This window comes from Leptodactylus fuscus, chromosome 3 (genome assembly GCF_031893055.1).
Source record: "Leptodactylus fuscus isolate aLepFus1 chromosome 3, aLepFus1.hap2, whole genome shotgun sequence".
Lineage (NCBI taxonomy): Eukaryota > Metazoa > Chordata > Amphibia > Anura > Leptodactylidae > Leptodactylus > Leptodactylus fuscus.
In genome coordinates this window covers 176,210,081-176,282,169 of record NC_134267.1, presented here as the reverse complement: position 1 = coordinate 176,282,169, position 72,089 = coordinate 176,210,081, and the positions used below count along the sequence as shown (strand labels likewise).

Genomic DNA, 72,089 nt, shown 5'->3' with positions numbered 1-72,089 from the left:
TCAAACCGCTGAAAAATATATTTTTCTAGGTAATTTATATAACAATTTTTGCTGTAATGATATGAATAAGAATAGTAATATGAATATAAGAGCAGAATTTACTACTAGCTAATAATTACAATCAGAATAACCTGTACAAGGTCCTTCAGCTCCAAAATGATCACAGTTCAATCAATTTTATTACTAATATTGGCCAAAAGTCACCTATTTTAACATTGGGATCACAAACTTTTGATGGTTTAGTCACCCGTCTGTCAGTCCTATAGGCTTTCTGTTAGTCTTTCTGCTTACTTGTATTTTCATTTATTACAGGTTGTGGAACAGGAGTTAGCATTTTTCTTCAAAAATGTATTTCTTTAATTGGTCAAAATATAATATATATACAGTGTCGTAGCTAGGAATAGAAAACATTTGACATAGGCAAGCTCTGAAAAGACCTCCGAGTATAATGATAGCAGGGTTTGTGGGGTTCACGGGTCCGCGGCCTTGCTCACCGATCCCAGCTCCTGCTCACAGCTTCCGCAGAAGGGGAAGCGCGAATGTCCTTGAGCAGGAGCGAGGATTGGTAAGTAAATAGGGCCCAATACCTGCCAGGTAATGGCTTATTAAAAAAATAATAATCTGAGGTCTAGTGTCCCAGGCCCTGAGCTACAGCTTCTACCCTGGGAGTTTCTCCCCTGTATTGATAGATAGATAGATAGATAGATAGATAGATAGATAGATAGATAGATAGATGCCAACGTTTCTTGTAAAAACCATACAACCAATAAACAGGAAAAAAGTTAAAACCGGGTACTATGAGTTTTGTATTGTACCCATTCCAAATTGAACTATTTCTGTTTATGTTCACTGTATGTATTATATGGGTACCAGGTCTGGTACTACTTTATGGATAGTATAAATATGAACAGTAGGTTTTTTACTATAGATTATGGCCACTATTATGGCCACTGTAATACAAGGGTGGGAAGTATAGTGCAATGTTTGCACTAGGTTTGCTCTGGGGTCTCATAGTTTGTCCCACTATCAGTACTGATATAGTATAGAACAAGAATGGATATTAGGAATAGTTTGGATAAGCAGTGGACACATGTGATAAATGTAAATTGTTGGTATTTCTAGATCCAGTCTGTGTAACGTGGAGCAAGGAATGTAGCACAGGGAACAGGACTTCCTAAGCACAAGAGTGCAGAAGAAAACAGTAGCTGAAAGAATGTGGATCCCTTCTATACAGGCAAATTATAACAGGGTTTCCATGCTAGTTCCAACCCCAGGTCACAAGATCGGAACCAGCATCCAGTCTTCAAGGCACTCTGCCTTCTCCTTCTTCTCCTATATTCATTGCTATTTACTAGAGATGAGCGAACAGTGTTCTATCGAACACATGTTCGATCGGATATCAGGGTGTTCGCCATGTTCGAATCGAACACCGCGTGGTAAAGTGCGCCAAAATTCGATTCCCCTCCCACCTTCCCTGGCGCCTTTTTTGCACCAATAACAGCGCAGGGGAGGTGGGACAGGAACTACGACACCGGGGGCATTGAAAAAAATTGGAAAAAGTCATTGGCTGCCGAAATCAGGTGACCTCCATTTTAGACGAATAGTGGATTTCAAATCCGGGTCATATGAGAATGTGAACTTTGTGACTATGAGACAGGGATAGCTGTACAGGCAGGGATAGCTAGGGATAACCTTTATTTAGGGGGGAATGTTATTAAAAATAACTTTTTGGGGCTCTATCGGGTGTGTAATTGTGATTTTTGTGAGATAAACTTTTTCCCATAGGGATGCATTGGCCAGCGCTGATTGGCCGAATTCCGTACTCTGGCCAATCAGTGCTGGCCAATGCATTCTATTAGCTTGATGAAGCAGAGTGTGCACAAGGGTTCAAGCGCACCCTCGGCTCTGATGTAGCAGAGCCGAGGCTGCACAAGGGTTCAAGCGCACCCTCGGCTCTGATGTAGGAGAACCGAGGGTGCACTTGAACCCTTGTGCAACCTCAGCTCTGCTACATCAGAGCCGAGGGTGCGCTTGAACCCTTGTGCACACTCTGCTTCATCAAGCTAATAGAATGCATTGGCCAGCGCTGATTGGCCAATGTATTCTATTAGCCTGATGAAGTAGAGCTGAATGTGTGTGCTAAGCACACACATTCAGCTCTACTTCATCGGGCTAATAGAATGCATTGGCCAGCGCTGATTGGCCAGAGTACGGAACTCGACCAATCAGCACTGGCTCTGCTGGAGGAGGCGGAGTCTAAGATCGCTCCACACCAGTCTCCATTCAGGTCCGACCTTAGACTCCGCCTCCTCCGGCAGAGCCAGCGCTGATTGGCCGAAGGCTGGCCAATGCATTCCTATGCGAATGCAGAGACTTAGCAGTGCTGAGTCAGTTTTGCTCAACTACACATCTGATGCACACTCGGCACTGCTACATCAGATGTAGCAATCTGATGTAGCAGAGTCGAGGGTGCACTAGAACCCCTGTGCAAACTCAGTTCACGCTAATAGAATGCATTGGCCAGCGCTGATTGGCCAATGCATTCTATTAGCCCGATGAAGTAGAGCTGAATGTGTGTGCTAAGCACACACATTCAGCACTGCTTCATCACGCCAATACAATGCATTAGCCAGTGCTGATTGGCCAGAGTACGGAATTCGGCCAATCAGCGCTGGCTCTGCTGGAGGAGGCGGAGTCTAAGGTCGGACCTGAATGGAGACTGGTGTGGAGCGATCTTAGACTCCGCCTCCTCCAGCAGAGCTAGCGCTGATTGGCCGAATTCCGTACTCTGGCCAATCAGCGCTGGCCAATGCATTCTATTAGCCCGATGAAGTAGAGCTGAATGTGTGTGCTAAGCACACACATTCAGCACTGCTTCATCACGCCAATACAATGCATTAGCCAGTGCTGATTGGCCAGAGTACGGAATTCGGCCAATCAGCGCTGGCTCTGCTGGAGGAGGCGGAGTCTAAGGTCGGACCTGAATGGAGACTGGTGTGGAGCGATCTTAGACTCCGCCTCCTCCAGCAGAGCCAGCGCTGATTGGCCGAATTCCGTACTCTGGCCAATCAGCACTGGCTAATGCATTGTATTGGCGTGATGAAGTAGAGCTGAATGTGTGTGCTTAGCACACACATTCAGCACTGCTTCATCACGCCAATACAATGCATTAGCCAGTGCTGATTGGCCAGAGTACGGAATTCGGCCAATCAGCGCTGGCTCTGCTGGAGGAGGCGGAGTCTAAGGTCGGACCTGAATGGAGACTGGTGTGGAGCGATCTTAGACTCCGCCTCCTCCAGCAGAGCCAGCGCTGATTGGCCGAATTCCGTACTCTGGCCAATCAGCACTGGCTAATGCATTGTATTGGCGTGATGAAGTAGAGCTGAATGTGTGTGCTTAGCACACACATTCAGCACTGCTTCATCACGCCAATACAATGCATTAGCCAGTGCTGATTGGCCAGAGTACGGAATTCGGCCAATCAGCGCTGGCCAATGCATTCTATTAGCCCGATGAAGCAGTGCTGAATGTGTGTGCTTAGCACACACATTCAGCTCTACTTCATCACGCCAATACAATGCATTAGCCAGTGCTGATTGGCCAGAGTACGGAATTCGGCCAATCAGCGCTGGCCAATGCACAGCACATTCAGCTCTACTTCATCGGGCTAATAGAATGCATTGGCCAGCGCTGATTGGCCGAATTCCGTACTCTGGCCAATCAGCACTGGCTAATGCATTGTATTGGCGTGATGAAGCAGTGCTGAATGTGTGTGCTTAGCACACACATTCAGCTCTACTTCATCGGGCTAATAGAATGCATTGGCCAGCGCTGATTGGCCAGAGTACGGAATTCGGCCAATCAGCGCTGGCTCTGCTGGAGGAGGCGGAGTCTAAGATCGCTCCACACCAGTCTCCATTCAGGTCCGACCTTAGACTCCGCCTCCTCCAGCAGAGCCAGCGCTGATTGGCCGAATTCCGTACTCTGGCCAATCAGCACTGGCTAATGCATTGTATTGGCGTGATGAAGCAGTGCTGAATGTGTGTGCTTAGCACACACATTCAGCTCTACTTCATCGGGCTAATAGAATGCATTGGCCAGCGCTGATTGGCCGAATTCCGTACTCTGGCCAATCAGCACTGGCTAATGCATTGTATTGGCGTGATGAAGCAGTGCTGAATGAGTGTGCTTAGCACACACATTCAGCTCTACTTCATCGGGCTAATAGAATGCATTGGCCAATCAGCGCTGGCCAATGCATTCTATTAGCGTGAACTGAGTTTGCACAGGGGTTCTAGTGCACCCTCGGCTCTGCTACATCAGATTGCTACATCTGATGTAGCAGTGCCGAGTGTGCATCAGATGTGTAGTTGAGCAAAACTGACTCAGCACTGCTAAGTCTCTGCATTCGCATAGGAATGCATTGGCCAGCCTTCGGCCAATCAGCGCTGGCTCTGCCGGAGGAGGCGGAGTCTAAGGTCGGACCTGAATGGAGACTGGTGTGGAGCGATCTTAGACTCCGCCTCCTCCAGCAGAGCCAGCGCTTATTGGTCGAGTTCTGTACTCTGGCCAATCAGCACTGGCCAATGCATTTCTATGGGGAAAAGTTAGCTTGCGAAAATCGCAAACTGACAGGGATTTCCATGAAATAAAGTGACTTTTATGCCCCCAGACATGCTTCCCCTGCTGTCCCAGTGTCATTCCAGGGTGTTGGTATCATTTCCTGGGGTGTCATAGTGGACTTGGTGACCCTCCAGACACGAATTTGGGTTTCCCCCTTAACGAGTTTATGTTCCCCATAGACTATAATGGGGTTCGACACCCATTCGAACACTCGAACAGTGAGCGGCTGTTCGAATCGAATTTCGAACCTCGAACATTTTAGTGTTCGCTCATCTCTACTATTTACCTCTACTCTGGGGGGTGGGTACATTATAATAATAGTAAAGTCAGTCCCCATAGCACAAGGAAAAGATGGAGTGACTCGGGGCCTGGTGCTGGTTCCAATCACAGGATTCGGCGTTGAAACAGTCTAAAATATCTGACTACATCGCCTTTAAACCCTACAGGAAGGAAGTGTTCAGACTCGCTGGAGAACTCCTTTAACGTTTGCTACTTCAGTATACATTAGGTAACAGAACATCAAGCTGCTAAATAGCCATGTTGCATTCACAGACTGGTTTAGGACTGCGTGTAGTCACGTTTTACTATGTCTAGGTTATTTTTTTGTCAGGTCTTTTATGTGTACACCCACTGTGATAGGAAAAAAAATCGGACATTTGAAGGAAGCCAAAACTGTCTGAAATTGAATGTCAACCATCTGAAAAGCTTTCTATGTATATATGAAGCAATGTCTTAGCAAAGCTTCACCTTTGTGTAACCAAAATATTTAGATGTCACACAAGACAATTAAAAGTTGATGGACTTTACATGGACCCAAACAAACTAGGGAGGTAATGGCCCCGTGAACCCAAATGTATGAGTCATTAAGAGGCAAATATTTATGAGTGCGCCTCACACAGCAGACTAAACTATCTCTAGCTATGTCATTAGATACAGAGTCTGCTTTACTTGTTAAATCCTTCAAGTTTTCCTTTTATAGGAGTCTTACACGTATTTATAGATTATAGTTTGAAAATAATATTCATATGAAAAAGAACTTTTTTTGCAAAGTTCTTAGCAGGGTGCACCTGCATTGCCCCTTCACTTTGAAGATCCAGCCAGCACTTGTTAAATTGCCCCCCACCCTCAAAGTTGTAAATCATATTAGCGAGACTTCCCATAGCTGCTTTACAACACATTCCATGCATTTTCCAACAGTGATGTCAAACTCGAAGTGGAACACAGATAAAGACAGGTCAAAGAGTTCTCTTTGTATCCTTCTTCTAAGTTATTTATGACAAGGATACAGCCCTTGGAGAAGAAAACACTTCCTTGTGAGCAGCGAGTGCTGACAAATTCATCATCATCATTAGTATGTGTGGAAAATTCAATGCAGACTCTTTAACTAAGAGGAAGAGAAATGAGGCCTAGCAATGTCTAAACTGTAAACAAGAACGACTGTAACGTCTTACAGCTAAGGGGCAAGATGGATGACTGAAATCTTACTACTGAGCTATCCACTGCAAGCTTGTGAAATAGTAGAAGGGCAATGGGGGAAATAATCCACTATATGCTGTATACACTATGGAGAGCAATGCTGACTATTCTGGCAGAGAGTGTAAAGCATGAGGAAGGAAGAAAACATTTTTCTTTTCAGAGTTGTTAATTAAAGACATTTTGTCATAAGCAACATCCATTACTAATATAGAGGTAACTCTGGTTCACAGAGTCTAACGCAACCCCATGTTAATCACCAGAGCCCGCTGCAAGGCAGGATGGACTTTGGGCTCCAGGTTGCAGCCCCAGAATGAGGTGTTACAAAATAGGTGCAGATGTAAATGAAAAACGTGAACCCTTATAGACAGAGAAAGCAGAACACAAACAGTGATCAAAACCAGGATAGTACAGGAGTATTCAAAACTACAGCACAGGAATATCAGAGTCCATGCCACGGTGCAGTCCAGGAGGTCATGGATAAAGCTAAAGCAGCACGAGATTGGATAACTTTCAGAATAAGCAAAATCATTAACCAAGGAATAAGCAGAAAACAGGATAAGTTCTGAGAACATTGAGCCAAAATACAAATGTAAGCACAGGCAGATGATAAGTCTCAATGCTAGGTTTTAATACCCCACCTCAGCTCTGGGTTGGACAGTAAGGCAGTTCTCTGATTTGCTTTGCATCTCAAAACTGACTGGTAGGCAGAGCAACCTTAGAGCGATGACTCTGAGCACTGCTGCACTGATGGGAACAATGAATATAAGGAGAGGCATAAGAACATATACTGAGAGTCCAAACAATTATCTATTAAAGCATATGCATGACTTCGTGAGGTCTAATTTGTGGGATTCTGAATTCCATTTGTCCCCGTAGAAGTAAATAGAGTGGTGGTTATACAGTACATGTGTCTACTATTCCATTCACAAAAGAGACCTGTGATTAGTGGGGTTCCCAGAGCTCAGATCCCCAGCAATAATACATTTATCATCTTGCGGCTAGAATATTGAATACAGATGTGAAGCATACTGCAAATCTTTTTTCTGTTTTTGACAATTTCTTCCATTTTTACTTCTTAGTTGTGTTATGTGTTTTTTAAAAAGAAAACTTAAATATTACAAATTTTATTTAATGTATCAAAGTGCGGATGATGACAAAACAGATAAAACATGTCTGGTTTAGGACCACAATACAGGCTCAATTTGCACAGCTTTACCATATATATATGGTAAAGCTGTGCAAATATATATATATATATATATATATATATATATATATATATATATATATATATATCTATATTATAAAAATGAATTTCTGTCTGTCTGTCTGTCCGTCCGTCCGTCTGTCTGTCTGTCTGTCTGTTCTCTAATGCGAACCAAACGACTGGACCAATCTTCACCAAATTTGGTACAGAGATACTTCAGGTATCCGGGAAGGTTTAAGATGAGACTCCAACTCGCTCGGACGTACCGTTGCTGAGATACAGCATTCCAAACACAGTGCCCCCCCCCCCCCCTTAGCCAATATAAACCTGCAAGTCTTTCACTCATATTCCAATTGCAATACACACGGTCACTCCACATACACAACCCAACAATGATATCCAAACTGAGATACACGCATCAGAGGATTAGATACACAGATCAGCACACATTATCACACGCCAGAGGATTAGATACACGCGTCTGCACACAGTCCTACAAACCAGAGGATTAAATACGCACTTCTGCACACAGTTCCACATGCCGACGGATTAGATACACGCGTCTGCACAAAGTACCACACGCCGGGGGATTGGATACATGTGTCTGCACACAGTACCACACTTTGGAGGATTAGATACATGCCTCTGCACACAGTAACACAAGCCAGAGAATTAGATATGCGTCTAAGCACACAGTACCACACGGGGGGGATTAGATAACCACGTCTGCACACAGTACCACATGCCGTAGGATTAGATACGCGTTTCTGCTTACAGTTCCACATGCTGTAGGATTAGATACGCACATTTTCACACAGTTGTACACGATCAGAGGATTAGATAAACAGATCAGCACACAGTATCACACGCCAGAGGATTAGATACACGCGTCTGCACACAGTCCCACAAACCAGAGGATTAAATACGCACTTCTGCACACAGTTCCACATGCCGACGGATTAGATACACGCGTCTGCACAAAGTACCACACGCCGAGGGATTGGATACATGCATCTGCACACAGTACCACATGCCAAAGGATTGGATACACGCATCTGCACACAGTACCACACAGGGGAGGATTAGATACGCGCATCTGCACACAGTACCACATGCCAGAGGATTAGATACATGCATATGCACACAGTACCACACGCCAGAGGATTAGATACACGCGTCTGCACACAGTACCACATGCCACAGGATTAGATACGTGCCTCTTCACACAATACCACACAGAGGAGGATTAGATACGTGTGTCTGCACACAGTACCACACTGTGGAGGATTAGATACATGCCTCTGCACACAGTACCACAAGCCAGAGAATTAGATACGCGTCTCAGCACACAGTACCACACGGGGAGGATTAGATAAGCACGTCTGCACACAGTACCACATGCCGTAGGATTAGATATGCGTTTCTGCTTACAGTTCCACATGCTGTAGGATTAGATACGCACATCTACACACAGCTCCACACGCCGTAGGATTAGATATGCGCCTCTTCACACAATACCACACAGGGGAGGATTAGATACGTGCGTCTGAACACAGTACCACATGCCAGATAATTAGATACGCGTCTCAGCACACAGTACCACACGGGGGAGGATTAGATACATGCATCTGCACACAGTACCTCACGCCAGAGGATTATATACACCTGTCTGCACACAGTACCACACACCAGAGGATTAGATACGCGCGTCTGCACGTAGTACCACATGTCGTAAGATTAGATATGCACGTCTGCACACAGTTTCAATTACCGGAGGATTAGATACGTGCCTCTTCACACAATGCCACACGGGGGAGGATTAGATACACACATCTGCACACAGTACCACATGCCGGAGGATTAGATATGTGCATCTGCACACAGTACCACACCAACAAGGATTAGATACTTGCGTCTAAACACAGTACTACGCGGGGAAGGATTAGATACAGTTTTACTCCAGGTATCCATAACAACTGATCACAGGTTTTTCACTGATATCCAAAATGAAATACACATAATCACATGACACTTATGGACATACACACAAACCACATACAAAATACACCAGTGCAAAATTGGACAATTCTTATGGGGCCACTACACAAGCATAAAATGTAATATACCCGTGTGAAGCCGGGTCCTCCCTCTAATATATATATATATATATATCTCCCTATATTATAAAAATGAATTTCTGTCTGTCTGTCTGTCTGTCTGTCTGTGCTCTAATGCGAACCAAACGACTGGACCGATCTTCACCAAATTTGGTACAGAGATACTTCAGGTATCCGGGAAGGTTTAAGATGAGACTCCAACTCGCTCGGACGCACCGTTGCTGAGATAAAGCATTCCAAACACAGTGCCCCCCCCCCCCCCTTAGCCAATACAAACCTGCAAGTCTTTCACTCATATTCCAACTGCAATACACACGGTCACTCCACATACACAACCCAACACTGATATCCAAACTGAGATACACGCATCAGAGGATTAGATACACAGATCAGCACACAGTATCACACGCCAGAGGATTAGATACACACGTCTGCACACAGTCCCACACACCAGAGGATTAAATACGCACTTCTGCACACAGTTCCACATACTGAAGGATTTGATACGTGCATCTGCACACGGTTCCACATGCCGAAGGATTAGATACAGGCGTCTACACACAGTTCCACACTCCAGAGGATTAGATACGTGCATCTGCACACATTTGTACACACCATAGGATTAGATACACACGTCTGCACAGAGTACCACATGCCGTAGGATTAGATACACACGTCTACACATAGTTCCACACTCCAGAGGATTAGATACGCGCCTCTTCACACAATACCACACTTTGGAGGATTAGATACGTGTGTGTGCACACAGTACCACACTTTGGAGGATTAGATACATGCCTCTGCACATAGTACCACAAGCCAGAGAATTAGATACGTGTCTCCGCACACAGTATCACACGGGGGAGGATTAGATACGCACGTCTGCACACAGTACCACACGGGGGAGGATTAGATACGCGCGTCTGCACACAGTACCACACGGGGGAGGATTAGATACGCGCGTCTACACACAGTACCACATGCCATAGGATTAGATACGCGCGTCTGCACACAGTACCACATGCCGGGGGATTGGATATGCACGTCTACACACAGTTCCACACGCCATAGGATTAGATACGCACCTCTTCACACAATACCACACAGGGGAGGATTAGATACACGTGTCTTCACACAGTTGTACACGCCATAGGATTAGATACACGCGTCTGCACACAGTAACACATGACGTAGGATTAGATACACGCATCTACATACAGTTCCACACTCCAGAGGATTAGATACGCACGTCTGCACACAGTTATACACGCCATACGATTAGATACACACATCTGCACACAGTACCACATGCTGTAGGATTAGATACGCGCGTCTACACACAGTTCCACATGCCAAAGGATTAGATACGCGCCTCTTCACACAATACCACACAGGGGAGGATTAGATACATGTGTCTGAATACAGTACCACACTTTGGAGGATTAGATACATGCATCTGCACACAGTACCACATGCCAGATAATTAGATACGCATCTCAGCACACAGTGCCACACAGGGGAGGATTAGATATGCGCATCTTCACACAGTACCTCACATCAGGGATTAGATACACCTGTCTGCACACAGTACCACACACCAGAGGATTAGATACACGCGTCTGCACATAGTACCACATGCTGTAAGATTAGATATGCACGTCTGCACACAGTTTCATTTACCGGAGGATTAGATACGTGCCTCTTCACACAATGCCACACGGGGGAGGATTAGATACACACATCTGTACACAGTACCACACCAACAAGGATTAGATACTTGCGTCTAAACACAGTACTGCATGGGGAAGGATTAGATACAGCTTTACTCCAGGTATCCATAACAACTGATCACAGGTTTTTCACCGACATTCAAAATGAGATACACATAATCACATGACGCTTATGGACATACACACAAACCACATACAAAATACACCAGTGCAAAACTGGACAATTCTTATGGGGCCACTACACAAACATAACATGTAATATACCCGTGCGAAGCCGGGTCCTCCCTCTAATATATATATATATATATATATATATATATATATATATATATATATATATATATATATATATACAGTCCTATTAATCTTAATCATTTTTAGTTCTAAATATTTTGGTGTTTATAACAGCCATTTCAGTTTGATATATCTAATAACTGATGGACACAGTAATATTTCAGGATTGAAATGAGGTTTATTGTACTAACAGAAAATGTGCAATATGCATTAAACCAAAATTTGACCGGTGCAAAAGTATGGGCACCTCAACAGAAAAGTGACATTAATATTTAGTAGATCCTCCTTTTGCAAAGATAACAGCCTCTAGTCGCTTCCTGTAGCTTTTAATCAGTTCCTGGATCCTGGATAAAGGTATTTTGGACAAACAATTCAAGTTCAGTTAAGTTAGATGGTCGCCGAGCATGGACAGCCCGCTTCAAATCATCCCACAGATGTTCAATGATATTCAGGTCTGGGGACTGGGATGGCCATTCCAGAACATTGTAATTGTTCCTCTGCATGAATGCCTGAGGATTTGGAGCAGTGTTTTGGATCATTGTCTTGCTGAAATATCCATCCCCGGCGTAACTTCAACTTCGTCACTGATTCTTGAACATTATTCTCAAGAATCTGCTGATACTGAGTGGAATCCATGCGACCCTCAACTTTAACAAGATTCCCGGTGCCGGCATTGGCCACACAGCCCCAAAGCATGATGGAACCTCCACCAAATTTTACAGTGGGTAGCATGTGTTTTTCTTGGAATGCTGTTTCTTTTTGGACGCCATGCATAACGCCTTTTTTTATAACCAAACAACTCAATTTTTGTTTCCAAAATGAAGCTGCCTTGTCCAAATGTGCTTTTTCATACCTCAGGCAACTCTATTTGTGGCGTACGTGCAGAAACGGCTTCTTTCTCATCACTCTCCCATACAGCTTCTATTTGTGCAAAGTGCGCTGTATAGTTGACCGATGCACAGTGACACCATCTGCAGCAAGATGATGCTGCAGCTCTTTGGAGGTGGTCTGTGGATTGTCCTTGACTGTTCTCACCATTCTTCTTCTCTGCCTTTCTGATATTTTTCTTGGCCTGCCACTTCTGGGCTTAACAAGAACTGTCCCTGTGGTCTTCCATTTCCTTACTATGTTCCTCACAGTGGAAACTGACAGGTTAAATCTCTGAGACAACTTTTTGTATCCTTCCCCTGAACAACTATGTTGAACAATCTTTGTTTTCAGATCATTTGAGAGTTGTTTTGCGTAGCCCATGATGCCACTCTTCAGAGGAGATTCAAATAGGAGATCAACTTGCAATTGGCCACCTTAAATACCTTTTCTTATGATTGGATACATCAGGCTATGAAGTTCAAAGCTCACTGAGGTTACAAAACCAATTTTGTGCTTCAGTAAGTCAGTAAAAAGTAGTTAGGGGAATTCAAATCAATAAAATGATAAGGGTGCCCATACTTTTGCACCGGTCAAATTTTGGTTTAATGCATATTGCACATTTTCTGTTAGTACAATAAACCTCATTTCAATCCTGAAATATTACTGTGTCCATCAGTTATTAGATATATGAAACTGAAATGGCTGTTGCAAACACCAAAATATTTAGAACAAAAAATGATTAAGATTAATAGGGGTGCCCAAACTTTTTCATAGGACTGTATATATATATATATATATATATATATATATATATATATATATATATATATATATATAGCCTTAGACCAGGTTTGAATTCTCGTTTCCTGAAAAACAAATTTTTACTCATTCGTCTGATCTTAAGAAGCAAATAAAACACTTGGTACAACAAGAGGGAAATGTGTGATATATAAAAAATTGACATATTAAAATACAGAAAATATGTCAACAAACCTGTCAGTTTGCCTTTGATGACAGCTATATGCTAGTGTGAATGAGCATTAGGCGAAATATTGAACATTAATAACTAATATCCTAAGGGGTTATTATGTGCAACATATTCCTCTTATATTTGCTACGTATCTGTGACTATTTTGTATAGCTTGGATATTTTTGTATCATTTTCACAGTTTCACATTGACTGAAGCTACTGCTTTGACCCCCACAGTAATGCTAACGTGATAATACATCTAAGACTTATGCTACAGCCATCTGACATTGAGCTGTACAGTATGTAAACATATGGAAAATGTACTAATAAAGTGCAAACCATAGAAAGCAATCAGTCGCTATTACCTGTATTCAGTCAAGTGAAAGAAGCAAGAAAAGCTACCTTTCAGTTGTTGCTCTTTAACAACAGATTTGTTCTGGAAAGAGAATTCCATACAAGTGTCTACGTGCAGTTCACAAATATCTATCCTGTAACTCATAGTAAATCTAGTGTTCATCTGCAGTAAATCTGGTCTGTTCTGGTCAGTACTGGAAGAAATATAATTAGATGTCTCTAACCTAATGTTTTTGTTTAACCTACAGCACCTGCATGAAGTTTAGGACTTGAAAGATCTGGTTCATCCATGGTGACAAAACATTTGAGATTTTGAGATGCTATCAACCATCTAAACACTTGTAAACAACAGATTGAAAATAGCAATTGGGATGTATAACCAACAATATCCATGAACTGACTGCATTTCAATCGATCAGAACAAAATCTAAGATAAAAATCGTTTATCTTTATTTAGAGATTATCTAGATTTATTGTAAGCTGTATCAGTCTCAGATATTGCACACCAAAACAAAAAAAACTGAAAAATTGAAATCAATCAGAAATGGAAGAGGATTTATACACTGGTGAGAATTAATAAAGATTTGTTTTTTTCCCATTGGAGAAAGATGTGCCAGAATTTTTGAGAATAGAAATGAGCAAACCTTGCAAAATTCATTTTGAGAATATTCACAAGATTTGCCCACCTGTTTATTCTCAGACAGGACTTGTTTGGTCTGTACCAAAAGTACTTCTGCCTGTCTTGTAACGTCACCGGACCCCAGGAACTGATGAGGTCTGTGATTGGGCATCAATGGTCTAGTGGGGTCCACCCCGAATACAATCTAAATATTAAAACAATAGGAAAATAGGATAAATAACCCCACACAAAATAATACACCCAATATCGAAACAAAAGATATATTCTTATACCCAACACTAAGGGGGAGTTCACACTTGTGCCGCTGTCCGCCCACCATGATTCCACCGAAATTCCAAGAAAAACAGCAGGTACGGCTTGCCGGTGGTCAGTTCAAAAACCAATTTATTTCAATTGGTTTTTAAAGCAAACCACCAGTGTCCGTATGCAGCCTCCCCGCTGTAAAACCATTTTTTTTAACAGAGACACAAAGTTGGACATGCAGGACTTTGAATCTGTGCAAAAAAAATAAAAATGGTCCAAGTGTGAACCCCCCTTAAGCAAAATTGTTCCTTTACGTTTTCTATAACTCTGTTACCAGTAGTGAGTAAATTTCCCAAAATTAATTTCTGGCCTCATTGGATTTGGTCTAAATAAATTCCATCTAAAGTGCTCTGAAGAGGCACGTATGACATTCTGGTTCTGCTAGTACTGTATCTATGACCTTTAATACCAAGGCAGCGTAAGTATTGTCAAAGTGATGGCAATGTATAGATGTAGCAGCCTTTGAATGTTTGTTGCACCAGTTTCACTGTGTGGATGTTTGTTTTATGACTGTTAAATCTGTATACAGTTCCGACTTCTCCACTGTGTCTACAGTGACTTATATCTATAGTCCCTTAAGATTGGCTGTGCTAGAGGGTGGGCCACCTGCAATGTATTACAGAGAAGCCTACCAGGCCATCACCTGAGGCTTTGTGATCCTTCTTCTCTATCTTCTTCTGATTTGCACGGGACGGATCGCAATGTTTCAAAGATGCCAAAGAGAAATTAAAATTCAATTCACTAATCTCTACTTTTCATCCTTAAGTTTCCTGGACATGCAGAGCTGTTTCCATTCAGTATATAAGGAAGTGCAAAGAGACTAAAAGGAGGCACACAGCTTTTCTCTGCCTCTAGACATGCTCACGGCAGTGGTGTGAGCAGGAAGCTATATCTCTAGGGTGCAAAATTTTAATAAATATGGCATCTGACGGAGCCTCCTTGTCATCCACATGAATCCATGGGCATTTTTTTATTATATCTCCATACAAAATAAGACCATAATAAAGCTGTATACAAGAAGCCAAAATAAGAACACTTACCTTAAACTTACAATGCAAGAATGGGTAGTCAATTGCTATGGGTCCCTTGGACGGATGGTGGTCTATTTCATGACATTTTGATTTCTTTTTATGTCTGCAGTAGAGATGAGCGAACACTAAAATGTTCGAGGTTCGAAATTCGAATCGAACAGCCGCTCACTATTCGTGTGTTCGAACGGGTTTCGAACCCCATTATAGTCTATGGGGAACAGATACTTGTTAAGGGGGAAACCCAAATCCGTGTCTGGAGGGTCACCAAGTCCACTATGACACCCCAGGAAATGATGCCAACACCTCTGGAATGACACTGGGACAGCAGGGGAAGCATGTCTGGGGGCATCTAACACACCAAAGACCCTCTATTACCCCAACATCACAGCCTAACAACTACACACTTTACACACTCAATACCACCTCTCTGACAGTAGGAAAACACCTTGAAACATGTGTATTTGGCACTTGCAGTGAGGAGAGCTTGTCACCAGCAGTGAATTTGGCCCTTGTAGTAAGTTGAGGTTGGCACCAACATTTGTTTTGAAAATCAGGGTGGATTGAGCCTCTAACCAGCAGAGTTTGGGCAAATTCATGGTGGAGGGAGCCTCTAAACACCCCAGTTTGGACCAATTCATGGTGGAGGGAGCCTCTAAAAACCCCAGTTTGGACCAATTCATGGTGGAGGGAGCCTCTAACCAGCCCAGTGTGGGCAAATTCATGGTGGAGGGAGCCTCTAAAAACCCCAGTTTGGACCAATTCATGGTGGAGGGAGCCTCTAACCACCCCAGTTTGGACCAATTCATGGTGGAGGGAGCCTCTAAAAAACCCAGTTTGGACCAATTCATGGTGGAGGGAGCCTCTAAACAGCCCAGTTTGGACCAATTCATGGTGGAGGGAGCCCCTAAACAGCCCAGTTTAGGCAAATTCATGGTGGAGGGAGCCTCTTACCAGCCCAGTTTGGGCAAATTCATGGTGGAGGGAGCCTCTAAAAACCCCAGTTTGGACCAATTCATGGTGGAGGGAGCCTCTAAACAGCCCAGTTTGGGCAAATTCATGGTGGAGGGAGCCTCTAAAAACCCCAGTTTGGACCAATTCATGGTGGAGGGAGCCTCTAAAAACCCCAGTTTGGACCAATTCATGGTGGAGGGAGCCTCTAAACAGCCCAGTTTGGGCAAATTCATGGTGGAGGGAGCCTCTAAACAGCCCAGTTTGGACCAATTCATGGTGGAGGGAGCCTCTAAAAACCCCAGTTTGGACCAATTCATGGTGGAGGGAGCCTCTAAAAACCCCAGTTTGGACCAATTCATGGTGGAGGGAGCCTCTAAAAACCCCAGTTTGGACCAATTCATGGTGGAGGGAGCCTCTAAAAAACCCAGTTTGGACCAATTCATGGTGGAGGGAGCCTCTAACCAGCCCAGTTTGGACCAATTCATGGTGGAGGGAGCCTCTAAAAACCCCAGTTTGGACCAATTCATGGTGGAGGAAGCCTCTAAACAGCCCAGTTTGGACCAATTCATGGTGGAGGGAGCCTCTAAAAACCCCAATTTGGACCAATTCATGGTGGAGGGAGCCTCTAACCAGCCCAGTTTGGACCAATTCATGGTGGAGGGAGCCTCTAACCAGCCCAGTTTGGGCAAATTCATGGTGGAGGGAGCCTCTAAAAACCCCAATTTGGACCAATTCATGGTGGAGGGAGCCTCTAAACAGCCCAGTTTTGGCAAATTCATGGTGGAGGGAGCCTCTAAAAACCCCAGTTTGGACCAATTCATGGTGGAGGGAGCCTCTAACCAGCCCAGTTTGGGCAAATTCATGGTGGAGGGAGCCTCTAACCAGCAGAGTTGTGGGAAAGCAGGGTGGAGGGAGCCTCTAACCAGCAGAGTTGGTGGAAATCAGGGTGGAGGGAGCCTCTAACCAGCAGAGTTGGGGGAAATCATGTTGGAGGGAGCCTAGTATTAGCAGAATTGTGCAACGCTTATGGTGGATGAGTATGAGGATGCGGAGGAATTGGAGAGGTTGAGTACAGACATGGAGTTTCATGTTGGGGTGCTTTACACAGGTGGGCACAAAAATGAAGGCTCTATCCAGTGGTGGTTCATTTTTATCAAAGTGAGCCGGTCGGCACTCTCAGCTGACAGACGGGTGCGCTTGTCAGTGATGATGCCACCGGCTGCACTGAACACCCTCTCAGATAGGACGCTGGCGGCAGGACAGGACAGCACCTCCAAGGCATATAGGGCAAGTTCAAGCCACAGGTCCAACTTCGACACCCAATACGTGTAGGGCGCAGAGGGGTCGGAGAGGACAGGGCTGTGGTCGGAAAGGTATTCCCGCAACATGCGCCTATACTTCTCACGCCTGGTGACACTAGGACCCTCTGTGGCGGCACTTTGGCGAGGGGGTGCCATCAAGGTGTCCCAGACCTTAGACAGTGTGCCCCTCGTTTGTGTGGACCGGTGAGAACTTGGTCGCCTACTGGAGGAACTGTCCTCCCTGCCGCCAACGTCACATGCTGGAAACATCTCCATCATATTCTGCACCAATTGCCTGTGGCAAGCATTGATGCGATTGGCCCTCCCCTCTACCGGAATAAAAGACGAGATGTTGTTTTTATACCGGGGGTCAAGGATAGCAAAGATCCAGTACTGGTTGTCCTCCATGATTTTGACAATACGCTTGTCGGTTGTAAAGCACCCCAACATGAACTCAGCCATGTCTGCCACAGTGTTAGTTGGCATGACTCCTCTGGCCCCACCGGAAAGTTCAATCTCCATTTCCTCCTCATCCTCCATGTCTACCCATCCGCGCTGCAACAATGGGACGATTCGAAGTTGCCCGGAAGCCTCCTGTATCACCATCACATCATCGGACAACTCTTCTTCCTCCTCCTCCTCCTCCTCCTCCTCCTCCTCCTCCATTAAACGCGATGAAGCGGACAGATGTGTGGACCTACTCTCCAGCTGTGACGGATCGGATGCTATCCCTGACTCCTCTGTGTGATCTGAGTTATCCCTGATGTCAATCAGGGATTCTCTCAGAACACACAAGAGTGGGATTGTAAGGCTCACCATCGCATCCTCAGAGCTCACCCTCCTTGTGGACTCCTCAAAGACCCGTAGGATGTCACAAAGGTCTCTCATCCATGGCCACTCATGGATGTGAAACTGAGGCAGCTGACTTTGTGGCACCCTAGGGTTTTGTAGCTGGTATTCCATCAAAGGTCTCTGCTGCTCAACCACTCTATTCAACATCTGAAACGTTGAGTTCCAGCGTGTGGGGATGTCGCACAAAAGCCGGTGTTGTGGCACATGCAGGCGTTGCTGGAGAGATTTTAAGCTAGCAGCGGCTACTGTCGACTTGCGAAAGTGGGCGCACATGCGCCGCACTTTCACCAGTAGCTCTGGAACATTGGGGTAGCTCTTTAGGAAACGTTGCACCACTAGGTTGAAGACGTGGGCCAGGCATGGAACATGTTGGAGTCCGGCAAGCTCCAGAGCTGCTACCAGGTTCCGGCCGTTATCACAAACGACCATGCCTGGGCCCAGGTGCAGCGGCTCAAACCATATTGCCGTCTCATCGAGGAGGGCATCCCTCACCTCGGAGGCAGTGTGCTGTCTGTCCCCCAAGCTGATCAGCTTCAGCACAGCCTGCTGACGTCTACCAACGCCAGTGCTGCAACGTTTCCAACTCGTAGCTGGGGTCAATCTAACAGCGGAGGAGGAGGCGGTGGCGGAGGAGGAGGCGGTGGCGGAGGAGGAGGCGGTAGAGGAGGAGGAGGAGGGGGGTGTTCTTCTCGTGTCCCTGCCAGGAATGTTAGGCGGGGAGACGAGGTACACCGGGCCAGTTTGGGAAGCAGTCCCAGCCTCAACTACATTCACCCAGTGTGCCGTCAGTGAAATGTAGCGTCCCTGTCCGCATGCACTTGTCCACGCGTCGGTGGTCAAGTGGACCTTTGTGCAAAGCGCGGAACTAAGGGCCCGCCTGATGTTGAGTGACACGTGCTGGTGCAAGGCGGGGACGGCACACCGGGAGAAGTAGTGACGGCTAGGGACGGCATAGCGAGGTGCCGCAGTTGCCATCAGGTCCAGGAAGGCGGGAGTTTCAACAAGCCGGAACGCCAACATCTCCTGGGCCAGCAGTTTAGCGATGTTAGCGTTCAAGGCTTGCGCGTGTGGGTGGTTAGCAGTGTATTTCTGCCGCCGCTCCAATGTCTGAGAGATGGTGGGTTGTTGTAAAGAAGCGCCTGATGGTGCCTTTGATGGTGCAGGAGAAGGAGATAAGACAGGAACAGGGGAGGATGAGGGAGAAGTCAACAAAGTGGCGGAGGCAGATGAAGTGGTGTCCTGGCTCGTCCTCTGGAGTGCATCGCCAGCACAGTCAGCAGTGGCAGTGGCAGAGGCAGAGGCAGTGGCAGAGGCAGTGGCAGTGGCGTGAACGGCAGGCGGCCTTTGTCCTGCCGTTGCTGCCTGCCACTGATTCCAGTGCTTGGATTCCAAATGACGGCGCATTGAAGTGGTGGACAGGTTGCTCTTCTCAGAGCCCCTAATCAATTTCGAGAGGCAAATTGTGCAGACAACACTATATCTGTCCTCGGCGCATTCCTTGAAAAAACTCCACACCTTCGAGAAACGTGCCCTCGAGGTGGGAGTTTTTCGGGGCTGGGTACGAACTGGAACATCTTGGGAGATTCCGGGTGTGGCCTGGCTTCGCCTAAGCTGCTGACCTCTGCCTCTAGCTACCCTTTTTGGTGCTGCACTTGCCTCAACATCCACACTACTTTCCCCGCTTGACATCCCCCCTGTCCAGGTCGGGTCAGTGTCCTCATCATCCACCACTTCCTCTTCCAACTCCTGTCTCATCTCCTCCTCCCGCACAATGCGCCGGTCAACTGGATGCCCTGACGGCAACTGCGTCACATCATCGTCGATGAGGGTGGGTTGCTGGTCATCCACCACCAAATCGAACGGAGATGGAGGAGACTCTAGTGTTTGAGCATCTGGACACAGATGCTCCTCTGTTAGGTTCGTGGAATCGTGACGTGGAGAGGCAGGTTGAGGGACAATGAAAGGAGCGGAGAACAGCTCTGGGGAGCAGGGACAGTTGGGGTTATTGTTCTGTGAAGCTTGGGAATTTTGGGAGGAAGGAGGACAAGACTGTTGGGTAATAGGAGGAGAGGAGGCAGAGTCTGACTGGCTGCTGGACAATGTGCTGTAAGCGTTCTCTGACAGCCATTGCAAGACCTGTTCCTGGTTCTCGGGCCTACTAAGGTTTGTACCCTGCAGTTTAGTTAATGTGGCAAGCAACCCTGGCACTGTGGAGTGGCGCAATGCTTGCTGCCCCACAGGAGTAGGAACGGGACGCCCTGTGGCTTCACTGCTACCTTGCTCCCCAGAACCATTCCCCCGACCTCGCCCACGGCCTCGTCCACGTCCCTTTCCGGGAGCCTTGCGCATTTTGAATTCCCAATTAGAAATTGGCACTATATACCAGTAGCAAAAATTGTGGGTGCACGTAACCCCAATATATTCTTTGAATTCCCAGTCAGACAATGGCACTATATACGAGTAGCAAGAAATGAGGGTATTTATAACCCCAATATATTCTTTGAATTCCCAGTCAGACAATGGTACTGTATACCAGTAGTAAAAATTGTGGGTGCACGTAACCCCAATATATTCTTTGAATTCCCAGTCAGAAACTGGCACTATATGGCAGTAGCAAGAAATGAGGGTATTTATAACCCCAATATATTCTTTGAATTCCCAGTCAGACAATGGCACTGTATACCAGTAGTAAAAATTGTGGGTGCACGTAACCCCAATATATTCTTTGAATTACCAGTCAGAAACTGGCACTATATGGCAGTAGCAAGAAATGAGGGTATTTGTAACCCCAATATATTCTTTGAATTCCCAGTCAGAAACTGGCACTGTATACCAGTAGTAAAAATTGTGGGTGCACGTAACCCCAATATATTCTTTGAATTCCCAGTCAGACAATGGCACTATATACCAGTAGCAAGAAATGAGGGTATTTATAACCCCAATATATTCTTTGAATTCCCAGTCAGAAACTGGCACTATATGGCAGTAGCAAGAAATGAGGGTATTTATAACCCCAATATATTCTTTGAATTCCCAGTCAGACAATGGCACTGTATACCAGTAGTAAAAATTGTGGGTGCACATAACCCCAATATATTCTTTGAATTACCAGTCAGAAACTGGCACTATATGGCAGTAGCAAGAAATGAGGGTATTTGTAACCCCAATATATTCTTTGAATTCCCAGTCAGAAACTGGCACTGTATACCAGTAGTAAAAATTGTGGGTGCACGTAACCCCAATATATTCTTTGAATTCCCAGTCAGACAATGGCACTATATACCAGTAGCAAGAAATGAGGGTATTTATAACCCCAATATATTCTTTGAATTACCAGTCAGAAACTGGCACTATATGGCAGTAGCAAGAAATGAGGGTATTTGTAACCCCAATATATTCTTTGAATTCCCAGTCAGAAACTGGCACTGTATACCAGTAGTAAAAATTGTGGGTGCACGTAACCCCAATATATTCTTTGAATTACCAGTCAGAAACTGGCACTATATGGCAGTAGCAAGAAATGAGGGTATTTGTAACCCCAATATATTCTTTGAATTCCCAGTCAGAAACTGGCACTGTATACCAGTAGTAAAAATTGTGGGTGCACGTAACCCCAATATATTCTTTGAATTCCCAGTCAGACAATGGCACTATATACCAGTAGCAAGAAATGAGGGTATTTATAACCCCAATATATTCTTTGAATTCCCAGTCAGACAATGGCACTGTATACCAGTAGTAAAAATTGTGGGTGCACGTAACCCCAATATATTCTTTGAATTCCCAGTCAGAAACTGGCACTATATGGCAGTAGCAAGAAATGAGTGTATTTATAACCCCAATATATTCTTTGAATTCCCAGTCAGATAATGGCACTGTATACCAGTAGTAAAAATTGTGGGTGCACGTAACCCCAATATATTCTTTGAATTACCAGTCAGAAACTGGCACTATATGGCAGTAGCAAGAAATGAGGGTATTTGTAACCCCAATATATTCTTTGAATTCCCAGTCAGAAACTGGCACTGTATACCAGTAGTAAAAATTGTGGGTGCACGTAACCCCAATATATTCTTTGAATTCCCAGTCAGACAATGGCACTATATACCAGTAGCAAGAAATGAGGGTATTTATAACCCCAATATATTCTTTGAATTACCAGTCAGAAACTGGCACTATATGGCAGTAGCAAGAAATGAGGGTATTTGTAACCCCAATATATTCTTTGAATTCCCAGTCAGAAACTGGCACTGTATACCAGTAGTAAAAATTGTGGGTGCACGTAACCCCAATATATTCTTTGAATTCCCAGTCAGACAATGGCACTATATGGCAGTAGCAAAAATAGTGGGTGTATATAGCCCCAATTCTATTGCTAGGGGACTTGCAGGGTATTTCTGGGGTGAAGGTGGGGGGGCACACCGTTGGAACGGGTATCGGGGGTATATATCGGGTATACGGGAATACACTGACAGTGTATTCCATTCAGGATCCTGGGAAAGCTGGGTTGCGGCGATTGAGCCCGTCAGTGCCACGTTACACTGACAAGCTTCTCCCTGGAATTTAGCTCTTACAAGAGCTGTTGTGGTTGTCTTCTCCTTCCTATCCTAGCCTGTCCCTGCCTACCCAGAATCTAAGCCCTAGCTAGCTGGACGGAAACCTCCTTCCTCGGTGAATTGCAAGCTCAGAATGACGCGAACCTGGGCGGCGCTGTTCTTTTAAATTAGAGGTCACATGTTTTCGGCAGCCAATGGGTTTTGCCTACTTTTCTCAACGTCACCGGTGTCGTAGTTCCTGTCCCACCTACCCTGCGCTGTTATTGGAGCAAAAAAGGCGCCAGGGAAGGTGGGAGGGGAATCGAGTAATGGCGCACTTTACCACGCGGTGTTCGATTCGATTCGAACATGCCGAACAGCCTAATATCCGATCGAACATGAGTTCGATAGAACACTGTTCGCTCATCTCTAGTCTGCAGCCCAAGGATCATAAATCCTTCACACTGCTCTGTTTATTAAGATTTATGATACAATTTGTCAGACATGTCCCTGTCCCCATCAGGAGATTATTAAAGCAAATCTCCAATTATAAAATAGCATTCCATAGATAAAATGTAACATCTCTGCCTGTTCAGGTCACTGTGCCACCCTCTGCTCGCATGCGGCGGTGCAGGAGGCGTGTGCAGCTTAGTTCCTTGCTTAGAGTTTTTGGTTGCACTGTGTGAACACGGCTCTAGTTCTTTAATTGAATTTGCACCACACCCATCTTCTGCCCTTGTCTGCCTCTGTCCATGAAGTAGTTAAATTTAATCTTGCCCTGTGATTGACAGCCTGCCTTCCTGTCAGGTCCAGGGCGGGTTCATCCTCCCCTATTTAGTCTTGGCTCACATTCACACTGGTGCCTGTTATTGCCTCGTGCTTTCTGGCTTCTCTTGCTGTTAATTTTCTTGTATTCTTTGTCCTGACCTTGGCTTTTCCTATTGCCTATTCTTTTGGACTTCAATTTGGCACTGCGTTGCTCAACTGTTACCAAACCCTGGCTAGCTGACCTCCCTTTGTTGTTGTTTGTCTTGTCTGCGTTTTGTGTGCCACTTATATAAGAAGGGATCATCTCCAAGTTGCCGCCTATTACATAGGATAGGGCCTGGCAAGAGGAAGGGACAGTGGGGGGCTTCAGCTTAGGGCTCACTGTCTCTTGTGCCCCTTCCTCCAGGGTTCTCCAGCAGCTACTGGGGAATTGTCATCTAAGGAATTCCCTAACATAAAATGAATAAAAGAAACTTTCCGATATATCTTATTAAATAAATATCATACTGAACTATTTTCTACTCAGAGTTCTAAGGTAAGGGAAGGGGGAAGAGCCGGCTGTTGGAAAATACAGACAAATAGCTAGAGCTGGTACACAGTGAGTCAGGGAGCTATGTTTCAAGTTAAGACTCTGTACAGAATGAGGCAAAAAAATCAGTTAACAGTCTCTTTCCCTCCCCTCTCCATAGAGTTCTGTGCGTGAGATTGATATGGAGACAGATTCTATATAAATAAACAGTCTGGGTGAAGATAAAAAGAAGGAGAGTTGCCCAATAAGTGGAGAAGGAAACCAATCTCTGTAATATGATAAATTACGTTTCTAATACTCACTTATAAAATATTGTTTTATAATTGGAGGTACGCTGTAAATAAAATAGCAGAGGGAGGTCAGTATATAGTCAAAAAAAGAGAAAAATGTAATGAAAGGGTAAAGGCTGGAACTGTTGTAACTTTTGCTGTTCTTCAAACACATTTACTTAAAAATATCAAGAGAAAATACATTAATTTCTAGAACACTGTACATCTTTACTCTCCCTTTGGTTTTTGGAAGGGTAGCCTAATTTTGATTTTTGTTATGGGGCTTCATCATTTCTATGTACACCCCTGGCTTAAACCAAGGCTATTCCCAAGACCTAGCACATTTACACAACCAGAAAATGGGATATTATTTTCATTCCAACTTTCTCTCATGCAACAAATATGCATTGCTTTATCTTAGATAAAATGAACATGAAAGTAGACGTGTTAAAGAGACGATAAGCAGGATGGACCTGGCAGTTACAGCTGTAATAATGGCATTAATATCCACGCCTGGTAACACATTTTTCTTGAAAGGTATGATTAAATATGTCTTCATATTCTCTGTATTAGATCAGGATAATGTGGCCCCTTAAATGCTGTTTTCACAGTTGTTACTAGACAAGCAAAACACAAAACTAAAAATATTTCTATCAAACTACAGAAAGAAAAATGACTTTGGCTTTGTGAATGAGACATTCCTATTTCATTACAACAATCCATAATCTCCACACCGGACAGCAAATGTTGTAGGCAGTTGCATAACTTTGCGTGTCTCCTTTTGGAAATAGCATCTCTGACCATAAAAGTCAATAGGTCACCAGAACCCACCTGCCATCATTTTGTCAGGGGCAAAGCAAATAAATTGTCAACTTTGCAGGGCATGCCCTTAGTTCAGCTGTCAATATGCAAAGAAACTCATTCAGATTTATTAGGTACATTTTGAAAAAAAAAATGGCTATATTTCTTCTGCTTGTAAATGTGTTTTTTCTAATGACTTCTGGGATCCTATTAAATCCAGTAAAATTATAGGATATTGACTATATAAGATATTTCCTCAATAGGCTCAGTGAGCTCATAAAGTTTCTTATGTAAAAGAGAATGTCACCATTTTTAATTTTTTTTTTAACAATTTAAGGTATTTAAAAAAATTATATGAGTATACATTTTCTGGGCATACTTTTTTTTTATTTTTACTTACTCTATGAGGGCAGACATCTTCTATAGAACTGTTGATTTAAGCTGGGAATGACCGCTCTATACTGGTTGCCATAAAGCAGGTTCTGTGTGTTAGCTTCTAGACACTGGAACTCTCTATACCTATCACAGCAGCAAGCCAACATATTCCACAGTACTTTGCAGATATTGTCATCGATTTCTGTTCCACGTTGGGCTCACAATCTAAATTTCCTCTTTGGAGTGTGGAAGGAAACCCCACAAACATGGCGAGAACATACAAACTCCATACAGATATTGTCGTTGGTTGGCTTAAACCCAGGACTTCAGCTCTGCAAGGTGACAATGCTGCCTACTGCGAGCTACCCATGCACCTTCTTCCCCTTTTTGTACAGGTGAGAGGGTGGAGGTAATCAGGTGTGTAACAAGTAACCATGGGACCCCATATGAAAAATTATAATGAAGCCCCACCCTAACATGACCATGTCAAGAAGCAAGTTCAGATGGTCAGTATTGGATATTCATGGCCCTCATGTGACATTGAATGAAAAAAAAAAAGAAAAGAAAAAGCATGAATTGATAATGTAGATTGCAGGTTGGGTTCAGGTATACTATAGGAATCATTGTCTGTGAACACAGTTCGCTGAGCATTACACAAAAGCAAGTCAAAGCTGTATCATGTAAAGAAGAAGCCACATATCAATACTATCCATAAATGCCACTGTCTTCTCTGTAACTAGCTATTATAGGGGTAAATTGTGCCCTGCTGTTATGGAGGTTGGATAGTGCCTAACTATTATAGGGGTGGACTGTACCCTGCTATTATGGAGGTTAGATTGTGCTTAGCTATTATAGGGGCTATACTTAGCTAGTATGGTAGTGAATTGGTCTAACAAACGTATCTATCAAGGGTTACTCTGCTGTCCTCATTGAGGACCATCTGCTATAGTTTTATATCTTTTGATGCTTTATTTTAGTGCATAAAACAGATGCTTATTGAATTCACAGAGATAGTCCTGGATTCCCCACCAATAGTGATTGATAGCTTTACTTTATGATATCTTACAGACAAAGTTGCCAATTACTCATTATGGGATGAAACTAGACTCACAGGCTCTCTGGGCATTACTTATGTGGCTATTATTAATACTGTGCTGTTAACACATTAACTCACATAAAACTATTTATAACTTAACTTAGTGGTATCCCCAAATAAATACTGAGCTCAGAGAGAAACATAGCAGCCCTGTTAAGTTTAATAAGCCTCCCCCAGAGAACCCAACACACTGTACAAAATCTACTTTCCACTTCACAAAGTGCTCCATGATATTCAAAAATAATATAATAAAAAACATTTTTAAAAAATCTACACATAAATGATATCATCCATAAAGACCCAACAAAATTGCCATATTATTTAGCCCACACTGACATAACATATATATATCTATTTGGCACTAATTTTTAGATGAGATAAGAGCAGATCTCTAAAAAGTCAGCAACCTTCTCTCAATCTTGCTGTGAATTCTGCGGCATCTAAGCCTAATCAGCAGTGGAAAGTCACAACAGGGGGTTATAAAATGAAGAATCCAAGGCAGATTGATGTCCACCTTAAATTTCTCTTTATTTTCACCATTTGAACTTAGCCTAATAAGAAGAGGTCCAAGGGAGGTGCATACAGTCATGCTCCACTCTCCTGGGCTCTGACACAGCCTTTGATAAGAGTCCCCATACTGTTCTGTTCTTATCCGGCCTCGTGAATTGCTTCAGTGGACCTGGAGACCTGCTGAGGTTTATGATTGGACCTCAGTGGTTATATGGGTTGCACGAATTTCATGACTCTTGCATTAGAGTCATGACTTTGGTGCACATCATGAGAATTCTAAAGCCCAGTTAGCAGTCTCTGAGGGCTGTGGTCATCATTCAGTAGGCTGAAAGAGGCCTGAGAACAATGGAGTCCCGCACCTGACACACGACAGAACCCAGAAGAGTTGAGTATATTATGTTTAAGCACCTCTATTTATATTTATGTACCTGCCTAAAGGGAGCCTCAGAATATTGTAATAGCAAATGTTCATTACAAAACTAATCAGCCGTGAAAACCTTGAAAATATTTGAAAGACAAATCTTGCAAGGTTCACCCAACAGCAGGGTATAAATAACATGATGTAATAGAGAATAATAACGGTTGATGGATGGTAAACTCCAAAAATTGTTTTTTCCGCTAAACTCCAAAATTCTTGGAAAATTTAGAACAAACCGAACTTGTCACAAACTGGTTTGCTTATCCTTAATAACAAGGATAACACAAAATGGGGCAGATACACTAAAACTGTCTACTAGTTAGACAGTGTAAACTTAGACTAGATACACTGCACCAGATTTATTACAGTAACTGATCCTGATTGATAAATAAATTGTACCTTTAGACTGACTAATCTGAGGTTGGCTTAGTTTTTGACAAAAAGTTCCAAAATTTTGCTACGTTTTGGTGTACAGTATTGCATCTTAATCCCTGCCCTCTTTTTCTGAGAATGATGTCCTTATCCAATTTGCCTGGCTTCTTCTCAGCCAAGATGCAGAAAGTGTATAAACTAGTTAATAAATATACAGTCATGGCCAAAAGTTTTGAGAATGACACAAATCTTATATTTTCACATGATCTGCTGCCCTCTGGTTTTTATGTGTGTTTGTCAGATGTTTTTATCACATACAGAAATATAATTGCAATCATATTATGAGTAACAAAAGCTTATATTGACAGTTAGAATGAGTTAATGCAGCAAGTCAATATTTGCAGTGTTGACCCTTCTTCTTCAGGACCTCTGCAATTCTCCCTGGCATGCTCTCAATCAACTTCTGGACCAAATCCTGACTGATAGAAGTCCATTCTTGCACAATCAATGCTTGCATTTTGTCAGAATTTGTAGGTTTTTGTTTGTCCACCCGTCTCTTGATGATTGACCACAAGTTCTCAATGGGATTAAGATCTGGGGAGTTTCCAGGCCATGGACCCAAAATCTCTATGTTTTGTTCCCTGAGCCATTTAGTTATCACCTTTGCTTTATGGCAAGGTGCTCCATCATGCTGGAAAAGGCATTGTTGATTGCCAAACTGCTCTTGGACAGTTGGGAGAAGTTGATCTTGGAGGACATTCTGGTACCATTCTTTATTCATGGCTGTGTTTTTAGGCAAGACTGAGAGAGCTGATTCCATTGGCTGAGAAGCAACCCCACACATGAATGGATTCAGGATGCTTTACAGTTGGCATGAGACAAGACTGGTGGTAGCGCTCACCTCGTCTTCTCCGAATAAGCTGTTTTCCAGATGTCCCAAACAATCGAAAAGGGGATTCATCAGAGAAAATGACTTTACCCCTGTCCTCAGCAGTCCATGCCCTGTACCTTTTGAAGAATATCAGTCTGTCCCTGATGTTTTTTCTGGAGAGAAGTAGCTTCTTTGCTGCCCTCCTTGAGACCAGGCTTTCCTCCAAGAGTCTCCGCCTCACAGTGCGTGCAGATGCACTCACACCTGCCTGCTGCCATTCCTGAGCAAGCTCTGCACTGCTGGTAGCCCAATCCCGCAGCTGAAACACTTTTAAGAGACGGTCCTGGCGCTTGCTGGTCTTTCTTGGGCGCCTTGGAGCCATTTTGCTAACAATGGAACCTCTCTACTTGAAGTTCTTGATGATGCGATAGATTGTTGACTGAGGTGCAATCTTTCTAGCTGCGATACTCTTCCCTGTTAGGCCATTTTTGTGCAGTGCAATGATGACTGAACATGTTTCTTTAGAGATAACCATGGTTAACAGAAGAGAAACAATGATACCAAGCACCAGCCTCCTTTTAAAGTGTCCAGTGGTGTCATTCTTACTTAATCATGACAGATTGATCTCCAGCCCTGTCCTCATCAACACCCACACCTGTGTTAATGGAGCAATCACTGAAACGATGTTAGCTGGTCCTTTTAAGGCAGGGCTGCAATGATGTTAAAATGTGTTTTGGGGGATAAAGTTCATTTTCTAGGCAAATATTGACTTTGCAAGTAATTGCTGTTAAGCTGATCACTCTTTATAACATTCTGGAGTATATGCAAATTGCCATTAGAAAAACTGAAGCAGTAGACTTTGTAAAAATTTATATTTGTATCATTCTCAAAACTTTTGGCCATGACTGTAGTATAAGGCATATACACACCAATATTTTCAAATTGCATGAGAATTCTAGTGTAGTTTCAATACTAAATCTGCTCCAATGTCAGAATTTTTTAATGTTTATTCTACCTCCAAAAAACTCTGTGCCGGTTTTGGAAATCGGAATGTGTCTGTGCTTTTAATCGCAAAGTGGGAGTGGGAGTCGCATGAACCCCATTCACTTTGCAATTATTGTAAAACGCTGCAATTTTTCCTGCAGTGTTTTCAGCCCGTGGGACCACGGCCTTAGGGTCCATTCACACGGAGTAACATGCCGCGTGATGTGGCACGTATACGGCGTGTGAGACTGTGTGTGCCGTAAAAGCTCCCATTGATTTCAATGGGAGCCTGGATCGTATACGCCGCGTTATTTTGCGGCCGTCATTTTCAAAATCACGGCCGCAAAATAACGTGGTGTATACGATCCAGGATTCCACTGAAATCAATGGGAGATTTTACGGCGCGCACAGTCTCACACGCCGTATACGTGCCACGTTACTCCGTGTGAATGGACCCTTATAGTGTTTTTTTTTTTTGTTGTTTTGTTTCTTTATGTAGATTGTGAACTCCATATAGAGCTCACAATGTACTTTATTTTTTCCTATCAGTATGTCTTTTGTAGTATGGGAGGAAATCCACACAAACACAGGGAGAACATACAAACTCCTTGCTGTTGATGTTTTTCCTGGCGGGATTTGAACCCAGAACTCCAGTGCTGCAGTGCTAACCACTGAGCCACCATATTGTTCCTGGCCTTATAGTGTTTTTTGTGCATAAGTAGTACACCTAAAAAATTGGTACTGTGTCATCGTGATGGTACTGACCACAGATAAAAGTAAACATGCCATATACTGTATATTACATGAACACCATAAAAAACAAAACCCAAGAAAAAACAAACCTAAAAAACTATACATTTGCTGTTTTTTGGCATTTCCCCACTCCAACCTTCAAACAAATACTTTTCACTGTAAGGTATATATACAACTCATCGAATAAAAAACTAATCCTCAGAGCTATGCTGATGGAAAAAATGAAAATGTTATGACCCTTAAATCGCAGCAATGAAGTAAACAAAATAAAAACACGGTGACCTCAAGGCCCAAAATAGCTACTTAAGACTTATATTGCACAACAGAGTTGGGGAGTTTTTCTTGTACTGTTTACATCCTAAAAAACAAGTAAATGGGCTTGCACAAGAGTTGTTGATACCATCAGAAATAATAAACAGAATAGACGCTTATTTACTATAAAACTAAGCACAAGGCTGACTTTACCTTTAAGACATTGCTCCTTTTATGTGCTTATACACACTAGAGAACCGTAAGAATAACAGTGATGTTTCTACTGTATCATTTCATAGAGCACTGAATCAAAGAAGATGTGGAGAAAACATCTGATCGGCGATCACAAGGAATATTTATACACTTAGGATTCCCTACGTTTTAACAAGGCTTCTCTGAATGGTTAAGCTCTGTAAAGAGCCACTGTTGCCTAGTAAATGTAATCACATCATCTTCAGTTCCTGTCATACTTCTTAGCCACACATGTCAGCCATCTGATTGTTTGGCCTCAGTACACAATTATCTTACTGCTTTCTGCCTATTTGCAGCCGTTCATCATTAGAATCGAATGCAGGAGATTTACTGTATGTAAACAAGAGGCATTTCTCCAACAGCCTATAAAGACTAATCATTGACATGACTTAACTCTAAAGTCGCTGAATTACATGAGCAACTTAGCTGTATTGTGTAGATACATATAATAGCACATCAAATGTGAACTAACAGCAGGGGCAGTAGCGGATTATAATATGGCCATCAGGCCCCAAGGCTCCTGGGGGGCCCATGGTTTCCCATAACTCTCACCAACTTTAACAAGTGTCTGTCACTTAGAAGTAGACTACAATGGCAGTAGAATTTATATGTACTTATAGGCAGGGGCGTATCTAAAGGAGGTAACTGAGGCTTGTGCCCCAGGGAGGAGAGGGGGCGCCAACAAGCCACTTCTATTCATAGGAATGCTCATTCTGCTCATAGTCCGCCTATTTATAAGGCCCTGACAAATTCAGCCTGGGGGGGCCACAATTTCATGCCCAGGCCCGGTGGTAGTCTTAATCCACCACTGAGTGGGGATCACATGCAAAAACAGTATATGGGCACTTGATCTCTGAATATTGTTCACTAAGAACCCCATTATGTTTCTTCACTCTATGGATTGTGAGCAATGAAATTAATTTGCTGTGTCCCTTAGATACACGTCCACTCCAAAATGATTGCTGAATCGGTCCCCAAAGCAAGAAAATGGGACTAGGGGAGGGAGGATACTAGCTAGCATGGCTTAGTGACTAGATTTCATATCAGCCACTAAATACATCTATATAGTTAAGTGGGTATATTGCTAAATAATCTACATAGTTTGTTATACAGAGGTATATGCTGTCTGAGTGCTGTACACTGCCTACCTGCATATAGTACAACAAGTGTACTGTGTCATGCATCACTACTCCAAGGAGTGAGGGGGCTAGGTGCCCATCCTGGCTTAGGAGCCCAGCTGTGGTCCTTTCTGATCTAGTCATGTTGGATCAGAAAGGACCATTGCCAAAATATTGCCACAAAATCTCACCCACAGAATTGTCTAGTGTGTCTTCGCTAGCATGTATTCTCTAGGGTTGGCATGGTGCCTCATTGTTTAGGACTTTTGTCTTATAGCTCTAAGGCCCTGGGTTCAAATCTGACCAAGTGCAACTTCTGATATGTACACTTATATGGTGTATGGTGTGTGTATGGGTTTCCTCTCACTTGCCAAAAATATAATGATAGGTAAATTGGCTTCCAGTAAAAACAACTGACCATTGGGGTTGAGCACCTAAATGGCATCGACTATTTCCCCTACTCCACAATGATCCCTGCTCTTTGAGTCCCGTGGTGTGACAAATGTCGTTGTGTCACTAATAATGTTCTATGGAGATAAGGCTACTTGGTCTAATTCCAAAGGAAAGCCAATACCTGCAGTGTTCGGGGAAGGGAGAGGTGCATATTGTAGTGTATTGTGTAAATTTGTTATTGTTTCATGTAACAATAACATACATTTTCTTTGGTATTAGCTAACCCTAGTTACATTGTATATCATGTAAATTTTGCCATAGTGCAATACGTACAATATTACACGCAATAAACTGATGTTGAGGCGGCTCCTCAAAAACACTCTGATCATAAAATTAATAGATTAAAGACATGAAAGCCTATAATTCAGATTTTATAGTAATTTTCTAGGGCCCGCGGTGACTATCGCAATTTTGTACATCATGTGCTTATGCTTATATTTCAAGGATTGTTGTCAAGAATTATCGCTCCTGTGTATTGTAAATTAAAATAAATATATAAATCTTACTAAAAATCCAAGAATTTTTGTTCACTATTTCATCTAGTGAAACTCGCTTCATGCAGATTATTTATTAGCTTTCAAAAATTATCCACAAATCCGAATGTGCGGAGACAGCAGAGGTCATGTATCAATAGTGTCATTTATATAACATATTGGTTTTATTTGCAATAGCCAGACTTGGAGAAAAGACACAAACCACATAACTGGCTCCATAACAAATGACTGACCACGTGGATGTGCACTCATGTGACACAGCAGAACAATAACACTCTGCTGCAGTCTACTGCCATTATACAGTACAAGCTCTTCATAGCCTGCTCCAATGGGGCCAAGAAGAAGGGGAAGTAAAGAAACACTGATGAGCGACACATTTAACAGATGTGCAGCTCTACTATGGACCTCCGCTGCCCAGTCTCAAGGGGTCCACTGGGGAGCAGGCAAAGTCTTAGTAAATGACCCCTCTTCATCTATCACACCTGTTTTACTTCTATATGGGTTTTACATATAATATTTTATGACAAGGTTCAGGCAAAGCTCTATGTCATCATCTTCACACAGAAGAGTGAATCCAAAATAAATAAGCAAAAAATCTGACAATAATAAAATGAGCATAACTTCAAGACTACAGTCCCCCTGTGGATAGCACACAGCATTAGTCAGTACAGTTTTACGAGGTGACATCTAACTGCATAGAGCAATGGCTTTTTTAGCAATAGCTACAAATGTATATTTACATAGAAAATCCTCCTCTAAAAGAACAAGGAATAGTAGCAATTAATGGGTTGGTGCTCAATAACCACTTACTATGTAATGATCATCATGGTAGTAAAAAAAGGTCTGATGACGGAATATTGTATGTTATTAAACTATATCTATGTACAACAGTGTCACTGTAAAAGACCATCCCAATATCACAATATCATATAACTTAACGTCTAAGCCTCTCACCTCTGCCAGGTCAGTCCTCTCTGTGCCAAGCTGATGAGAAGCAAGAACATTGAAACAACTGTCCTTGGCTGAGAGACTGTACCTGGTAAAATCCCAACATCATTGCAAACAAAGGCCTCTGAGAAGGTCGGCATGATGTTAAAGGGAGCGCCCTCTATTGGTTTGCTTGACTGAGACTGTCTTCCTAATTACATCATGGAAGATAGACTTGAACATTCTCAGTGAGCGCCCTCTATTGGTGTGCATACTTGAGGCACTGGCTTCCTAATTACATCATGCAAGTCACATTTGCATATTCTTCCCATGTTCCTTTGCACAGTGGAGCGCTCATGGCTTAATAAGATTCCACACACCTAAACGGTGGTTCTCTCCCTATAAAGTGATGATATCCCCTCAACCCTTTTTTTTCTAGTGAAGTGAACTACTTCAAATTTTTTCTTAAAAGTTATACTGTTAAATTTGGGCTGTTTAATGCTAGGTTCACACTAGCATTCAGCGTTCCATTCTTCGGGTCTGCTTGTAGCAAGTCATTTACACCTATGGAAACGCTGGTGTTTTCCGTATGGGTATAATTGAAGCAGAAAGTGATGCGGCTCGCTACATGGGGACTTAGCCTAAAATAGATTGTACTACACAATTCTGTTCTTCTGGTTTGGAAAAAAAAAACAGATCAAACTAAAATGAACTTTTGGCTTGAATCAATCAACCAAAACCAGAATTGAATCTAGAAAGGTTCACTTATCTCTATTATTCAATATAGTCAGCTTAAAATGACTTCTCTCTTGTAGACTGCCCCTGCCCACTGATCCATGCCATACCTGAGTATGTCTTCCATACTATAATGACGACAATTATAGCCCCCACACTGATGCTAATAAGCCAGTCCAGGGCTAGAAAGACATTAATGCACTTGCTTGAGACCAATATTCAGGTTTTAAAGACCATTAACTGTGCGACCTGTAAGATCTAACAGATCCCTAATAAAAGGTTATTATTGGAAATGCTTTTTCAATGGGAGGAGTAAATTATTAACTGCAGGGCTGACATTTCCAATATCCCGCTGTTATACTTTAGACCCTTTATCATAATACAAGCTACCATAAATGGCCCTAAGAGATCACTGCAAACACAAAGGTCTATTTTCATATTGTCAGAACTCAAGAGGTCGTCTGACCTTGAGTAAAACAGGACAGGGGACTGCAAATAGCTTAAAATAACTTAATACAGTATATGTACCTTTACAAATGCCAGCATTGGCTAAATTGTGTGTTCCTAGACTCCTACCACCTTACTAAATGGACCTGTCAATCTAAAGAAAAAAATGATAGATTTATACTATACATTGATGTCCTTTTTTAAGGTCTGCCATTGCTCCTTAATCCTTATACCTATTTGCCTGTCTTCAAAATGGTCTCAGACCATAAAATGAATAACATGCTTAGGAAGTCAGGGGCATTCCACTTATCCCTTCCCCATCACACTATGCTGATATAGTTGCATCCAGAGTCCAGCTGAGGGTTCACAATGAGCCCTTCCATCAATACAGATTCCACGTCAAAATCAGCTTCAAATTCAGCATCAAAATCCTTGTAGGTTTTTGACAAGCAGAAAAAAATTGTCTCAATTGCTGAAGTAGAAATTTTCTGCTTGACAAATTCAGTACCAGATTCCTATGTGTGAATACCCCCTAAAAACTCAGAGAAGAAGCAGGAAGGAACGAGGTGTAAATACAGTTGCAAGTCTGAAAGCACCGCTGTAAGGACTGAAGGAGCCTTAGACTCCATTCTTATGGAGTAATACGCTCCTCATTCAGACACGTAAACATGTGTCAGAGCACGGCACTTCAAAACAGATCCCATTGACTTCAATGGGTGCCGGCTTACGCGTGCTACACATTGAAATCAATGGGAGGCTTTGTAACCCATTGATTTCTATGTGCAGCGCGCGTAAGCCAGCACTAATTGAAGTCAATGGTATCTGTTTTGAAGCGCCGCGCTCTGACCCGTGTTTACTAGAGATGAGCGAGTAGTACTCGATCAAGTAGGTATTTGATCGAATAGTACGGTATTCGATATACTCGTACTCGATCGAGTACCACTCGCTGTTTGAATGTAAAAGTTCGATGCGGAACCAGCATTGATTGGCCGAATGCTATACAGTCGGCCAATCAACACTGGTTCTTCTCCTACCTTTAGAAGTCTTCTCCATGTAGCTTCCCCGCGGCGTCTTCCGGCTCTTCATTCACTCTGCCAGGCATCGGGTCTCGGCAGAGTTGACTGCGCATGTCCACTTGTAGTGAGGGCACGCGCAGTCGGCTCTGCCCAGGCCCGATGCCTGGCAGAGTGAATGAAGAGCCGGAAGTTGCCGCGGGGACGCTGCACGAGAAGACTTCTCGGAGGATCCAGCCCGACCCTCACTCGTGGACTTGGTAAGTATAATTTGATCGAATGTTGCCTACCCCTGAAACGAGCATTTTCCCCCCATAGGCTATAATAGGGTTCGATATTCGATTCGAGTAGTCAAATATTGAGGGGCAACTCGAAATGAATATCGAACCTCGAACATTTTACTGTTCACTCATCTCTAATGTTTACGTGTCTAAATGAGCAGTGCATTACTCCATAACAACGGAGCCTTATAATGTGTGTGGGGGCAAATGAGGGCAATTATACAGTGCATAGGAGCAAAAGTGGGTCAATATACTATATATGGGGGGAAAAGGAGACATTATACTTTATGTGTGGGCAAAAAAGGCCTTTATACTGTGTGTGAGGCCAAAATTAGGCCATTATATTATGTAAGGTGCAAAAGTGGGTTATTTTACTATATGTGGGAGCAAAAGGGGCCATTATACTGTACATCGGGGCAAAAAGAGCTATTATATTGTTTTATAGGGCATAAAAGACCCATTAAACTGTGTGGGGGTACAAGAGGGCCATAATACTGTGTGTAGAGGGCATAAAGGGGGGACTGAGACTCAGTCGCACAAGGGTCCAAACAAACCTCACCATTATCACAGCCTATAGGATTGAACAACCAGCCAGTAGTAGTAAGTAGTAGCATTACGCTTAAGAAGCAAGCAATTCGTAGAAAGCAGGAATAAATAAGCAAAGCTACATTCATGTCTGCATTCTATGGCAGCCTATGGAGTAGCTAATTTCAGGACAATTGTACGGTGTAAATTCAGTGGAGGCCTCCAGGAGCTTCAGGGTTAAATACAATCCTGTTTTGTATGTATTTGTTAAAAAAAAGACAGGACACACCTTGGAAGTGCGGCAGTGGAGATTACCAGCGCCGACCGGCATGAAAGGTAGGCAAAAAAATGAATTTACACAAACACATATTGTTAAGTCTATTAGCGCTCTGTGAGACTGCATGGCTTAAAATGGTATTAGATGGAGCAGGTGTTGTCCTGGTGTGAAGTCATACACGTCATGCTAAGACACGTTTAATTCGCATAGGTTTTAATTGTTACTTAATGCATACACTTGGAGAAAAATGCTAAACAATCCGAGAAGCAGAGAAATTGAATTTTACTCTTGTGCTTCAAAAAGTATTTTGTACAGCGTGACATGAACATTATTGAATATAAGCGGCTGCTGTGTACAGCTGCTGCTGTTTATGTTACAGAGATAACTGCTATCTATCATCAGACACGTAGCGCAGAGCTGGAAACAATTAGGACGTCGCAAGTTTAAAGCGCTGCAGCAGTGTATGCAGCCATAAGGAGGAAACGTGCAGCCCAAGATGAGAGCGCCGTGCTAGTACAGGCTAAAGTCACGCCACTAGGCATCTATACATCCCTGCCTCATGCACGCAACGGTACAGGTTGTGAAATTGCAGACATCAGCCATTGCCTACCATGAGAAAACAAAGAAAAACGTATAGAATATGCAAGCGCTTTTTTGTGTTAAGCTATATTGGAAATCATAGGCCACTTCGCTCTCCTGCAGGGAGATAGCTAGAGGGTTGCAGAGGTGGCAGTTACCACTGTACCTTAATTCTGAGAGTGCCCAGAAGCTCCTCTTCCGCAATAGAAGACAATATTATAAATGGAACATGGTAGGCTGGTAGCTCTCTTAAAGATTTGCATCAGGGCAAATAACGTCAAGTTACAACTTTTGTAACGTGCAAGGATATGTAAATATACCCCACTTGCATGCATTTGGGCATTAAAGGGAGTCTGTCAGCAGGAAAACGGTAATCAAAGTAAAGAGAATACATTACTGCTCCTTACATACTTTCCAAATATACCTTTGTTATTCAGCATTGCCGCTCCATTATTGAGGAAATCGCTGTTTTACTGTTATTAATTATGATTTTCCTACTCCCTTAAAGGGGTTTACCAAGTTTAGAAGTTATCCCCTATTGATAGGGTAGATTATCTTCATGATTGATGGGAGTCTGTTTCCCCTGTCCAGATAGACGCATGTCTGGCTTAACAATTCCCTTTCATTTTGTATGGGAGCACTGGGGAGAGCACCATGTTTGGCTATCTGCAGCCCTCTCACAGTAGCAGGGTGCGTGCTCAGTCTGTCATTTCATCAAGTCAGGGAACAGAGTTGGTGAGAGTCTGAACAGTATTCCCCTATTGATAGGGTAGGGATTACTTCATGATCGGTAAAACCACTATAAGGCCGGGGCCCCATGGGATGGAAACACCACAATTTTCCTCCGGAAGAAATGCCATGGGAAAAATTGTGGCATTTTACAGTACAGGCAAAGTGTAATAATAATAATAATAATAATAATAATAATAAATAATACATTTTATTTATATAGCGCCAACATATTCTGCAGCGCTGTACAATTTGTAGGGTTCAAATACAGACAAGTGAATGGGATTTCTAGCGAATCCCATGTCCACTTTGCTGTAAAAACCGCTGTGCGGACACTCTGCGATTTCTAAAACTGGCGTGGTTTTGGAAATCACAGCATATCAATTATACCTACGGAAACACCAGCGGTTTCCCAATAGATATAACTGCAACAGAAAGTCCTTCCTTGTGCCTTCCTCACAACATGAATAGTGTGAACAAAACTGGACAGTGAAATTTCTTTTTATCTCTCAATATTGTGTAGAGGAACCCCTTAGTCTAGCTGCCTTCTATGCTAAAGTTCATCCAGAGCTAGCTAGTTCATTAGTAGAATACTACAACAATGTCAATGTGTTTTTGTGGCAGATGTTCTCTAAACAAATGGTCATCATATTTCTTTACTGCGATTTCCCAGTTTATGTATTTTTGTTGTAAATGTGTGTCTTTGTCGTGACCATGCTAACAATAGTGAACAGCAGAGGGATGGGGAGGGCAGGATGTTTTTTTGGGTTTTCGGCCCCTTTGTATGTTCACATTAGTCAATATTTTTGTTTTCTTTTTCCTTTTAAGCTATTTCAACTTGTGTGAACTGTTGGTTTGTCATTAACTTAGGATCCAGGGGTCACTAGGGGTCGTGCCTTAGGGTGATTTTCATCTTATGGACAAGGGACGGGATTTACTGGCTGATTAAAATCAAACCTACAGTTGAAAGGAGCGGCCTATATTAAAGTATTTATGCCACTACTATACATATACACTTTAATACTTTCCCAGCTGGAGACTTTTTAAACTTCTTTCATTTTCATGTATCAGAGCTTATAGAAAAACAATAACTTTTTATGTGCGATTTATGAAAACACATTGCAGGTAAATCCCTAGTTGATTTTACAGTTACTGATGTAAAAGTACATTGTGTGAAAATGTAGTTATATTGTATATAACGTTATAGCGATTGCCATATTATAAGAAAGTGTAAATGTAGACAGTGGCATTGTTACGAGTTACAAGCCTGCACCGGAAGAAGACATTGACGATGACGCTGCGGACGAAAAAGGAGGCGGTGCTGGAGACAATTCTCTGGCAGCGATGGGGACGCCCTCATTGCTGTTTGAGCGCTGGGGCCCGCCCCCAATGCTGCGAGAGAACTCATTTGCATACCGGTAAAAAACGGTATTTCTAAGGAACTGTGCAGCAGGGACAACATCTAAATGTAAGAGACAAAAAAGGTTTTAATGGTAGAATCCCTTTAAGTTGACACTAGTTTTGCCCCATCTGTCAAGAGCCCTTTGTGCATGGTCTATGTTTGTCACTCCCTACAGAATGCAAATTTTTTGTTATTGTTATTCCCACTCTTTAATGGTCTTTGATGATTCACAATTCCACCCCAATGAATAGTCAAAGAATTGAAGACTTCTTTATACCCCATGACACCAATGGTTGTATTATTTCCATTGATGGACGTGTCACTTCCAAGTCCACATTTGTGCTCTATGTAGATGGAAACTTACAAAGTCTACCAGCTAAATCAATAGTGTTGTTTTGATGAATGAGTTTGGAGATCCATATTTACTCACAGACAACATATTAAATGCATCAAGAGCACTTAGGCAAATAACTCTTGCCCACTTTTGATGCATGGGCATTAGAATCACCCAAAGGATACATAAATATTTACTATGTGATGCAATTGCTAAAAATGAAAGCTTACTATCCATTTTGTTTGCTTGTAAATTACATTAGTGCACTCCAGAGAGGAGTGCTACCCCCTTTCTGCAATAGGATAGAGCAGGACATAGTGGAAAAGGAAAAAGACATTTCCTTTGATGCCGTAATCCTATCAACATACGCTGTCAGTGAAGAAAAATATCCCTCTAATGTAAATACAAAAACATAGGAAATGGCAGAAGTTGAAAGAGTGATTTTTAAGCAAGATGATCCCATCATATTACAAGAAAAGCTTTGCCACATGTACAGTCCAAATACAGCATTGTCTAAAAGTACAGATTATTTTTTTACATTTGTGAATGGTAATGAATGTTTTTTTTGATTTATGATGCTTTTATACATGACTCTAGCATAGAGAGTATAGAAAGTGCTTGAGTTCTTAGCACCCAGATTACCTAAGTAGTGAGTATATATAAATTCTCTGATTCTGATGTAGCTAGATTAGTCTATATAACCTAAAAAGGATATATCACATTATGTAAATAAAGATGAAAGGAAACTGCCTTTCCAAAAATACTGTAACCCTTTAAGAATTACCGGTTCACCCAAGGCCCAGTTGCTGAGATCCCTGGTCATCAGTCTTTTTCAGTCTGTTCCATTTACATATTTTGCTGCAGTCACCCTATAAAAAAAGGTTTAAAGACTGACTGCACACAGAGTTTTTTGGCACTGATTTTGCCTCAAAATCAGCCTCCAAAAAAAGCCTCCCAATAGAGTTCTATTTGGAGGCTGGTTTTGAGGCGCATTCAGCGTTAAAATCAGCGCCAAAAAACTCTGTGTGCACTGACCCTAAGTCTTGGAACGCAAGAGTTGTTCAGAAGTGGCTAAACAAGGTAATCCCGATACAGGGAATGCCATCTTTATTGCTAGATTTACATTAGCGTTGGGGTTCTTCAGGTCTTTAGATGCTTGCAGGACTTTTCTCTCTGCATTTTTAAAGTAGAATGAGGAATGGAATCCCCGAACGTCACACAGCTCTAGTGTGACCATAGCCTGAGATGATGACACATCGTACAGCAACACATGGGCAGTGGATGTCATGAGTGGTCAGCTTCTTTAATATTTGTATAATTGACTATATACTTTAATTATTGACACCACCTGCCTCTTTCTTTACAGGTTTTTTTGATGTTATGTGGAAATAATATGTGTATATAATGCTCACACAGTACTGCCAACCAGTGTACAAAAATACCACCATATAATTGGATATATCCCCATACATCATCCAAATAATAATATAATATAGTATTATACTGTATATATAATATCTAAATAATATTACCACACTGACCCACATAATATGGTGGTATTTTGCCTGTAATTACTGCAATCCATAGCACGACACAGCGCTGATATAATTCTACCATAAAGCCTTAGGGCAGTCAAGGGAATTTTTTTTTTTTCAGAGATCTGGGTACAAATACCTGGTGTTTGGTGGGTTCCTTTCCTCTCCAGGCTTCAGTAAACTCATGAACATGGTCAGTGTTTTTCTACCTGATGACATTCAGTTTATTCTTTCTACCCTGCAATACTCTGCAATGGTCATATAGATCAGTGTAGGACAGGAGATATAGTAAACTGTGTGGCTGTAAGTTGAATATTTAGATATATGAAGCTGTATCACTGAAATTTCCCCATTGTGGGACTATTAAAGGATTATCTGATCTTATCTTATCTTATATAGATTTACATGATTTGGAACAGAATTTCTGATTAAAATCAAAAGAAAATCCTAACAAAGAGAGACATTGAAAGTCCTGATTGTCATTACTCCCTGTATTAGTGTATATAAAGATGTTGTCACTGACTGTGTGGGGGTGGGGTATTCAGGACTCTCACTGTCTCTTTGAGGAGTCCTGTCAGGATTTATTTTTTTTAATCAGAAATTCTATTTCAGATCATGTAAATCTATATAAACCTGTATATCACAGCACTCAGCCTCTCTCCTTTATCATAGGCAGTATGATTCACCTTACAGATTTACTGTATATTACACTGATATGTTTCTGTTTTAATAGCTGGCATTTGCCGGGTCCACCAGGAAATCATGTCTATGGACAACGTTTCAGTAATTCACACCACAATAACATTTCTGACTTTACATCAATTACAATTCCTATTAGATTGAAGCCTCTGCTGTCCATAGCTTCAATAAACACTGGTCAACATAGACACTAAAGTCTAATACTAAATGAAATCTGTGAATATTTATAGCTAGTATTAGTAAGTAGTCATATACGGAGTCATATAAGGACCAGACCTCGAGAACACAAAAGTTTTCCCATTGTAAGGGATGGATTTGAGCCAGTAAGAACTCCAGATGCTGGAAAATGATCTGATGGGCATAAGGTTATTACAGAAGGTAAAGGCGAGTAGGAAGGGGCACAGGAATGTGGTTTTCTTTGAGACCGTTGTGTTAAATAACTTTTTTCCCCCAATTAATTTGCACATCAAAAGCGAGTCAGCCTGGGGTACTTTTCCATCAGCAAGCTATAGTCAGTCTATAATCTGAAAATTGGACATAGACTGACATAAACAAAGCAGCCTATAGTCTTTTGAGGAAGAGAAGAAAAGCTGCGGAGAATTTGAAATTCCTTAGGCTGTCCTGCTTTATTTCGTGATCAGTCGCTATAATGAAATGTACCCTCAAGTATTTAGATTGTAGAGAGTGGATTAATGGCTGGAAAGTCCTACATTTAGACCCCAAGCTTTTACCGCTATACCACTTCGTGTGTGAAGATTTGTCATGTGTGTGTATATATTTTTTTGTACTTGTGCCTATTTTTAGGAGCAAAAAATAAAAATACAACACTGTAAAATATAAAAATACAAAGTGTCTGAGCCTAAACCCAGATAACCTCAAGCCCACAATTGGGTATGAATAATATTTCAATTGAATCCTTAACATTCATAATCATAACTGGATACGTATTCAAGTGCCACGATGATGCAGTTCCAGATAGTGAGAGGTCTATTTTAGGGACACACTTGTTGACCTTGAAACTCAGCTGCTCATTAATATTGTAAATCATAGCTACAAAGTTCCTTTTAAGTAGATCCACTTGGTGGAGTTGAATCGTGTTCATTTTGGCACCTTATTAGTATTACTAGAGGCCAATGCAAACTAAAGGGCCCACAGTCCAATCTTACTGAGAACCCGCAAGGTATATTTCATCGTCTTGTAACTTAAGCTGTTTCCAAATAATATCAACTGGCCTGGTACAGAAATAACATAGGCAACATTTGTGTTACTTAACCAGCTTGCTTAGTATATTTGACATGTGGAACTATATCTCTCTGGCATTTACACACCATGTAGCATTATATCCTCACAACTATCTCGAGATTTTTAATTTCTGCCATATTAAGGATCTATGTCACACCAACATGGTGACTAGTATTTTATGGCCTCAGACTGTACCTTTATGTGTCTTTGATTGTACATATATGAGATATAGGATAAAATTAATTTTGGCATGATTAAGGGGATATTGTCACTCCTTGGGGAGAGACCACCATATAGGTGTGTGGAGATTTATTAAGCCTTTAGCACTCCACTTCGCAAGGAACCATGGGAAGAATATGCAAATCTGTCTTCCATGATGTAATTAGGAAGTCAGCTGCTGCCTCTGTATTGCAAACCAATAGAGGGCGCTCACTGGAATGTGCAAGCCTGTCTTCCCTGATGTAGTTAGGAAGACAGAATTCCAGTGAAATAACCCAATAAAGGTTGCTCCCTTTTGCATCATGCTTGAGAGACTATACCTGGTAATAATCCCAGCGTCATTGCAAAACAAAGGCCTCTTGGAAGGTCGAGCATGGAAGACAGATTTGCATATTCTTCCCATGGTCCTTTGCGAAGTGGAGTGCTAAAGGCTTAATAAGTCTCCACACACCTATATGGTGGTTTCTCCCCAAGGAGTGACAATATCCCCTTAACCCTGTCTAAGCCTCTCACCTCTACCAGGTTATAGTCCTCTCTACATCGAGCTGATGAGATGCAAGTACATCGAAACGGCCGTCCTCAATTGAGAGACTATACCTGGTAATAATCCCAGCGTCATTGCAAAACAAAGGCCTCTTGGAAGGTCGAGCATGATGCAAAAGGGAGGAAAAACCATACAATGGCACATAGAATACAAGATCATATCACTGGCCCATTGGGTAGTCCACACACCATATAGACCGTTATGATGGCACTGCCAGTAAAGATACTTCATACTGGATGAAATGTCATCAATGGAAATGACAAAAGTAAATTATGCAAAAGAAATTTATCCAGCACTGTAAAATTTGCGTGTCATCCTTGTTAGTTTTGGCAACACATATACTAAAATTGTAACAATACCGTAAAGATTAGCATAGCCCTGCGCAAAGATGACATACAAATTTGTGAAGCGTTCCATATTTTTAGCTGTTATAGCAGAAACCTTTTCCGCTAGCCGCAACAAGATGTCGAAGCAGTGCATCCCGTCGTGGCATCCTGCTCTTGATTAGGCCTGAATGAATGGGCCTAATCAGGAGTGAGTCTCAAGCCATGGACACCATGACTCAGCTGTGGAATTCGCAGGAAGATAGGGAATGTTGCTTTTTTCCCACTAGCTGAAGAAAAATCGCTAGCTGGAAAAAAAAAGTGAGGGACTCCCATTGAAATGAATGGGAGACGTTTTTGCAGGTGGATTTTGAGGCGGATTCCATGTCAAACTTTGCCTGCAAAAAACTGTGTGAACATGCCATTACCTTTTAACATGTTTTTTTTTTCTTTTTTTAATTTTTGGATTTTAATGTTGAACTAAGTAATTTTTTAATAACAAATCATTCCAGAGTTCTGGATAGAATTTTATTTTTCTCTTGACCTTGTTTGATTCCACTCCGCTAAGTCCGGGGAGTCACTTCTGTCCACCACAACGATGTAATACTGTTGATGGTCTTCATAATGGGTGAGCCAAAAGTTAAGTTTATTAGAATTTCCTTGTTTTTATATGTTTTACAGGTTAGAAAACCGATTAAATTAAATATAGAGGTAAAGATTGAGAAATAATCCTAGATAAGTCAGGATTGTTTCCTACATCTAAACTTTTAGTGTAACTGGTCTCCACCATAGCCAATAACTGATCATGTGTTCAACAACCCCGAATTTAGCAATATGGTAGCATAGTTTTCTTAAAAACGTGTTGTTGTTTTCTCTTCATTTTTTTTTTTTAATATCAGAGACAGACAACACTTGACAAAAGGTGATGGTCACAGTTTACCTCATCTCCTTTCCTGCACCGTGACCTCTGCACAGATCATAGAGCAAGCACATCAATACATGTCAATAGACAGTTTACTTCATGACGTTTCCTATGTCCAGGTGCTTGCTGTACAGCGAAACCCTGGAAATGCCATTACAGCCAATGAAAATACCATCACAATCTGAAAACAGAAACAAATTAAAATATAGAAACGTGTTTTTTATTTTCTACATTGTAGATTTATTTTGAAGCATGAAATCTATGAAGGAACACATATGGAATTAAGTAGTAAACTAAAGTGTTAAATAAACCAGAATGTTTTAGATTTTAAAGTCTACCAAGTAGCCTCCTTTTACTTTGAGGCTGGGGCCCCACATTGCAGAAACGCACTTTTTTTTGTTGCTGATTTTGTTGTGGTTTTTTGAGCCAAAGCCAGGAGTGGATTGAGCAGAAGGTAGAAGTATAAGAGATTCCTATATATATCCCATTCCTTATGTAGCCATTCTTGGCTTTGGCACAAAAAACCGCAACAAAATCTGCAACAAAAAAAGCTGTGTTTCCGCAAAGTGGAGCCTTAGCCTGAGACAGCTTTGCACACCCTTTGTATTTACTAGGTTCACATTGTCATGAGCTAATTTGTGTTATTTCTTGCCATCATACAGTGTTTAGTCCTGTTCTAACACTAGGTTCACACAAGCGCTGGCTCAGATTGGTCAAGAGACTCGAACAACGGTGAGGCGGACTGCTAAAACAGTCACACCAAGCCCAGCAGACCCCATTGGTTAAAATAGGGTCCATTGATGTCTGTCGTGCACCAATTTCGATTCTCCTGAACTCTGAGATGAAGTCTCCGATGCAGATATGATACTAGCCTAATCCACATGATGGCAAGTAAAGAGAAATGATAGGTCATCATTACTTCAATCCAGAAAATATCAAGTATTTTGAAGGTAGGTTGAAACTGTCTCTCACAAGGATCTCACCTGGAAAAGAAGACCTTATGTTTGCTGCAGAGGATAAGATAAGTAAATTTAGCAGCCTCAGAAATGGCAAATTAACATCACCTCAGATTAGAGCCCATATAAATACTTTACAGAGATCAACTACCGGACACATCTCAACATCAACTGTTCAGAGGAGACAGGAGTCAGGCTTTTATGGTTGAATTGCTGTAAAAAAGCCACTACTGAGGAACAAAAACAAGAAGAGAATTGCTTGGGCCAAGAAACACAAAAAATGGACATTAGACCAGTAGAGATCTGTGCTTTGGTGTTGAGATTTTTGGCTCCAACAACAGTGTCTTTGTTAGATGCAGAAAAAGTGAACGGATGGTTTCTACATGTGTGTTTCCCATCATGAAGTAGGAAGGAGGAGGTGCGATGGTCTGGGGGTGCTTTGTAGTTGAGACGTTTGCTGATTTAGTCAAAACACAAGGCACACTTAACCAGAATGACCACCACAGCAATGACCTATCAACCCACCTGGTTTGTGCTTGTTTTTCAACAGAACAAAGAACCAAAACACATCTGCAGGCTACGTAAGGGCAATTTGACCAAAATGAAAGAGTATTGGAGTGCTGGATCAGATGACATTGACATGACACAATTACCTGACCTAAACCCAGTTGAGTTGTTGTGGACATTAGAGTTAAGGAAAATTAATTCTCAGCACCTCTAGGAACAGATTCACCAATGCTGGAAACCATTCTAGATGACTACCTCATGAAACTGATTAAGAGAATGCCAAGAACATTAGAGGAACAGGGATCTACTCTGATTAATCTAAAATATATAACATTTTGTTTATTGCTTAATACCATATCTATTGCTTCTTGGTTTTCACATGGTTAATATGAATTTACAATGTAAAAAATAAAAATCATGGAAAGGAATGATGAGCCAGACTTTTGTCTGGTACTGTGTATATAGTCACTTTAAAGGTTCAGTGATATCAGTCCACAGACACTTGTAAAACTCACTATTGTGTTTTTCTCAGCTCAGTGTGACAGCCACATGATGAGATTTACCCCAAGCAAGTAAATCTGTGCTTTCACAAGAAAAGCTGAGATGATCCATGTGCAATTATGTGCTCTGAAACATCTACTTTACATGTAAGCTTAGAAATGTATAATTATGGATGAGGTCATTGGAAAACACAATGCGCTTTACATTACTTTTCAGGCAGGGATATCTTTCTAATATACTTCTACTTCTAGAGCTTTTAGCTCACAATTACCTGGTGTCATTTTTATTGCAGCGGTGTAATTCTTGCACACTACTGGCAGTAGGTAGTATAATGATGATGTTTACACAGTTACCATGGGGAATGTTCTGTTGATGAAGATAAATGGAAATTTCGCCTAAACTTGTCTTTATCTTTATCCTTCTTTGAACTTCATAGTCAATAATGCTCTGTTTCATGGTTTCCTCAACCTCCTCCTCTGATCTTATACTAATGGATAAAAAATGAACACCACGTGGTGTTATGTGGTCATCCTTATACATTTGATTTATTGCTTTTATATAAGAATTCCAAGTCCTACAGAGCAGCAATACGTACAATTACTGTTCATTTTCTATTCCAAAAATTGAATCCAAAAATTCTGAGGATGTTCAATATCAAAAGAATAGAACTTGATATATATTTGATTTCATATAAGTAATGTTTAACTAGGATTATACAATGTAACTAACTCCTTACTTATTATTATTTATTTATTATGCTTACTTATATTGCGCCAGCATATTCCGCAGCGCCTTACAGACATTGACAGTCACTGTCCTATATAGGGCTCACAATCTACATTCCCTATCTGTATGTTTTTGGTTTGTGGGGGCAAACCAGAGTACCCAGAGGAAACCCACACAAACACAGGGAGAACATACAAACTCCTTGCAGATGTTGTCCTTGGCAGGATTTGAACCTAGGACTCCAGAGTTGCAAGGCTGCAGTGCTAACCACTGAGCCACCATTACTTGAAGGTTAAGGGGTATTCCTTACTTGAACATTTAAGGTATAGCCTCAAAATAGGGCATAAAAGGTTAACAGATACATATTCCACTGTCAAAAATTCCCACCCCATCTCATGACCACCGTGACTGCAGAAATGGTTGTGCATGCGCTGATTTCTCAATTCATTTCAATAGGAGTTCTGAAAATAGCTGGGCAAGTGACATAAAATTTAAAAGTGGGTACTAAAATGTAGGTGAAGATGGTGAGCTCATCTAAATTGACCTTTCTGCCCATTCTAGTTAAAATGTCAATGACAATTGAAGAAGAATACATGAGTCCTCCCTTAAGTATTGTGAAGTTGAAAGTATGTGTAAGAAGGTGAAGATTAACACCCTTAGTCAAGAAACCTTAGATGGGGAACTGGAAATGGCCATATGCAGTGTCCCTACTCAAGACATATAGTAAGAAAATGAGTTTATTCCAGTTTATGTTCGAATGTGACTGTTGTCTGGATATACTGTATTACCATTGGTGATGCCAACTGCCAAGTGGAAAAAGTTGTGTTTCCTTTACAGGTGCAACTTATAGCGGCAGAACATTGGTTGTGTCTAGGTGTTGTACCATGGGAGGAGTTGTTTGGAACATCCCATGGTATGATCTCTAGCTATTCGTAGACGAAGTGAAGAAACTGGCAACTCTCCGAAGGCAAAAGTCTTTTCTTAAAATTTAACTTTTAATGATAACTCATAAAAACAAAATTATACAAAAGTGGATGAACAAAGCAAAACAAAAAACAAAAAATAAACCCCGCTAAAAAATGCTAATGCGTTTCGGAACAGTGCGTTCCTTCCTCAAAGCTATTTTAAGAAAAGACTTTTGCCTTCGGAGAATTGCCGGTTTCTTCACTTCTTATACAAATTGTTTGACACTTCACTCATGGAGCCCTGAGTGTGCCGTGCACCCCGAAGAATTGAGGACTTTTTCAGAGACTCGTGGGAAGGTGAGCTCATAACTTCTTTTTTTGGTTTTACGATCCCTTGCTGGCCGGGTATGTATAAGACGGACCTTTCTGGAAGTATATTTCACGTAGTGAGTCCATTTGACTGATCCATTCATGTTGTTCCTAGAAGCAGCTATTGCATTGGGAGAGGTTGGAGGTGCTCACTGGTTATGTATATGGACTCCAAGTAGCTGACATTGCTGATTTGCATGTATTTTATCCTACAAGTACTTATTACCTGTCTTGTTTTCAGTTCAACCAAGCTTAATGTTGAAGTTGTGCTGCATTCTGCAATGACTTCTGTGCAAATGTCAATTGGCTTTAAGAATAATATGAGTCAATGGAAACAAAATAGAAATTATTATATCACCCTCCCCACTACTAGTCGTATGCTGATGATTAGTAGTAATTACTATTACCATCATTAGGTAATCCTTGCATGTTCTGTGCACACCCGCTGAGAGACATCACAATGATACAGGAGACTATAAATAAATACAAGTAGGTGAATCCTTGTAATAATCATTGTACTCTTCCTGGTATTCATATGATGACATAAGGTGTGACCTCCACCCAATAATTCACACTTATTAAAGATCCTCTTAAGGTTCTTTAGAAGATGCCTAATGCATTATATGTCTGTAAGAACCTTCTCAGTCCAAAAGCCCTATGGTGTTAAACAGAAAAGACCACCATATTTGAAGTATACAAGCATTACAAGTATGAGGCTACCACAGGTAACCGGCAGAGGTGACATTTGCCAATGGCGGCCTCCTAAATCTTAATGGGTATGATTGCCTTTTAAATGTTGCTTGAAGGGAGCCTGTCACCTTGAAAGTCTAATCTGTAGGCAGCATGTTATAGAGCAGGAGGAGCTGACACATTGATATGTAGTTTTGTGGGGATAGATTCAGTACCACCTGTGATTTATACTTTTATTTCTCTGTTGTTTCTATGCTTAGAAGAAGTAATTGAGTCCAGTGGGCAGTCCTAACAGTGATTATGCATACAGAGATAACTGGGACTAACTATTAGGACCACCCACTGGACTCAATGGCTTCTTCTAAGCATAGAAAGAACAGAAATAATTGAATAAATGACAAGTATACTGAATGTTTTCCCATAAAACTGTATATCAATCTGTTCACCTCCTCCTGCTTTATAATACAATGTCTCCAGATCAGACTGCATTTTCATAGTGACAGGTTCCCTTTAACCCATTCCCGACATCCTCCATATTAGTATGGTGGATGCTGGGTGTTTAAATATGGCGGGCACTCGGCTATAGATGCCAGGTGTTTTATACAGGAAACACCCAGTGCTAATGCCTGCGATCCGTGCCCACACTGATCGTGGGCATTAACCCCTAGGGTGCCTCGGTCAAAGCTAACTGAGGCACTATTTTGCCAGGGATCGCCGGCACTCGGAACAATCTGGGCTACACTAGTTTTATTGTTAAGGCTGATAAATGTATTAAATAAGTAATGTAGGTATAAAGATAATGATATAAAATTATGAATCTTTCTAGTTTAGTTATTCTGTATGTAGCTATTAGGGGCAGAGGTTGGAGTTATTTTCAGGCAAAACAATGGCCAATGTACCTACTCCTACCTAAGTGCATTAAAAATTATTTCACCTAGCATCTAATAATTAAAAATACAATATATTAAGAAATTTTAGATGACCAAAACAGAAGACTAGCATTTATACGCAAACTATGGATGGCAACAAAATTGTTACGCATCCATTGGATTGATGATGTGATCCTTCATATGATCAAGCAGGCAGGTTAGTTGTTAAAAGTAAAAAGCACAATGACTCGAGTTGTGCAAGTTGGTCGATGACTATGATAAACACTGATAATTTTCGCTGACCACTAGCTGAAAATATCCAGTTCAGCCAATCTTCTCTTGCCAGGCTAAGGTCTACTGTCGGTAGTAGAGAACAAATGTTTGCAAATTTTTTAGGACCAATAATCGGCAAACAAAAATCCAATGTGTATGACCAGCTTCAGATTGATGAATTAGAATCCTCCTCAAGGTATAAATACAAAATCCTTGTAGTAATATGCAATAATCCATGATATCTGATAGCTCTGGTGCTAAGTTCATGGCTTGTAGGTGTAAGTAAATAACTGGTGAATTGATGAATTAGAAGGACAGACAGGAGGCTTCTAATTGTTTCAAATATTAGTTAAATGCTGTTATTAAAATGATTATGTTGTCAATTGACTGGAAAATCCATTCGTCCGCAGAAGACTGCACATAAAATTCCATTTAAGAATAAGCCTCTTGAGCACACACCCAACCAATAATGAGATTGGCTTTCTAACCACGGTGTGAAATTGTAAGGAAACCTCTACTGACTGTAGAGACAGCTGACACTTAAGCAGAAATGCAATACTGTTTTGGGAGTCCACATGAGATGTGGACATTGACAAAACCGCAGGTTTCAGATTTAGATTGCTTTAGTAATTAAACTAAATCAGGCTAAATATTGCGATACATCCTCATTCAGTATATTGCAGTATTTAGATATATATTAATAACTCCTTGAGGAGTATGACATGTTTGTCTCATCATTATAAGTCCTCCTTTTAGAGTAAAGCTGTCATTAGAATCCTTTTTTGACTTACCACCACATGGGAGAAGCCTTAAGAAAGGCTATTGTTCCCCTACTTTTAGAATTCTTCTCCCCGCCGCCGTGCCATTGATATTCCCGGGTTTTCAACATATGCAAATGAGTCTCTAGACAGCGATGCCCTCCATCTTCTTCTCGAGATCACTTCTTCGCCGCATCTTGATCTGAAAGCGCATGTCCGCGGGCTATTTTCCTTTGGCCTCTTACATGATTGTCCATTCGGCCATAGGAAAATGGCCAACAAACATGCACAGTCAGTGCTTTCGGATGAAGACGCGGCAAATTCTAAAGGTAGGGGAAGAATAGCTTTTCTTAAGGCTATTCCGATGTCGTGGTAAGTCAAAAAGGGATTCTAATAATAGAATCCCTTTAACCTTAGGGTGAGATCATACTGATGTCTTCAAAGGATCAACAAAGTGGATTAATAATGTGACAGAATGAAGAATGCAGATGGAGCACTCTGCATGTGTCACCATTCAATTTAATATTAACAACAAGATTGAAGCTTTCTTCTATCTTGATTGTTATTGTCTTCAGCAGACTATAACCCAATGGCTATGGGTCCTGCTAAGCTCCTGGGTGCCTTTTTTTAAAGACCCAACATCCTATATATGTGTAGTAAATGTCAAGAATGACCCTCCTCCTCCATTCTGGGCCTCAGTGATTTGATCCTTCTTGTTCCTGTATTGTGGTAAGGAGTTTTTCTGTCTTCCGTGTTTCTGCTCTGGTGGACTTTTACAAATCCAACTTGTTTTCTGAGCATGTCTCCTCTCGGCTGCTTCTCTATCTTATTTCCTGAACTCCAATAGCCCTGACCTCTATCTGCCTGACTACGACTACTGACTACTAATTTTGTACCACATCCTGATGCCAACAGCTAGTATTATGTCACCGTTGCTAACAGAGACTAAAGACCAAATCCTTGTACAGGGGATAATGGACAGAGGACCCTTTAGACACAATTCTCAGGTTTAGCCCCCAAGCCAAATGTAATGCAATGTAGATGGTCAAAATCTGATATCAAAATCAAGATATATTACAATATTTCTTATATTTGCTTATCCTATTGTTTAATGCAAAGGTTTTTTTAAGTATAGTGACCATTTAGGTTAGACTTTTCTCTCTTCCGATTTCAGATGGAAGCCGGGCAGAAACCTGCGGACCCCATTATAGTCTATTTGTCATGGAAGGCTATGATAACTATTTGCCCCAGAATTTCCACCTAATTGCGCCATGCACAACAGTTTGCAAAAGTGTAGTGAAAAGTGGGTGTGTCTAATTGCTTCGCCAGATTCAGACAAATTCATGAAATGCAAGTTTTTAAAATAATTGCAAAAAATGCACAATGCAGGTCATACTTCTACCCCACAAAAGTAAAAATGGCATTGTTTATGCCAGTGTGAATGTATAATATATCATGACAGATTTATCAAAAAAGAGAACTTAGAAGCATAAATTTGTCACAACATATATTAGTAGAGTAGTTTAGCTCTCTCTTAATGAGATTTTCGCTCCTTGCAGATGACTGTATGAGTGGTCAGTGTGCCATTCCTTTCTATGGGCTTGTACACATCACCATGAATTACATGGTCCAATGAGCGGGCTGACAGTCCGGGCCGCAAAATATGGAACAGATCCTATTCCTATCCGATTTTGCGGCTGCGCTTCCATGGCTCCTATTCATTAAATGAAAGGGGATGAGGAAGCACGGCCGGTGCACGGGCGGCATATACAGATGACATCTGTGTGTTGCCCTTGTGCTGCCCATGCCGTTCATTCACTGAGGCTGCTTAGCACACGTTGTATGTAACTGGCTTAATCCAAAGGATAGAGAATACGTATCTGATCACTGGATATCCGTGTGATGGAATGAAACCCCTAGAGGTTGGAGAACAGGATTCGCAACTGACCTTTGTGTCCTATGTGAATAGAGTATCGTGCATGTTTGACCATCATTCACTACTATGAAACCTCTGGTACAGCTATTAGTCTCACAGCAATGGGACACTTGTCTCCTAGGCTATTTAACTTAGAAACTGTCAACAATGATACTATTTGTGAAAAATGTGGACCCTACAATAAAAGACAGTATCTTATATTTTTGACAGCCTTTGGACAAATGTGGGCACTAGAGACAACCAAATCAGTTCCGAAATTAAAAGTTTTGGGGTTGGACGAAACTGATTTTTTTTTAGTTTTATTCACACAAATCACCTAAAACATCAACCACCAAGCAAAAGCATAGACACAGCAAAGATGAAGAATCACATGACCTCAGGGATCAGGCTGGCTTCTCCATAATGCCTTCCAAGCAACCGTAATGACAGGGCACCATCAATAATGAAGCATTCTAAAAAGCCCAGGCAGAATAAGAAGGTGTCCATTTTTTTGGGGGGGAGAGAATAGAGATACAGAAGAGACCAGGTGGAGGGAATTAGGATAATACATAGATAATACAGTATGGGGGTTCTGGGAAAGTGGGGTGTACTAAGGACTGGAAAAGAAGACTTGGATTCAATTAATATAGAGAGATACGAGTAATTCTATCTGTTTATCACACTGTTAGAGTAGTAGGCTGTGTCAGTGAGGTGCACTCCACACTGATTTCGGCCATCTTCAATGTTGGTACAGAGTTCACGTGAGCCAGGCTTGCGTCGCGACGCATAATAACGTAGGCCTGGCCCATGTGACGTGTGGTACAGTGCCACAGACTCCGGGAGCACAGGAGAGGTAGGTATCAGGGGCTTTTTACGTTCTATCTCCTCCCCTGGCCCTCATTATACTCCGATCATTACTCTGAAAAGACCCCAGAGTATAATGACAGCAGTGTTTGTGGGGTTCGTGGGATCTAACTGAACCCAAACTTTTGTTCCAATCCAGTGAACCCAAATCAAATCTTGAAAGGTTCACTCATGTCTAGAGGGCACCATATTTGGTACATAGCTAGTTTTAAAATTAATTCTCTTTAAAAAATTCTGTATTTTCTGTAAAGCTGAAAAAAATCCGGCTCATATCCAAGCTTCTGATTCATACCAAAGTGTGTCATTTTATTAAAACCATAAAAATAAAATTTTCTTGACATTTTCTCTATAAAGACTCTCTTTCTGTAAAGACACTGCTCCCAAAATACCAATCTTGCCTAATGGAGCTCTTTGCCGAGATATCTGAATAGGACTCATTAGCATATCATTTGTATTTTATTTACGCTAATCATTCTCAATTTCTGTTCCATAGCGACATCGTTCACGGGTCATTATTCTGTGATAGCATCATGTAATTTTCCTTAGTTAATAAGATGTTCACAATAATACTGTGTTAATTCAGATTAATATCAAATTAAAACTATATTAGACTCTGAATCTGATTTGGTGGGAAATCTATTGTAGTAAATCTGATTTACAATGCAGAGAGACAATGAATTTGCCATTATTGAATAATCCAGAATTCCATATTCTCTTTTGAATAATCCTGCTCTTTTTAGGTCTGACTGCCTTTGAATCATGAATTGTGAACAAGTCTCTATAGAAGTTATATAACACAATAGAGACCATGTTATGTTATATTGCATTATCTAGTCGTAGGGACTGTAGAGTAGAAACTTGGACTCTTGCACAGGACAATAATCGGCCTACATGTCCCTAGCAATGTTCATTCCCAATCATTTCCCTGTATGAACATGTCCGCCAATTGAAAGACGAAACTCTTTACTTGTCCCTGATCACATCTTTTATGCAAATCATATCTGGTCATCAGCAAGTCCCTCCATGTAAGCCGGGGACGTGAAAGAACATTCGGTCCGATACAGTTTCAAGGGTTGTTCCATCTAAATAAAACTAACAAATTTACAATAAAATTAATAAGTATTTATATTATTGTGGTTATATATTATATTTATATTACTATATATATATATATATATATATATATATATAATTTTATTATTTATATTATTATTATACTTATATTATTATTGTTGTTGTTTATTTATATAGCACCATTAATTCCATGGTGCTTTACATTTGGGGGTTTACATATAATACACAAAATATACAGGTCGATATAATACTAACAGTGACCGACTGGCACAGTGGGGTAGAGGGCCCTGCCCGCGAGGGCTTACAATCTATGGGGGAAGGGGGTAGAGATAGAAGGAGAGGGGAAGACTGTTCAGATGGTGGTGTGGTGATAGTGTTATTGGAGGTTGTAGGCCTTCCTGAATAGGTTATTGCTGAATATATTATTGCTTTTATATTATTCCTTTTTTTCTCTAAGCATGCTTGACTTGCTAACATTACTGACAGGCAGAAAATCTGCAAGGGTCCCTAAGGCTAACTATATTACTTGTGTAAAATGGTTCAATCTGAATGAATCTCTTTGTATGGCCTGCATATACCAGTTACTCATGTCAACCTAAGACCAGTTTAAAGATTACCTCAAAACTCTCCTGATATATCTGTTTTAGCATTCACCATGAAGTTATAATTCTGGAGCATCTTTTCTCTTATTCCATCCTCAAACTTTTATCAATAAACTGTCAACTGGGTGTTACTATTTCCCCCCATTTCAAAGGAGCGTGTCCCTACACAATCTAGCATATAGAATAGAGTGAGAAGAACAAAGCCAACACTCTGGGGGATGTCAATATGTGCAAGGTATTTGTAGGTATTTGTAGCTTTTAGCACTTACACTAAGATGCCTTGAATATAGACTATGCCAGGGGTTCCCAAACTTGGGGGCACGAAAGGAAATTACACTGTGCAGGAGCATTATAAATGTATGTGGGGTAATAATAGGGAACTATAAAGTATGGGGGATAGGCACCAGTATTTATTTATAACATGTGGGGGCCATTACTAGGGCATTATGCTATGTGTGGGGCATTAATGTCCCATTAGTGACCCCCACACAGACTAATAATGCTTAATGCCTCTACACAATATAAAGCCCCTTAACACCCCAAACCACATAGTATAGTGCAACATGTTATCCCATTCGCAATATAAAGTTTCTTATGCTCCCCCCAAATTGTATAAAGCTCTTTATTGCTCTCACACGCTGTATAATGCTCAGTTACTGCCTTCTCCACCAATGCCAAATTAGTACCCCTACACACAGTATAATCTCTTAAACCCACCCTCTACATAATATAGATCTTCTTATTGCTCCCCACACAGTATACTGCCTTCCCACAGTATAACGCAACATTGGTGCCCCTCATATAGTATAATGCCAGCGTAGTACCCCTACGCACAGTATAAGTTCCTAATATCCCCCTCTACATAATATAAATCTCCTTATTGCACCCCACATAGTATAATTCCCAGTTATTGCCTTCCCACAGTATAATGCCACGTTAGAGACCTCACACAGTATAATGCCACATTAGTACCCCCATATACAATATAAAGCTCTTTAATTAAAATTACATACTTTTTCTTCATTTTTGTCTAAACCTGGCATGCCTCATACAAAAAATACGTTGAGTGCGGACCTTCACCCGATGGTACACCCCAGTCAGTGGACCTTTCCTAAAAGTAACAGAGTACCCCAAAACTATACTATAACAGTAAAGGGTTGAAATAGAACTTTAGAGATTTCCAAAAACATGGTGAACATGGGTACAATACTGTGAATTTCATATTCACAATTTGTTACATTATTAAGGGATACTTTACTTCATAAGAAACTATGATATTTGGTTCCAGTTTTTGCTTCAAAGTATCTTTTTCTAGTTAGTCTCACTAGGATGATGATATAATCCCCCAAACCACATTACTGACCCCAGTGATCTAAAACCATCCATTTTCTGTTTGGTCTTACAAGATGGGAAAGAGCATGCACTGTAAAGATTTATAGGAAGTAATCTGAACTCTACAGTCAGTGTCTACTTGAAAGAGAATTACTGCATATTTTTAGGCACTGCCACATTTCCTGGCTATTAATAAGTATGTCACTGTCTATATAAATGGCTTTACATTATAGGCATTATTATGATATCTTTCATTTTATGGGTAACGTATTTTCTAATTAAGTGTTTTTACTCTTTTTGACTCTTTGTAATTTTCTCATTGTCAGCATGAAAGAGGTGATGATATTCAACGAGGAAATTTAATTGTGATATTCATCAGTGTGAAATATAGCAACTGTGATTCATGTTGGCAGGAGGTGTGAGGAGGGAATGCCATAATAGCTCTCTTCAATGATATACTAAGATCTTTTAGCCATAGTCCCCTGACCTCTAAATCTAAGATGTCTGATGATATGCAACAACTACTGCAATATAAATTCTGTGCCGTAACAAAATCTTAAAGTATAAAGTGATAGAAACTAAAACAGATGAGTGTGGATTGATGCTGATAAACAATATAGGGATTTACTGAATAAGATGAAATTTTTGAAAGGAATCTATTATCAATCCAGGCTACTATGTAAGAGCGGAATAATAATGGGGCAGGTCCACTCTCTTATTATCCAAAAAATAGGAGGCAGAGGCAATGCTTCCCCCGTGAATACACCGGACTGAAGGCTATCACAGTCTGCTGGCAAATTCAAAGGAACAGTTTATGAAGAAAAAAGAAGGTACATAGCAAACACCAAGCAGCGCTAACAACTAATACAGACGTCAGAAGGTTTAGGATCAATAAACCTACAGTATGCAACAGATCAGACAAGGAGCTCCAGAGACAACTCAAAAGGATACATCATAGGGGTATACTGGGGAAAGGAAGATTTCCTGAGGGCCATGATGCAAGTTCTGGCAGCATTTACAAAGTGTTTAAGAGAAGACTTGCTCTTACGCTAAGTTCACACTTGGGTTCAGGTTTCTTCTGCTTGGAGAACCGAAAAAGGGAATTCCAATCCGCTTAAAAAGCAGTTACCCACAGAAACCTGCGGACCCCCAAAGACTAATTGGGTCCGCTGGGATTCCACCTGGTTTCCGCCCGAAAAATGTGGAGGGAAAAGTTCTGCTTGCAGGACTTTTCTCAATGTGTTTTTCGACCAGATTTGTGGACCAAGTGCAGGTGCGAACATAGCCTTAGGGAGAAATCGCGACATGTAGAGGGAAAAAGGCCCAAGTGGCTGCTATAGATATCCGAAAAACACCTGAAAAACACTAGTTAGTATATTGTGTTCACCATTCCAGGACCGCAAAAATGGGCATGACCAGAAAATGTGGAGGAAAGTACCCTCTACAGACTCACATCTACAACAAAGGGGAGAGGTGGTGGGAAACATCTTTCGCAGTCACACCAGAATCTGGTACCACCATGTCAGGGACAGAGTCACTCTTCATATACATTAAAGGGGTTTATGGGCTTTCTTTATGTTTGGGGTTGCTGCTGGGCCTTGTGTTATGCAGTGTACGGAGCTGGAAGTACAGGACATTGCATAGTATCCCTTCTTTAGAAAGTATGAAGCCATATGAATCAGCCACTGCATTTGATGAAAAACCAGCACCTGAATTTCCACATGGGTCCATCCATTTATCAGATAGTACTTGTACTGTCTGATAAATAAGGCATCCTTCCTGTTTGTTTGTTTTTTTATATGAGGCCCCAAGTTTAGCATAGTAATAGACAGTGCAAATTGCAAAGGGCTTCTTGGTGAAAGCAAAATAAAAAGTAAAATAAACCTAAAAAACATGCAATAATGGAGGGGACAAATGATGAGTATGGTAGAGCAGATTGTAGGGAAATACCAGGGAATAATAAGTAATGGAGAGTAGAATGCATAAATGGTGCATCATGATCCTGATGTTCTATCATGGGTATTAAGGAATTGGTACACTGGGTTCCTAGATTGGCTATTGACAGTGATTATTCTGAGAAATTCTCAACAACTGCTTTAGTTGGAATGACTCTAGTTAAACTGATCTGCAAGTTGTCCAGACAGAGCCACAGCTCGAGAAGCCATTAAGCTGTAGGAAGAAGCGTTTGATGTGCCACGTGTGCTGACAATCACAAAGCTGTCACCCTCTGCCACTCCCTAGAAGGCACGCATCTACATCTGAGAAGTAACACATGCTGTTGCTCTGGAAAGTTTGGCATAATTGTAAATACTTATGGAAAAATTTTATGTGCAATTTGTAACTGTTCAGATGAAAGAATGGAGCTCTTACCACTGATACATACCACAGGCAATGTCCAGAAGCGGATATAAAAGTGATAAAATGAAGTACTATATCGATATGCAGCTAATCTCTAAATAAATGTTTACCATCCTTGCAGATATCACTTATGGCTTCTACCTTTACAGACAAGCCATGATAAATAGCTCCATGATCTAATCCTGTTAGCCTTACTCCTAATACATAAAAGTAGTGTCCTGTTACATAAGCATGCCAGTCACATGGAATTATGGCTCTACAGCTGCAGTCATTGCAGAAAATTCTATGTCATGGCATTTTCTGCCTCACCTGGCCTCCACAATAAATCTCCAAGCAAACGTCACATAGCAAACACTCGAAAACAATTCATTATCCTGAACGTTCAAGGAATTGATGGATCAGTAAATCATTCTGACTTAGTTTTGCTAAGACCAAGTCAATATGCCTTTCATGAATAAAGTATACAGTATATTCTTCAATGGATGGATTAAGTGTACCCCCTTACAATTAATGGGATCAGTGGTGGCATTTAGTAATGTCAATACAGGATATGGGATCCAATGGCAAGTGCACAATAGTCAATAAAATAGCCAGTAATATATACAGTACACTTCCTATTTAAGTACATTCACTATATTCTACTTTACACATTTACCAATGTCTATTGGCATTCTCTTATATACTTCTGCCTACTCATGGTGAATTTTTGAAGATTGTTGTATTATTTTCAGATTTCTCGCATGTAGGGAAAGCAGGGTTGATCAACTTAGGAATCTATATATCCCCGGGACTAGCAGTGATCGGTCTGTGTCCACATCATATGAAGCACCACTCCTTTATCTGCAAGTTCCACTCCATTGTTGGACTTGTATAAGAGTATAAAAGACTAAATGAGAACGGGTTCACACCAACGCTCCACTTTAAGCAATCCGACGGGTTTCTGTCTTCTGCCCCAAGAAACTGGACAGGGGACGGAAACCTGGCAGTCAGTCACTTGAAGGGTTTTGCAAAGTGACCACCGATGGGCGTCTTCTGCCTCTCCGCGGTGAAACCAATTTTTAACTGGACACAAAGTCCTGCAAGTCTGACTTTGTGTCCGGTTAAAAAAAAAACGGTTTCGCTGCGGAGAGGCACAAGACACTCACGGGTGGTCACTTTGCAAACCTATTCAAGTCCAGTCCAGTTTCTTGGGCTGAAGACGAAAACCCGCTGGATTGCCTAAAGCGGAGACCGGGCGCTGGTGTGAAGCTGCCCTAAGTATGTTGCATGGCATGTAGGCTTTTTTTTGTTATAAATTAAGCCATAATTGTCCCCATGTTTGGTTGCTTGGACATGGTAAATAATGTCTTCCCTTTCCTGTTCAGCTAGAAAAAGGAATGAGATGATTCCTTCTCAGACCAAGATTAGTCAGCATCTGCAACATAGTTATTCTAGTTGAAGATACAACCCTTGGAAGCAGTAGAAGTTTTAATGATGTCCTCTACACTGCTTATGGCACCATTTTGAAGGTTCATCCAAACTTCCCCACCATCTATCATTATCTCAGGTATATAGCTGATAGGGAATGTAGACTGTGAGCCCTATATGGGTCAATAACTGCCAACGTCTGAAAAGTGCTTCAGAATATGATGGCGCTATACAAGTACCGGTAAGCTAAATTAATGATAATTAATAAAAGCTAGTCTAACTCTGAGTTTTGTAGGCTTTGGCCCAAGAAAAATAGGTAAATCTATGAAACACTGTGCATTGTTACCCTTGGTTTTTTAACAGATGGAGTGATTTAGTTTGAGCCACATGTGAACCTCAGATATATAAATACAGGAAAAATATACAAAATTATTTCCAAAAGTACTTATTCGCACACATGACGGCATCTGTAGGGTCCTGTGGCATCATTGTGTTCACACACCCTTCACAGCAGCGTGTACCTACTCATTCATTACATACTATTAGGAGGTGATCACTAATTTTGCAGACGAAAAAAATACATGTATTGTACTATTCAAAATTCAGTAATTTTAATTTTACTGTCATTTTGCGAATTCTAAGTGAAAGTTCAAGTCTCATTTTGAAATTTGGCTACTTTAAAATGTGATAAAAAATAGCTTCCATAATAATAATAACCAAGTTATTATTATGTATTGTTAGAGCACTATTGATTCTATGATGCCTTACATTTGAAGAAGGGTTTTTATAAAATACACAAAATCCACAAAAATAAATATAAGGGCTCGTTCACAACTGCGCCAGGGTTCTCCAATTTCAGGTTTCCGTTTCCTGCCCTAAACCGGGCAGGAGACGGAAACCTGCAGGCATTTTTCAAACCCATTCAAATGGATGGGTTTGAAAAGTGTCCGGCTGAGAGCGCCCATGAGCGTTTTGTGCTCTCCGCGGCGAAACCGTTTTTTTTTTTTTAAATCGGACACAAAGTCGGACATGCTGGACTTTGTAGCAAAAAAGTCAATGGTACCGCACACTCTAAAATTATATGTGGTGCTAGCGAAAAAAGGTCCTTCGACCCAAATATACTAGTGAAAATAGATTTTGCTGCACACACTGTTTTGTGATCAAAGGAATATAGAGATTTATTTTACAATATAGTTAACGCCTTTTGACACAATGCAAAATATTGGCATAGAAAGACAGGCTAGATCAATTGGATATATAATATGCTGGACTTTGTGTCCGGTGTAAAAAAACGGTTTAGTCGCGGAGAGCATAAAACGCTCACCGGTGCTCATGGCCGGACACGGTCTGACAGGTTTCCATCTTCTGCATGTACGGAGAACCCAGTGTAATAGACTAACATAGGGCCCAACTGGTACAGTGGGAAAAAAACAGCTTACAATCTATATATGACACCCTCCTGTACCTGACAAGCCCCCCTCCCCTCTAATGGATTTAGCATATTGCCACACCATTGAACTTTGTGAAACTGCCAAAGATTGCTGAACACCTCACTTTGGAAGTCCCACACAGATAACTAGATTGGCAACGCAACCCATACAACCGCTTCTCTATTCTAACAGTAGTACAAGGGATCCGCATTCCATTTCCTTTATTGGTGGAGGTCCCACTTGTTAGAGCCCAACTGAGAGACACATATCACTTATCTCGTTTATAATAAATTGTGAACACCAGCGTGACAATGTATTGTCTTTAATGAAGCTTCAAATAATTAACTAAAAACTCTGACCAAGAGTTCTCCATTTACAATACAATAAATCTCTGCTCACTAGAGATGAGCGAACAGTGTTCTATCGAACACATGTTCGATCGGATATCAGGGTGTTCGCCATGTTCGAATCGAACACCGCGTGGTAAAGTGCGCCAAAATTCGATTCCCCTCCCACCTTCCCTGGCGCCTTTTTTGCACCAATAACAGCGCAGGGGAGGTGGGACAGGAACTACGACACCGGGGGCATTGAAAAAAATTGGAAAAAGTCATTGGCTGCCGAAATCAGGTGACCTCCATTTTAGACGAATAGTGGATTTCAAATCCGGGTCATATGAGAATGTGAACTTTGTGACTATGAGACAGGGATAGCTGTACAGGCAGGGATAGCTAGGGATAACCTTTATTTAGGGGGGAATGTTATTAAAAATAACTTTTTGGGGCTCTATCGGGTGTGTAATTGTGAGATAAACTTTTTCCCATAGGGATGCATTGGCCAGCGCTGATTGGCCGAATTCCGTACTCTGGCCAATCAGTGCTGGCCAATGCATTCTATTAGCTTGATGAAGCAGAGTGTGCACAAGGGTTCAAGCGCACCCTCGGCTCTGATGTAGCAGAGCCGAGGCTGCACAAGGGTTCAAGCGCACCCTCGGCTCTGATGTAGGAGAGCCGAGGGTGCACTTGAACCCTTGTGCACCCTCGGCTCTGCTACATCAGAGCCGAGGGTGCGCTTGAACCCTTGTGCACACTCTGCTTCATCAAGCTAATAGAATGCATTGGCCAGCGCTGATTGGCCAATGCATTCTATTAGCCCGATGAAGTAGAGCTGAATGTGTGTGCTAAGCACACACATTCAGCTCTACTTCATCGGGCTAATAGAATGCATTGGCCAGCGCTGATTGGCCAGATTACGGAATTCGGCCAATCAGCGCTGGCTCTGCTGGAGGAGGCGGAGTCTAAGATCGCTCCACACCAGTCTCCATTCAGGTCCGACCTTAGACTCCGCCTCCTCCAGCAGAGCCAGCGCTGATTGGCCGAATTCCGTACTCTGGCCAATCAGCACTGGCTAATGCATTGTATTGGTGTGATGAAGCAGTGCTGAATGTGTATGCTTAGCACACACATTCAGCTCTACTTCATCGGGCTAATAGAATGCATTGGCCAATCAGCGCTGGCCAATGCATTCTATTAGCGTGAACTGAGTTTGCACAGGGGTTCTAGTGCACCCTCGGCTCTGCTACATCAGATTGCTACATCTGATGTAGCACTGCCGAGTGTGCATCAGATGTGTAGTTGAGCAAAACTGACTCAGCACTGCTAAGTCTCTGCATTCGCATAGGAATGCATTGGCCAGCCTTCGGCCAATCAGCGCTGGCTCTGCCGGAGGAGGCGGAGTCTAAGGTCGGACCTGAATGGAGACTGGTGTGGAGCGATCTTAGACTCCGCCTCCTCCAGCAGAGCCAGCGCTGATTGGTCGAGTTCCGTACTCTGGCCAATCAGCACTGGCCAATGCATTTCTATGGGGAAAAATTAGCTTGCGAAAATCGCAAACTGACAGGGATTTCCATGAAATAAAGTGACTTTTATGCCCCCAGACATGCTTCCCCTGCTGTCCCAGTGTCATTCCAGGGTGTTGGTATCATTTCCTGGGGTGTCATAGTGGACTTGGTGACCCTCCAGACACGAATTTGGGTTTCCCCCTTAACGAGTTTATGTTCCTCATAGACTATAATGGGGTTCGAAACCCATTCGAACACTCGAACAGTGAGCGGCTGTTCGAATCGAATTTCGAACCTCGAACATTTTAGTGTTCGCTCATCTCTACTGCTCACCTACATGTCCTCCACCTCCTCAACCCTTCTCCTTAACATAATTTGATCAATAGCGTGTTATTTATGGCTGCTAACAGTACTCTTCTGGAAGTGTCTGTGGCTTATACTACAGCAGGAGAATACATAAAGCACAGATAAAACATTTCCCATATGCAGAGGCTAGTCAGACATATCTACTACATCTAAGAATGTAGGTTTTTTAAGTTACAGATGTTACAGTCAACAATTGAAACAAAGTAACCTACTGATCGCTAAATAGAATAGACATAGAAAGTAATACATGAAAGAACTTGTAGATACTTTATAGGTGAGGTCTATAACATATGGAAGGCCTGAGCAGGCTAGTTTTTGAAAACTGATGGCTTACCCCCTGCGATCTACTGTACAGTAGCAGCAATGTGAATAAGATTTAGGCCAGGGCCCTATGTAGAGGAAATGCCATAAATGCCAAACAGCCACTGCAAAGTGGATGGGATTCTGGTTAATGCAGAAAAATATCCACAGCGGAAATCAATGATTTGAAAAACGCTTGCAAATCGCAACATGTCAATCGTACCTACGAAAAAGCTGGTGGTTTCCATATAGGTATAATAGAAGCAGAAAATCCGCAAAGGAAACCTCTGCAGACTTTTTGTGAAAAGCATTTATGCCATGGTTTTTCCCACAACAATTTTTGGCTGTAATCAATAAGGAATAAAATCTAGAATATCTCCAAGGTCGCAGTAAAAAATAACTTTCAATCCATTATATTTAAAACATGAAAAAACAAAAACAAAAAAATAGACAAAAAAGAATAAAAAAACCCTATAAAATGATATTGCACTTACGTGTTTCAAGGCTGTTAGGGAGCGTTCACACTACCGTTGGTGTCCGACAGCTAGTGTCCGCTGCTAATGTCCGTTCAAAATCTTGTGCGGACATTAGCAGCGGACACTAGCTGTGTCCGTGACATTTTGCATTGATTTAAATGGACATCGGGTGCGTTCTTTTACTGTCCGTGGGTGTCCTTAACTGTCCGTTCCCAAAGATGTCCGACTTTTCAAGCGGACAGAAAAGCCCGACATGTAGGTTTTTGCTGTCCTCTTGAAAAGTCGGACATCTTTGGGAACAGACACTTAGGGAGCCTTCACACGGAGTTACACTGCGCTCATTCTGAACGTACAAACACGTTCATAATGAGCGCATAAAAAGCAGCTCCCATTGACTTGAATGGGAGCCGGCATACGTGCGCTCCCCATTGAAATCAATGGGAGGCTTTTTTCCCTATTGCTTTCAATGTATTACGAGCTGCTTTTTACGCGCTCATTTTGAACGTGTTTCTACGTTCAGAATGAGCACAGTGTAACTCCGTGTGAAGGCTCCGTTAAGGACAGACACGGACTGTAAAAGAACGCACCCGATGTCCATTTAAATCAATGCAAAATGTCACGGACACAGCTAATGTCCACTGCTAATGTCCGCACAAGATTTTGAACGGACATTAGTAGCGGACACTAGCTGTCGGACACCGACGGTAGCGTGAACGCCCCCTTAGCCTCTTATTCATGTTTTTTTTTTATTCTTTTTTATTTTTTTGTTTTTGTTACTTCATGTTTGTTAATATCATGGATTAAAAGTTATGTTTTACCGCGGCCTCGGAGAGATCCTGGATTTTATTCCTTGTTGAATGTTGCTGTTCCACTCTTCTAAGTTCAGAGAGACTCCGTGCACCCTGAGGTTCATTTCCCTTCTGAGACTGTATCTACATTCATGGGGAGCTAAAAATGCACCTATTCCCTTGTCATTGATTTTTGGCTATGCCCACTATGTGGGGGTCTTAGCCTTAAAGAGGTTCTCCAGGGAATCTGTCAAAAGCTCCTTCCTTCGTGGTTCCGTTCTGTTGTGACAAACCACAGACTTTCATATAGGGTCGGAACTAACCTGAAAACCTGAAGATTGTCTCAAATAAGACCACAAAGGAAGTAACTTCAGGAACTTGACTCCCTGGAGAACCCCTTTAAACAAATCTCATTCAGAAGCTGTGACTGAAACCGTAGCGCAAAGTGAGCTGTACCTTGGGTTTCAAGTAATTATTGCTACAAACTTTGCCTGTGGATTTCAGCCTTTTCAATCCACAGATTGAAAGCCATGGGGGACAGAGATATGTCTGGTGAGGTGCAGCAAAAAACAACTCAATTTAGGGTTGATTTGGCCACAGTAATTTGCTGAGGGACTTGCCAAATGTTCCTGGCTTAAGCATCAAATTTGCAGCAGATTTTTGTACAAAGTTCTAAAGAATAGACTTGTTTTCCAACTACAGAAATTTCTACAACAAAAATCCACACTTAGGGTCAGTGCACACGGAGTTTTGTTGGCGCTGATTTTGAGACCGATTCAGCATCAAAATCAGCGCCAAAAAACTCTGTATGCACTGACCCTCAAGCTGGTTGCACATGATCACACGAATGAACAGCACAAGCCTCTTGCAAGCAACAAACGGATGTCATCCATGTGCCACCTATGCACCGGCCGTGCTTCTGTGGTCCATTTCATTCAATGAATAGCAGCAGAAAAAACCCAGATAGCACACTGACCATTCGTACATTTGTGTGCATCGGCTTAAGGCTAAGGCCCTTCGTAGCCAGAATGCTATACACTTTGCAGATACTGTAAAGCCGGGTTCACACAGGGCTTTTTAGTCAGGATTTTGACACGGAATCTGTATGAAAATCCGGCTAAAAAACCCACCTCCCATTGAATTCAATGGATTCCTTTTTCCATGAGCAGTTTGTTCCCGCTCGCAGAAAAAAGAAGCAATATGCCATTTCTTGAGGCAGATTCAGGCGGAATCCACCACAGAGTCCGTGGCGCGACACCTCCCTCCCAACTAGGCCCATTCATTTGGGCCTAATCTGCAGCAGAATGCCGCGACTAGATGCACTGCACCCGCATCCAGTTGTGGCTAGCCATTTTTTGGATCAGATTCTGAGGCGGCCTCCGCGTCAAACTTCGGTCCAATAAACCCCCGTGTGAACCTGGCTTTAGATGTCGTAGTTTTTGCCTTGGATTACTGGAGGACAGAAGGTATCCACAATACGGTATTCCTGCATTCTCTGACTCTGTCCGGAACAGTGTCAATAGTGTTAGGGTATACATCCCTTCAGATAAGGGAATGGTAACACCCAGTTGTCAATTAATTCACACATTTCTAGCAGGAATAAAAGAGGGACAGCACAACATAGCGTTCTCAGACAATATGATCCATTATTATTTAGTGGGAACACAGGTATTCATAAAAGGACACATAAAAGAGCATTGTTAGGTTCTCTTTAAAGCAAAGTCGTGGTATACTTTATAATATTATTCCATCTCTTTAATTTTTTGGCCTATTTTGATATTATAATAGCACTGTGACATAGACATAGACACCTTAAAAAAATCAAAGATGTAAAGAGTACATGTGTTATTAATGACAGCTTCATCTAGAACTAGGTCACGGTGAACACAGATTCAGGTGATTGTTACCGCTGATCACACTTCATTACCTTCCAGACAAGATCATTACGTAATCATCTACAAGGAATAAACTCTAGGAAAATCCTATTACTAATCCTATACAGTAAATGAGCTAAGTGTTGAAATCAGCTCACTGGCTTCAGGCCTTATTCACATGAAAAACAGCAATGTGGTCGCCATTTGTAAATCCATAAATGTCTATGGGTCTATTCACATGTCCTATTTATTGCCCGACATATTTCAGAACTGTCAAAAAACCTTAAATGCTCTATCTTTGTCCCTTTTGATGGACATAGACGTTGTTTACATGGGCTTCAATGGACCATGACCTTCATTTTCACATATGTTAGATCTGTGGGAAGCTGCCAAATGGAAAATCGCGTTCTTGTATAATAAAATGATTGATTCCTTTTGAATCCAATAAAATAACTAGAGCTATAGGTTGTCAATCCCTACATAAAAGTCATCAGAACTGGACTTGTAGCTGTAATATAGAGTGTAGATTACTTCAATACTACAGCTGTGTGAACCAGGTCAGATATATGCATTGGATGCTCTGTTAGAAGTTTCCATTGCAGGTATAAAATTGACACAATAATTTGGCATACTGCTTTATTTTGTACGTAGAATACCAGGCCACTTATGTATAGGATGATAGACAATTCTTGGTCCTATGCAAAGCAAGATGCCTCATTGTTGTCCTTATACAAAGTATGATACCACATTGTTGGCTCCTATATATAGTATGATGGCAGGGCACAATAAGGGATCATACCGTCTATAGAGAGCATCATACTCAGTATGACTCCTCATTGTTTCTCCTACATGCATTGCGCCATTGTTGCCCTCTATACATAATATGATGCCCCATTGTTCCTCCAAGTGATCATTCTGTATTTCTTACTTCTTTTCTGTGTTCTCCTAACTGGTGATTGTCTGCCCCCATTCTGTCACAGTGTCCAGCACCTGCAGACATCCATCCCATTCATAACTTGGTACTGGGTGAAGGACAAGTCACTGTATACATCACTCCTCCACCGTGCCTGCAATAGTTTGCAAAGGAAGCAATATACTACAGAATTAGACTCTATAGTATAGAGGAAGTTAAATGACATGTCCAGTCACATGGTTCTTCCCCGCTGTCAGGTCATGAACAGGAGCAATATCTGCAGGTGCAAGTTTGACAGAATGAGGAGTGTGATCATCCTTTATAAAGCAATCAACTCTAAGGAGAAGGTAGCCGTGCCAGAGGGTAATGGTTCCACTCTTGGCACGTGTGCTGGAGGTTGACGGCGCTTGCACTAATGTCTCATACACATGACTAAGTGTACCATCCGAGGGGGGGCTTTTATGTTCTAGAACGGCACTCCTCCATAGACGAAAATTTTAGCACAATGCCTTCTTTTAAAAAAATTTGTAAAACTCGGTGGTGTGCATGAGGCCTAAACCCAATTTTTTTCTGTCTGACTGCCCACACTTTGAGTTGTCGAAACCTAATACACACCTAACACAAGTTGGGAATATATTTCCACTGTTGAAGATTTTACTACCAATATTCTTTGCATCTCTATGACCATAGCTTAGCATTGCACTAGTCGCCAATAACTGGTGTTCCAACTCCAACCAAGCTATTCCAAGAGGACATTTTTATACATCATTACTTCTAAGTTCATATATTGCTTGTTGCTTTTTGATCCTCCTACATACAGTAATAAAATCCCTTACAGTTGATCATAATTCACCTACTGGGTATAAAGAATTAAATGAATTTTTGGAAAGGTGGCAATGCATGGCAAGTCACAAAACTCCTTACAGAACCTATTCCACCATTACTTTTTGTCTTTACAGATTGCATAGCTTCAATGCAGGAAGCTCTTCAAACTGAACGAAAATGTAAATTCTGTATGAAAATAACCCATCTTCAAGAATGACATTCCCAGGGGGCATAACTTGAGGGAGGTCAGAGGGTGCAGTCGCACCAGGGCGCAGGAGCCTTAGGGGGGACCCATAAGCACTGGTATCAGTATTGAGATTGCAGCTTCCATTTGGTCCATAAACCAAGGAGACCCACAGATACCCTAACCACACTAAGGGTGCATTCACATTACGTTTACAGCAGCTTATTCTGAACGTAAAACACGTTCAGAATAAGCGGCGTATAAAGCAGCTCCATTCATTTCTATGGGAGCCGGCATACGAGCGCTCCCCATAGAAATGAATGGGCTGCTTCTTTCACTGCGAGCAGTCCCATTGAAGTGAATGGGAAGTGCCGGCGTATACGGCAAGCTCTGCTCATGCCGGAGCGTACACGCGGGCACTTCCCATTCACTTCAATGGGACTGCTCGCAGTGAAAGAAGCAGCCCATTCATTTCTATGGGGAGCGCTCGTATGCCGGCTCCCATAGAAATTAATGGAGCTGCTTTATATGCCGCTTATTCTGAACGTGTTTTACGTTCATATTAAGCTGCCGTAAACGTAGTGTGAACGCACCCTAAGGATGATTAAACTCCTTAGCACCTGTAACCATCACTATCAAGAATTTGCTGTAAGTAAGAGGTAAGGGGCCCGAGACAAAAGATTGCACC

At 41.7% G+C, this 72,089-nt stretch overlaps 1 non-coding gene across 1 annotated transcript; it reads left to right on the top strand.

The window, feature by feature from the left end:
* The first annotated feature begins 45,374 nt into the window (after positions 1-45,374).
* Positions 45,375-45,480, top strand: LOC142198765 (U6 spliceosomal RNA). The gene has a single exon (XR_012715407.1). It is a non-coding gene; the product is annotated as a U6 spliceosomal RNA (small nuclear RNA).
* Positions 45,481-72,089: the final 26,609 nt, after the last annotated feature.